At 47.1% G+C, this 71,907-nt stretch overlaps 3 protein-coding genes across 6 annotated transcripts in view; 1 reads left to right on the top strand and 2 right to left on the bottom strand.

Annotated features, from left to right (window-relative positions):
- The window catches only part of LOC144892893 (uncharacterized), a 3,063-nt gene extending 2,534 nt beyond the window's left edge, over window positions 1–529 (top strand). The window contains exon 2 of the mRNA XM_078781294.1: window positions 1–529. This exon is cut by the window's left edge and continues 1,978 nt beyond it. The gene's annotated coding sequence lies outside the window, so the exon portion shown is untranslated.
- Window positions 530–8,606: 8,077 nt separating this feature from the next.
- Window positions 8,607–42,168, bottom strand: NOP53 (NOP53 ribosome biogenesis factor). Its single transcript, XM_068123755.2, has 13 exons — window positions 41,974–42,168; window positions 41,602–41,666; window positions 26,328–26,403; window positions 25,966–26,144; window positions 25,747–25,817; window positions 25,522–25,617; window positions 20,909–21,013; window positions 13,202–13,357; window positions 11,241–11,416; window positions 11,047–11,113; window positions 10,274–10,350; window positions 10,082–10,138; window positions 8,607–9,397 (listed from the first exon to the last, which is right to left on the bottom strand). The coding sequence occupies exons 1-13, from the start codon at window positions 42,165–42,167 to the stop codon at window positions 9,391–9,393; spliced, it is 1,326 nt and encodes a 441-aa protein (XP_067979856.2). The 5' UTR covers window position 42,168; the 3' UTR covers window positions 8,607–9,390.
- A 15,744-nt stretch (window positions 42,169–57,912) lies between these two features.
- Window positions 57,913–71,907, bottom strand: part of SLC29A1 (solute carrier family 29 member 1 (Augustine blood group)) — a 58,113-nt gene continuing 44,118 nt past the window's right edge. For all 4 annotated transcript variants that reach the window (XM_068123827.2, XM_068123838.2, XM_068123844.2 and 1 more), the window contains exons 7-13: window positions 70,066–70,163; window positions 69,823–69,892; window positions 69,523–69,605; window positions 66,318–66,423; window positions 65,403–65,488; window positions 63,930–64,126; window positions 57,913–61,505 (exon numbers count right to left, since the gene is read on the bottom strand). In XM_068123827.2, coding sequence (XP_067979928.1) covers window positions 61,400–61,505; window positions 63,930–64,126; window positions 65,403–65,488; window positions 66,318–66,423; window positions 69,523–69,605; window positions 69,823–69,892; window positions 70,066–70,163 — 746 coding nt within the window. In that variant the 3' untranslated portion in view covers window positions 57,913–61,399. The remainder of the gene's footprint in view (window positions 61,506–63,929; window positions 64,127–65,402; window positions 65,489–66,317; window positions 66,424–69,522; window positions 69,606–69,822; window positions 69,893–70,065; window positions 70,164–71,907) is intronic.

A 71,907-nucleotide genomic window follows, 5' to 3' on the forward strand; every position in this document is an offset into this window, starting at 1 on the left:
CTTGCTGTGTGTGCCCTAGCGAAAATGGAAATCCAGCCGCTTTCGCTGTTCCCCAATCTAACCTCCGACTGTACCCCTGTAGCGGTAAAATCACGGCGCTACTCTCGAGCAGACATGCAATTCATTGCGGACGAAACGGCTCAGCTCTTGAAAGACGGTATCATAGAACCTAGCCGGTCGCCGTGGCGAGCCCAGGTCTTGGTGGTGCGAAGCGATGCACACCGCAGACGCATGGTAATCGACTATTCCCAAACGATTAACCGCTTTACACAGCTGGATGCCTACCCCCTTCCGGGGATGGACGCGCTGGTGTGACAGGTGGCCCAGTACTCGGTCTACAGCACTCTCGATCTCCGTAGTGCGTACCATCAGATCCCCATCTCTAGGGCAGATCGTATCTATACCGCATTTGAGTCGGGGCAACGGTTGTACCAGTTTACTCGATTGCCTTTTGGGGTAACGAACGGGGTCGCCTGTTTCCAGAGGGCCATGGATGACCTCATTGCAAGGGAGAACTTAACCGATGTTTTCGTCTACCTAGACAATCTTACAGTTTGTGGGTATGACCAAGGGCACCACGATGCTAATCTGAAGCGCTTCCTCGAGGTCGCGCAGAGGTATCACTTAACCATGAACGAGGATAAGTGTCAATACTCTCTACGCAAGATAGATCTTCTGGGGTACACCGTGACCCATGGCTCTGTCGCTCCGGATAAGGAGCGTCTGCGACCTTTGCTCGACATGGCCCCTCCCTGCCATGGGCGTCCCCTCCCTGCCAAGGGCGTCCCTGAAGCGCGCCCTCGGGATATTCACCCATTACTCAAAATGGGTCCAAAATTTCTCCGTGAAACTTCGCCCCCTTGTGGCCTGCGACACATTCCCTCTGCGTCCGGCCGCATTGGCGGCCTTTGGAGGCCTTAAGGCCGACATCACCAGTGCCGCTGTGGCGACGATCGACGAGAGCGGATCTTTCGTCCTCGAAAGTGATGCCTCGGATCAGGCCATCGCGGCGACCCTCTCCCAAGGAGGGCGTCCGGTGGCTTTCTTTCCACGGACTCTTACCTCCGCTGAGCGGAGACATTCGTCTGTCGAAAAGGAAGCGTATGCGATCGTCGAGTCTATTCGGCGATGGCGCCCGTACTTACTCGGGCGATGTTTCCAAATCATCACGGACCAGCAAAGTGTTGCGTTCATGTACGACACATTACACGCCCAGCGCATTAAGAATGAGAAAATCACTCGCTGGCGTATAGAGCTTGCCGACTTCTGCTACACTATCAAATACCGCCCGGGGAAGGATAACCAGGCCGCCGACGCCTTATCGAGACCGGCTACGTGCGCAGGTATCACCACTTTGGAGGGCCTACGCGTGCTGCATGCCACTGCGGGGCATCCGGGCTAATGCGTTTCGCTCATTTTGTGCGGCGTGGCAATCTACCATACTCGATTGACGATATCCGCCGTATCTGTCGCGACTGCGCTATATGCGTGGAAATCAAACCGCGTTTCTATAACCCACCCATGGGGACTCTGGTTAGGGCTACGAGGCCGTGGGAACGCTTGGCGATGGATTTCAAGGGCCCATTGCCGGTGTCGAGTAACTCTCGCTATCTGCTCACGATCGTCGATGAGTACTCGCGATTTCCCTTCGCTTATACGTGCGTGGACATGACTGCTGCCACGGTAATGCGATGCTTACAGAATTTGTTCTCTATGTTCGGGTACCCGGCCTATGTGCATACTGACCGGGGTGCGGTCTTCTTGTCTCAGGGGGTGTGAGGCTATCTGCTCCAAAATAACATCGCTTCTAGTTACACCACGCCGTACAGACCCCAGGCAAATGGGCAGATCGAACGCTTCAACGGGATTACATGGAGGGCCATCATGCTCAACCTCCGGACCCTCGGCCGGGGCCTCGATAAATGGGATTGGTCGCTACCTGCGGCGTTGAACTCGATCAGGGCTCTACTGTGTACGGCCACCAACCAGACTCCCCACGAGAGACTTTTCCACCACCCCAGGAGCACGGGGTGTATACGGTCTTTACCCAGTTGGCTCGCTGAGCCCGGGCCGGCCTACCTCAAACGGGCGGTTCGCACGAGCAAGTACGACCCCTTAGTGGACAAAGTGCAGATACTCCAGGCTAATCCTGAGCATGCTCGTGTGATGACGGCTGATGGACGTGAGACCACTGTCTCCGTACGTCATCTTGCCCCATGTGGGATCGCCGACCCTTGTAGGGAATCGGACGAACCGATCGAACCAATCTATGAGACTATGGACTCTTCCGACGCTCCCAAAGCTGAAAGTTTGCCGACCCTCCCTTCGCCGCATCTACCCGTGCCCGAAGGCTTGGCGGTACCCCCTTCGTCACCTGACTCCGGTAGCTCCTCCGACGCCGGGGTCTCTGGGATACGTGATGCCGTACCCGGGGAATTTCGGACGCGTGCTGGCAGAGAAATTCGCCGCCCGGACCGGTACGGTTGGGTCGACTGATACCATGTTCCACACCCTGTTAATGCTGACGCTCGCTCGATTCTAGCCGCTCTGCAGTGTAATTCTAACGGTGGGGAGAATGTAGTGAAATCGTATTCGTACTAATGCTGAACCCAGGTGATGTTCGTTGCTCGCTGACACCGCTAGGGGCGCGGCTATAAGACCCGCTGCGGTCGGTGCTCAGGGGGACTTCTCCTGTGACATGTTACATCTCGTGGACTCGCTAACGGTACGCCTGCATAGAATATTAAGCTTGCTTGCATTGAATGTTATGAATGGACCCATGTGATGCCAAACCTTATTCCTATTGCATTTCCTGTATTTACAGAATGATTTCATGGTCTTAATGGAATTAAACCAACAGATGGACTAAAGTTGTGGACCCGATTAGTTTTTCACAACAGGGATTACGATCATGGTTTTGGATTCGGGATGGTCTCGTCTCCAATATCTACTGCCCCTCATGTTGACAGAGCCTAGGAATTTTCACAGAAACCTGCTCTCGTATGCACAGATAAATCCTTCCCACCCATGGTACACTGAATCCTGTGGTGAAGCAGTTGCTCTGAAACAACTTGCCTTCTGGAAGGCGAATCATCGAGAGGATTTTCTTGAGTCGGAGAGATCATTGATGAAGACCAGAAAAAGCACAGGGCCCAGAACACTGCCCTGAGGAACTACAGTCTTGACAGGAGGAGGAGATGAGAATTCCATTTAAAGCCACACATTGGCTTTGACAGGAGAAGAGGCCCATGAGCCATCTTCGAGATTCCATGGATACCATAAGGAGAGTTTGGTGAGCAGGACCTCCATCTATTGTTGACAGCAGAAGACCAAAAAGTCCGCAACAAGTGTGTCCACTCGCAGGAGAGCCAGAAAACAACATTTGCCCAATTTCAAGAATGAACTTTCAAACTGGTCTCCCTCTAACACCTGGTGTTGCCTCTAAGTCAGTCTCTGGAGTAGTGGAGTATGCTCCCCTTCCATCTAGTAAGGGCATTTTATGAGATATTTCACAAATCTGTTAACTAAATTGTTACCAAAAAATTTCTTCACCAATATGTTTGTAAAGGTGTGTAATAACATGTGTTAAAATGTTGAAGTTCAACTCCCGTGGGAAACCCAGAAAAAAAGCTGTTGAATTCGGGTACCGAAAAATTATTTTCGAGAATTTTTATTTTTTTTAATCGGCCCTTAAGTAACTTATGAGGGGTCAAATAAGGGTTTTTCATGATTCTGAGTTGATTGTTAACATTTATATTTTCACTTTTACATTTACACACAAAGTAGCTTTTATTTCACATACATATATAATACTCAAGAGTTATTTCTCATTCACAATGTCAGAAGTTTCAACAGTCATTGTCTATGTCTTCTTCAGACTCAACATCATGACTGCAGTTTCTGCATGTAATGCCATTACAGACTCCACAGACCGAGATGCACGTGACCCCATTCTTCTTGCAGCTGCATCGCCGGTTGCTGCAATCTCCATGACAATTACAGCTCGTGAACTGCAATAGCTCCTCAGGAGCCGTGGGGTCCAGTGTTGGAACTGGCTCATACCCATGCACACCTATTGTCCATCCATAGTCACTGGGGTCGATCTGTGTGCTCTGCTTTGCATCATTAGCATGGATTCTCTTCATCCAGCCATTCCAGTTGGAGTGTGGGAACTCAGGATCGTTGGCTTTGATCACCCACCCCGCTGCCCAGAGTGTGTCACCTGGAGTGAGGAGTGGCTGATCATGAGCCAGGGAGGAGGAAAGCTCAGCGAGGGGGAGAAACATGATCGCGTTCGTTCCTATCTGTTTCCTGTTCGTAAATGGAATAATCTTTACTTCAGTTCCTCTCAGGATCTTAGCTTTGTCGAGTGCCTTCAACTTCACCCGGGGGAAAGCTGCTGTTGTCTGTGGATCTGGCAAAGGTGGTGCCGGAGAGGTGACTTCGATCCAACCCATTGAGTGAAAGGGAGTGTTTCCGTGAATAGAGACAATGTTTAAATCTATATTGTCTCCAACAAACTGAGTGACTGCATTGTTTGTTTCCCCAACCTCCATAAAGACCACCTGATCATTACTTGACAATTCACTTTCACTGGCTGGCACTTGGCTGTCATCACTGATTGATCCTCAAGCGCAGCATCAACCGCAACCTCATCATTGATCTGTTCATCGGTTTCCTCCACAATGGTGTCAAGAGTGCCAGAAGTATCTGGAACATCATCTCCACTCCTACTATTAAGGAAGCAGTATTTGTAGTTTTGTGTCTCCGTGTAAGACTCAGTGTATCCCAGCCGGTGGAACTTGTTGAGCATCCATTTTGACCCAAATCTATGATCAAGTTGTATGGCAAGCCCCATTTGGTGTGGCAATATTCCAGACCGAGGTCGACAGGCCTTAATAAAATTCTGCCCCCAAACGGCAACTCTTTCGTCTGTCTTGACAATCGGTCCCAAGAACATCTGAAGGCTTGCAGGAACAAGTGTCAGCTGACTATCGATGTCAGTCATACTGTGTGTGGTGGGGTATGACTTTGGACCTAAATCAATCGAGGCAATATCATTGGATATGAACTTGAGTGCCGTCTTTATGATCTGAGTCTTCTCATCTCCATGGTCAAAATTAGCATGATGCTCTCGCAGAATATTGTCGGTGCCATCTTTGAGACAGAGTACATCTGCCCTTCTTTCCTGTGTTGTGAAATACAAGGTGTCTTCGTATTTCTCTAGAAGTTTTATCTTTAGCCAATGCTTTGAATAAGAAAGGCTCTTCTCTGGTGACTGATCAAACTCCTGCAGCTTTTCATGGACTTGGTCCATGTTCATTACCCCATGCTCTAATTCTGAGTCTAACCATTCGCAGAATTCAATAAAAACTGCCTCTCGCTCCTCATCAATACTCCTCTGTCCTCTCTTCCTTTTTCCTTCCTCATCAGTCTTGGACAAACTGTCACCTCTCGCAAACATAAGTTTGCATCGCAAATGGTACAGTGTTTCTTCTGCTACCAAGTCGTTGATCCCTTCCAGGCGTCCAGCGACTTCAGTGCCCCAGTCATCCCCGCGACTCCGTGCTGTCTTCAGCAAGCTTGCCTTCAGTGTATCTGCAGTCAAATTATCTGGCACTCTGTATTTCTTTCTAGCTTGTGCTGGATTATTTTTGTAGAGCTGGGCTGGTTGGTTGCAAAGAATGCATACATCCTTATACAGGAGGTCAACTGACTGTGATCTTCTAGAACTGCAGCCAGTTGATGAACTGAACTCACAAGTAGTGCGTCTTCTCTTCAACTTTGATGACTTTCTCTGCCTTTGATGATTGAGCTGACTTCTTGGTGGTTGCAACAAAGTTGTTGTACAGATCATTTTTACACTTCTGGTGGTACCTCAGTTTTCCTTCCTTTTGAGCCTCCTTCATACGTTCCACAACAGTAACATTTTCGACAGTTTCTGCTTGTTTCAATAAAGTTGAGTATCCCTTTGGAGTTGCCTGTATGAGCCTTTCAGCTGGTGTATCCGAGCGTGCACAGATGAAGCAATTGAGCACAGGTGGAGTAACGTCTTCATCCATATTGCTAGACTCCATGTCCTGCAAAGTAGAAAATGAGATATATTTAGAAATTATTTTTCCACAAAGGAGTGTCTGTGGTGAAATATAAATGTTAACAATCAACTCAGAATCATGAAAAACCCTTATTTGACCCCTCATAAGTTACTTAAGGGCCAATTAAAAAAAATAAAAAATTCTCGAAAATAATTTTTTAGTATCCGAATTCAACAGCTTTTTTTCTGGGTTTCCCACGGGAGTTGACCTTCAACATTTTAACACATGTTATTACACACCTTTACAAACATATTGGTGAAGAAATTTTTTGGTAACAATTTAGTTAACAGATTTTCATATGTTTCCCTTACTAATCTCTTCCCTCTCTTCCAACTGCACCACAGCCCACTCAGCTCAGTGGGCTGAATGATTCAATTGTGTTTACTTCCAAATCTTGTGTTCACAACCCCTCACATGATAACCATCCTTCCATCATGCCCAACTGCTCCTGGGACTGTCTTTTGCACCTGAGAAGGTTATTTTAACCCTCGACTGACTCTGCAACTGATCCGGACAGCATAAGCTCACATGTCCTAAAAACCTATTCTGCTGCTCTTGCACATCTCTGTCATTTTCACCTTTTCATTTGTGCTCGGTAATCTTCCATCTGCTTGAAAATCTGCCATCACTGCATTACATAAGGGGCAAAAACAGATCCCCTTAACTACAGACCCATCATCTTACTTCCAATCATCATCAAGGTTATGGAATCCATCATTGCAGTTGATATGAAATCCTTCCTTTTCTTCAACAACCTCATCTCAGATCATCAATTTGGTTTCAGACCAGGTCACTCCACTTTGGACTTGTTGCTTCTACTCACCCAACAAAGGATGGAGGCCCTCAATGTCAGACATTAGTCAGGGCCGTCTCTCTGGACATCTCGTGTTTTTGATACAGTCTGTCATCCTGCCTTACTCTCCAAACTCTCTGCCTATGGAATCCAAGGTCAACGATACACATAGTTTACTGACTTGCTCTCATAGCCAACATGGCTAACTCCCTTTAGGCTAACCCCCACTCTAGCAGGGAAAATGGCCTTAAAATGCATGTTGTTTGTTTGTGTCTCGTAGCCAACGTGGCTCTCAACAGAATCCTTTCATCTTTTCTCCCTGTCAAGGCTGGATTGGCCCAAAGCAGTGTTCTGGGCCCCAGCTCTGTTCCTGATCTTCATCAATGACGTCTCTGACTCTGGAAAATCCCCTTTATCTATTTGCTGATGTCACCACCCTCTGTTATGACATCCCTCATCTTTCAGACAGGCATGATGCAGCCTCTTTCTTCTCTTCAGACCTTGCCAAAAAAAAATCAAGTTGGTCAAAGTTGGACTATGTCTTTCGATCCTGACAAATCTCACTATCTCTCTGAAAGGACTCTCTGGCAAACCCCTCCCATCTACTTAACACTGCTCTTGAGGAAGTTCATTTATTGAAACTCTTGGGTCTCATGGTCAGGCCTGCAAAGCCAGCTGCCGACTGGGCATCCTCCGTAGTACAAAGTCCCTCCTTGGCACACCTGAACACCTATCCACATATAAGGCCTTCATCCACAGTTTGATGAAGTACTGCTCCCCCTCTGCGCTGGTTCCCATCTTACATCATGCTCAGTTTGATACCTTGGAAGCAAGAATCATTGGAATCTCCACGATGAAGCCGAGTCCGTGAGCCGACCACTTCATCACCGGCAGGTCAGTAATCTTTGTCTTCTTCTGCCTCTTTTCTGGTCTTGTATCCTTTGCTTTGCCCCCTGCCCACCCCATGTTTCTGGAGGGCACACATGGTCCACAACAAACTCCCATGTGGTTGTTTCGTTGCAGCCTGTGGCTGCTGGTTGCATCATTTTTGGAAGCGTGGCTCTGCCGCTGATGTGGTGAACGTTGCCAGGAAGCTGGTACTCATTTTGCCGACCTCGGAAGGACGGCAGGATGAATCGACCCACTTGGTTATTTCAACAACACGACAGGGGCTCAAACTTCAGACCAAGATGCTGAGCCAGCCACCTTAACAGATAAGCCAACACCAGGCTGTACTCGTGAAACTACATAGATCCAGGATCACTGTTCACCTCCACTCATTTGTTCTTTTTTTTTTTTTTTTCCCCATCTGGGGAATCAACTTCCACATTCTCTTCAATCTCATTCTTCCCTCCAGGTCTTCAAGACAGTTGTCCACCACCATTCTTCCCTCCAGGTCAGATCGTCTCCAATCCAAAAGCATGATCTCCTACCCTTCCCCTCAGCCACATTTCCAATTTTGTTCTGTATCCATCTTGTCCACCCCATGCATCCCCACCTGCCACTCATTCATTACTCCCCACACCCATTTTGTCCACCTCCGTCTTGGCCTTAAACTCTACTGTTGGTGTCCCCCCTCCCATCCCCCTCTATGTGCTGTTCATTGCATCCTGATCCATTGTGTACTAATACTAACTCCAGCTCTTCCACGAGCCTTGACTATGTATCCAAAAAAAAGAAAAAAAGCCATGCAGGTGTAGTCAACGCAAAATGAATCATTGTCTTGTGCCAAATATTGCTTTTAATTTACAAATACATGAAACAAGTCAGCTATGGCTTCATCTCTAGGTTGTCTTGCAAGAGTGAAGTTTCTGTGCAGGATATGCTGCTTTAACCAGACATCACCCACCACTGAGAATCCGTTGAAGTTCCTTTCAGAAGCCCATAAGAAATGGTCCAACACAAATAAATCAAATGGACCGTATGGAGACGTTCCTAGTTCCCTTCATTACACATCAATGGAAGGAAAAGTGTTTTTTTTGTAGCAAGGAATATACATACAAGTGGTGTACGTATGGGTAATGCGTTGTGTGCAGCTGTTGTAATCGGTATGCATACAAATCTGCTTATGGATTCAATTAACACTGTAAACCTGGAAGCTGTTATTAGCCATGTTTTTCAGGATTGGTATATACCCAGATCTACTGTCATCTATAAGGCGCTCAATTACAGCTTTGTAATTTCATTAAGAGAAATTTAAATTTTGCATTTAAAACACATTCACTTGTTTTTATTCACTGGGAGTCATACTCTAGCTTGTGTAAAAGGGTTCACTGAGACGAACACCTCAGCAAGGCTATCTATGATACGCTAGCTTGTTCAATCTGCACTGGTAAACTGCTTTATGCATAAATCCAGCACAAATCCATGGGGGAAACAGCCTTGTAATAAAACTCGTTTTAATTGATACAATACATTGCTTTTTCAGGGATAATCACGACAAAGCAACTCCTTTCCGATCCAATCTGGAATGAAGCTGTGCTTGATATCACGACCAGGGCATCACAATCTGAAACAGAGACAGACGGGCGAGGGGGGCAGTGTCGAGGTATTGGGATTATTTTCTGCAAACAAAATGAAGACAAAGCCAAGTTCTCATCCAAACCAAAAGTCAGCTGACAGGAGACAACCCTCATCCGAGCATTTGAATGTACAAAACAACTTGAGCAGTTCAAGTGACAGTCCAGGTTGCAAATCATGAATGAACCCCTGAATTGCTTTTTAGAAGTTTTTTTTTATACCTGTGAATTAATGCAACGTCTCTAATTGTCAGGTACATGTTCACAGCAGGTAGAATGAAAGCAGTACTTTTACTTTTTATGTGTCAAGTTGAGGCTCACGCAAGAGCGAGCTGGAAAGACGAACACTGGAATGATGAAGGATAATACAAAGGTGAGGGGGTGAGGGGTAGTTAATGAGGGTATAAATGATTATGGGCTGGAGGATGATCTGAGACGGTGGTGAACAGACACCTTGAAGCCCTGGGTGCAGGAATGATTCAACAGACTGAAGAAATTGGTTGGTGTACATATAGATGTACTTAATTTTTGTCTGGTTAACCACCACCATTTTCCTTATTGGTCACATCAGACAATACTTACCTTCATGATGGACATGCAGATAAAGTAGTCCCTCGTAACACGTCAATATTATTACCCCCTCCCCCAACTCTTCCAAAAGACAGATTACTTACGTTATCTCACGGAAAGCCCTCTTCTCTTGGAACTTCACCTTGTGCTTCCGGGTTACCCTGCAATGCATTGCACATGGAGATCAGCTCACATCTTTCATCCATGGAACCATGTCCAATTGACAGCTCCAAAACAACCATTTAACCAAAGCATTGAATGGAGATGCCGTTCAAATACTTAGAAAACCGACTTACTTTGCTCTATGCCGTGGTTCAATGAGGCTTCTCCTTTGAAAACTTCTGAAGCGGTCTTTGAGAAGGTTTCCCTCAGGCTATGGGGAGTCAGAGGGTGGAAGAAACATAGACTTGCAAAAGGAAGAGATACCACCTGGGCACAGGGGGAAAAAAAATAAAATCAAACATCACTAGTAGGGCTGACAGGATGGCCTGGAGGTACACACACTCGTCTCTAAGCTGTCTAGCCTGGGTTCAAATCCCGCCCCAGCTATAAACTGTCATCCCGGTGTTTCACAGGCAAGGTGATTCAATGTGTGTGCCGTCCCTTGGGTGGATGTTGAACCAGGAGTCCCATCCGCTGGCATTGGTTGGTAGACGTGAAAGATCCCACAGTGTCCTTCGCGAAGAATAGGCGAGCTATCGCTGTCACCCTGAACAAATTACAAATTCCTGCTCTAACCTAGAGAGAACATTGCATCAGCAGCACAGCATGCCCTCAGCCAATGTTGCTACCCCACACCATTGTTCTAAATTCGAAAGAAGAAACATCAGCCAGTGATCAAGCGTACATGTGACAACTTTGTGCTTTCCCAGTGAAAATTGAGTTTTTGCATATTATCTCAGCATTGTCAAATTAAGCCCCACACCAATACCCAGAAAGTATTGTGGAGATAAATAGGTAAAAGGTACCAAAAGTGCAGAGAGAAAAGGGTTGTGGTTAACCAAGTACATTGGCTCGAGTAAAAAGTACCAAGTACATTGGCACTCGGTAGAAAATTTGCAAGTCTTACCTTAAATTCCCGTAAAGAGCCACTTAACTCAGAGGTGAGTTTCACATCGATATATGGTTCCTCAAACCTGAAAAAACCAAACTTTAAATAAATTGGCATCTTCACAGGTGGAACAAGAATATGACATCCGAGCACAAGACAAAACCACCCTACCGTAACCCTTCAATAAGCCCGTTTTCACACACCCAACTCACAGGAATGGTCCCAACCGCCGAGGTTTATCAACTTGTTGGAGACGTTTGAGACGACGCCGCTGCCTGAGTATGGTGCGGTTGAGCAAAACAGCATCAACCTCTTTCCGCACCGCACGCAGCCGGAACAGGTCCTGCTTCCGCAAAAGGACAGTACGCTCGTCCGCACGTTTCCGCAACTGCACGCACAGACGGGAATACACACCTTCATGTACGAGATGGCGGTGTTGGCTTAGCGGTTAGGGTGCCGGCTTGGGATCCTAGGATCCTGAGTTTGAATCCCGGTCGATTGCTGAATTAACGCCAGGGGGGTTGACTCAGCCCGTCATCCTTCCGAGGTAGGCAAATTGAGTACCAGCTTGCTGGGATGAATGATCACGGTGTGTACCCCGATTTAGAATAGGTACACCGTATCCCTGCGCATCGTAAGAGGCGACCAAGGGTTGGCGTCAAGAAGGGCATCCGGCCATAAAAAAAAAACATTGCCTCAAACAGGGAACCATGATTGTCATGGGGCCCGCAAGGCTAACCCCCACTCTAGCGGGGAAAATGGCCTTAAAACGATCATTCATTCATTCATGTACGAGAGTCAAAAATTGTTCCACCCCCACCCATCCCCGGCCCCCAACCCTAACATCATTGAGAAAAAAGTAAGATATCACGCCACATGTTTATGGGCAGACCCTATTTATTGACGTTTTTTTCGCTCCCCTTCAGTGGATGTTTGCTGATACTCATGGATTAAATGTAGTTTTTCAAAATATTTGCTGCTGGACCTGATCGCTTCCGTGCTCATGTCCAAACACCCTGCTACATCCAAGTAGTACATCTCTAATGGCTCGACATTTGCGTTGACAATTCATTTAGCAAAACACACCTGCGGATTGATAATGGTGGGCACAATAAATTATCGTTTTTGATGTAGCATACTCTTTGCAGAGAGTCGGCGCTGCCGAAGCACTTTCCTGGCAAGGGTCTTTATCGGTGGTTTGCCATTGCCATTCCAGCATTGTTTGCCCGTGCTCTATCCTTTCAAATGCCGAGCATCAGGCAAGGAACCCGCATGTAACATTTATATGTCAACATGTTAGAATGTACAACTACTGCAACCAACACCTCGATTATTCCCACCTTGGGTTCACCTGGCCTGGCATTAGACTTAAGTTGACAGTAATTCACAATTTGTTCAGGGTGCCGGCTGTAACTCACCTGTTCCTAACAAAAAAATGGTAACTTTTAACATCCACAAACTAGTGCATGGAGGTAGGACATCCAGCTTAGCATCTATCCGAGGGACGGCAAACATTGTGATGAAACGTGCTACCTGTGAAGCACCGATCCGACATTTTACAGTCGGGACATGATTCAAACTCAGACAGCTCAAGTAAGTGCACTTCAGCACCATCCAATCAGACATCAGCTCATACTAAATTACCACAGGAAATCCTCGTCCAGAACAGCCATCAAACATGGCTGACAAAATCAACACAGATTACGACGCTTCACCTCCTGCCCTCAAACCAGAGAGTTTTAGGCCCACTCGGCCTATTCTCTCCCCAGGTGTCCTGGCTCTCACCACAACCTGACCCATCTTTGAGGGAGGCTCAGAGCGCAAGGATAGCTCATCATCGGGCAGGAAGAAATTGTGAGCGTATTGGAAGGAATATTTTTAATCACTGGATATTATTAGTACAAAGTAAAACGTTGCTGTCAGCCAAAGCAGATTTCCCAGCATTGTTTATTCACCACAATAATCTCTGCTGCTTGTTTTATATTTTGTCATATTCCCAAATCAAACTTCATGAAAGTGCTTGCTTCAAGTTGGTGACCAAACTTCAATAAAAAAGTGAGAAGGTGCACGATGGTCTTTCCCTTTACTTTCCACCACTGTCGCTCTGCATCTCCATCAACAACCATTGGCTCTCACCAAGCACGACGCACGAGCTCTCATCACCTTCACTCACCCCAGCCTTTATCTCGCTCTCCTTCCGTCGCTGCTGCTTCGACTTCTTGTCGTCTCTACTAACAGAATGTGTAACCACTTCCAGCACCTCCTCGGCAGGCTTTTCCTCATCGGACTCTTCGACAAGTCCTTCAATAATCTCCATATGATGGGATTCCTGGTGAGTGGAGGAGAGGAGAGTGCAAGATGAGTGTGTGAGACAGGGAAAGTTAATGAGAGTAATTGTGGAAGAGGAGCATGGTGGAGGGGACAAAACATGGAGGGCATTATCAATCATCATACTAAAATACGCAGTTTGGTGTCTGTTGGTCTGTCTGTCTGACCGCGATCCATGCGGTCATTACTTATCCAATCTCAACCAAACTTGACAGGAGGACTAAGGATCACACAATGGAGGTTGTAGCAACTTAATTTCACCACCTGCCAAAGGGTGTTTCCCACCTTGGGTGAAATCCATGATAAGGTGTACTGCATATCCACATCAAGATAGCTAATCGTGGCATTTTTCCAATGGCGCTTCCAATAACAAAAGTTATGAAAGAGTTCTTAAAACATGATACCTCACGCAGTGTTACTTCAATTTTAATGAAACTAGGGCATGCCCGTACTATATATATATCTAAAATTATATCCCCCCCCCTCTATTTACATGAAATGGTTTGGTCCAAAGCGAACGGCTTGCGAGTACGGTGACAATCCCCCCCCTCTATTTACATGAAATGGTTTGGTCCAAAGCGAACGGCTTGCGAGTACGGTGACAATCCCCCCCCCTCTATTTACATGAAATGGTTTGGTCCAAAGCGAACGGCTTGCGGAGTTTGGTAAAGAAATCGCCATAGCGTGCACAAACGCGCAGGAAAGCGAAAGAATCGCAAATTAGTTTTAATTAGTTTTAAAACATAGTTTAACGCCAACATAGTTTGCCAACGTGAAATAAATGAATACGCTCTCAAATGTGCCGTCCGAGGCAGAGTCTGTTCGGCACGTTCGGCACACGTGATAGCTCGCTGCTCTCTGATTGGTTGAATCGTTTTTTGGACATAGCTCGGTAACTACTTGTCCGATTAATATGAAACCTTGAAATGGCACATCCTCGGGTCCCCAGCAATATACCTGGCAAGTTTAAAGTATATCGGACCCGTGGTTGTCGAGAAACAGCGGTCACAGACAAACAAACAAACACACACACAGACACACACACACACAGAGATTGCTGGAATTATAGATAGACTAGGGCATGCCCGTACGTGGGTGCAATGCCCGTACGTGGGTACGTGGGTACGTGGGTGCGAGTACGGTGACAATCCCCCCCCCCCCCCTCTATTTACATGAAATGGTTTGGTCCATGAAATGTTTTGGTCCATTCGCAACGCCAAAGCGAACGGCGAACGCTTTACATGAAATGGTTTGGTCCATGAAATGTTTTGGTCCATTCGCAACGCCAAAGCGAACGGCGAACGGCTTGCGAGTACAGTGACAATCCCCCCCCCCCCCCCCCTCTATTTACATGAAATGGTTTTAATTAGTTTTAAAACATAGTTTAACGCCAACATAGCGGCAACATAGTTTGCCAACGTGAAATAAATGAATACGCTCTCAAATGTGCCGTCCGAGGCAGAGTGTGTTCGCCACGTTCGGCACACGCGATAGCTCGCTGCTCTCTGATTGGTTGAATCGTTTTTTGGACATAGCTCGGTAAGTAATTGTCCGATTAATATGAAACCTTGAAAAGGCACATCCTCGGGTCCCCAGCAATATACCTGGCAAGTTTAAAGTATATCGGACCCGTGGTTGTCGAGAAACAGCGGTCACAGACAAACAAACAAACAAACAAACAAACACACATACAGAGATTACTGGAATTATAGATAGATAATGATTTTAACAACAACAACAACATGCATTTTAAGGCCATTTTCCCTGCTGGAGCGGGGGTTAGCCTTGCGGTCCCCATGACAATCTTCTCCATTTTGCCCTATTTTCTGCATCTCTCCTTGTTAACCCCCTTGCCCGCATTTCTTCTTCCACCATCTTTAGCCAAGTCTTTCTCGGTCTTCCCCGTCCTCTACTTCCTTCTACATCAATTTCCATCACTCTTCTCAACCAGTCACTTTCATCCTTCCTCAACACATGACCAAACCATCTCAGCCTGTTCCTCTTCACAGCATCAATCACAGGCAATATTCCCATCATCTTTCGCAATTCATCATTTGTCTTCCTCTCTCTCAACGATACTCCGCACATCCATCGAACCATTCGCATTTCCACCCTTTCCAGCCTTCGTTGCTGCTCTACGTTCATTACCCATGTCTCGCTCCCATAAATCACAACACTTCACACATGCAGCATACACCTTTCCCTTCAGCTTCAGCGACACTCTCCTCCTCATCAGCACGCCACTCAGTTCCCGAAACTTCTTCCATGCACATCTCACTCGAGCAACCGTTGCCGAGTCTGATCCACCTTCTCCATTCAGCATGTCTCCGAGGTAGCAAAATGTTTTCACACCTTCCAGCTTCATGCCGTCTCCAAGATCCAACTCAACATTTCCTCCATCTGCAGCTCCCTCTGTGCACACCTTACATTTGAATGTAGCTGCCACACTGGTAAATGACCCTCTCAGACCACTACATTTTTGATGAACCCACTCAGCGCACGTTGTACATTGAATGGAGTTCACTCCGACACCCTTCCTGCACACAGCACACGGCCACTTCCCAGTTCTTTACCACTTGCCATCACCTTCGTCTTTCCGATATTCACCTTCAGACCTTTCGTCTCCATACATTCCTTCCACTTGTTCATCTTTTCCTTCAGTCCATCCATACTTTCCGCAATCAACACCAGATCATCTGCATACAACAACTCCCACGGTAAACCCTCCTTTACGTTCTGAGCCAGCACCTCCATCACAGCTACAAATAGTAGTGGACTTAGTACCGACCCATGCTGCACTCCCACCTTCACCTCAAACTCACCACTGTTCCCGTCCTTCGTCCTTACAGCTGTGCACGTGCTTTTGTACATTGCCATCATTATATTACTCTGATCAACCATTCCTCCACTCCTAACTTCCTCAATGCCCATGTCAATACTTTGCGTGGAACCCTATCGAATGCTTTCTCCAGATCAACAAACCCAAAAAACAACTTCTTCCTCTTCTCCATGTACTTCTCCTGCAACTGCCTCACAATGAAAAGCGCATCTGTCGTTCCTCTTCCTGGCATAAATCCAAACTGCATTTCGTCGATCTTCACTTTCTTCCTTATCCTCCTCTCCAACACCCTTTCCAATACCTTCATTCCATGCTCCAATACCTTTATCGCTCGGTACGAGCCACACTCCAGAGGGTCACCTTTCCCCTTGTATAGAGGGACGAGGGTACTCAGTTCCCAATCCACTGGAATGCGGCCTTCTTTCACCACCAGATTACAGATCTCTGTCATTCTCTTCACACCCCAACTTCCTGCTGCCTTCAACATATCTCCCACAACTCCCGTCGGCCCTCCCGCTTTTCCACTCTTCATTGCTTTTATCGCTTCCTCAACTTCCTTCTCAGTTATCTTCTCTGCCGGTCCTAAAACTGGGTTACTCTCTATGTTGCCATCCCATTCATTCTCTGTATTCAACAGCATTTCCATATATCTTTTCCATCTTCCTTTAATTCCATCTGGGTCGACAACGATTTGTCCCACTTCATCCTTCAAGCAACTCACCCCCATCACATCACACCTCTCTTTCGCTATGTGCTTTGCAATCCTGAATACTGCTTTCTGACCCTCTTCCGAATCCAAGCGTTCTCCGAACATTTTCCAACATGCTTCCTGCGCCTTTGCTACCTCTTTCTTTGCAGCCTTCCTGGCTGCCTTATAACTTTCATGCACTGCTGTTTCTGCTCCTGTACCCTTCGCCTTCTGCCACTCCTTGAACTTCTTCCTCTTCTCGTCAATCCTCTTTCCAACTTCGTCATCCCACCACCATGTTTCCGAGTGCCTCGGTGGTCCTTTTGTCCATCCACATACCTCACCAACGGCTCCCAACAGACTAGCTTTCATTGACATCCAACCACTTTCAAGCTCAACCACATCACCCTCTACCCTACTCAGCCTCTCTTTTAATGCCTCCCTCACTGTCACCTCTTTCAACCTCCACACCTTCATTCTTGGTTGGTACTTCACCCGCCGAGCTCTCCTCGCACTTTTCACCCTTATGTCGCAGACAACCAAGTGGTGCTGTGAAACAGCCTCCTCCCCCGGGATCACCTTTGTGTCCCGGAGGTGCCCCCTATCTCGCCTACGCACCATCAGGTAGTCAACGGTTGTCGTCGACCCACCTGACATGTATGTAACAAGCTTATTATCCTCTTTCTGGAACTGAGTATTACAAATCAACAAATCAGCTCCATCAGCAAACTCCAAAATCCTTTCACCTTCTCCATTTCTCACACCATATCCATAACCCCCATGAACTCCCTCAAAACCATCCATACTCCTTCCCACATGTCCATTCTGGTCTCCTCCCACCACAACTTCCTCATCTTTCACGTTTTCCATCAGCTTCTCTATCGCACACCAAAACTTGTCCTTCTCTTCATTGCTTCGACCAACCTGCGGAGCATATCCCGAGATGACGTTCACCAAGAGCTTTCCAATCATCATTTTCACCATCATCAACCTATCACTCACTCTAGTCACACTCACCACACCGTCTCCAAACTCCTCAGAAAACAGGACACCAACACCATTCACGCCCTCCGGGCACCCTTGCCACACAAACTTGTATTTCTGTCCCTGCCTACCCTTCACCATTCTCACACCACTTCCCTTCCATCTCGTCTCTTGCACACAACATATGTCCACTCTTCTTCTGACCAATACTTCCACCTTTTCTCCTGATCTCCCTGTCATTGTCCCTACATTCCATGTCCCAAACCTCAGAAACCGATCTCCACTTCGGGCTGTACCCTGCCCCACATGTAGTTGGAATTGTCATGGTTCTCTTTTTGAGGCAATGTTTTTATGGCCGGATGCCCTTCCTGACGTCAACCCTCTTAGTCGTCTCTTACGACACGCAGGGATACGGTGTACCTATTCTGACCAGGGTACACACTGGGAAATAATGATTTTAACGATCATTAAAAAAGAATTCATGAAAGTTTAGTGCTTGTGAAGTAGTCCAGAACACCACCCCTATACAAGACCCCATTGAACCTTTATTAGCCACCGTTGGACTTGGTCCGAAGTGGGGGCTTATGGATTGGGTCGTGTGTGTGTGTGTGTGTGTGTGTGTGTGTGTGTGTGTGTGTGTGTGTGTGTGTGTGTGTGTGTGTGTGTGTCTCAGAGATGTATGGACCAATTTTGTTCATACTTGGCATAAAGACAACACACGATTGTATACATATGCACATCATTTTATTTCGCAATGCGATCAAAGATGGCCGACTAGCGGCCACTGTAGTTGTAAAACACCCGATGTTGAACACATCCTCAACCATTTCCTGGACATGCATTTACTGATGTTCAAACTTGGCACACAGATAACGAATGATGGATTACATATGCACGTCATTTTCTTTCGAGATCAGATCCAAGCTGTCCTACTGGCGGCCATTTTGTTACTTAAACATATCCTCAACCATTTACTGAAGATACATGCTCCGATTTCGTTCAGATTTGGCAAAAGCACAGTACATGATGGCATACACATGCACCTCACTTTATTTTGTGGTCTGATTAAAGATGGCTGACTGCTAGACTGGTGGCCATTTTAGTTGTAAAATAAAACTCGGTATTGAACAAGTCCTCAACCATTTCTCAGACATGCATTTACCGATGTTGTTTAAACTTGGCACACAGATAATGAATGATAGTTTACATATGCACATCATTTCTTAAAGATCAGACCCAAGATGGCCGACTTATGGCCTTCAACTTCGTATTGTAAAATTACTAAAACCACGGGAACTATGACATTTTATGTCTTTTTCGTCTTGTTTAATTTGAAGTACTTACTGTACTGCAAAACTGGAGGTTTTTGGAAGTATCATGACAGAATTTGTGTTCCACAGTCTTCAAGTATATAATTAATTTAAAATAAAATAAAGATTGTAAAAGTCGTATAAATAAATTAATTCTGGGTTTGACCGGCATTTTCCGCAGTATCAATGGCACCACCCTATTTAACACGTTACATATTTTCTTCCTGCCTGAAGTTTACATCATTTATAACATCCGTAAAAACAGTAAGTTTCCTGTTTGGAATGACTTTCAATTTTGTTTGACTGCCGGCAGACGGAGTAAAAATATCTCACTCCTCTGCGCATGAACAATCGGGAAGAATTTAGAGCCAAGGTATGGTAAAACTACAGGTTTGGTTTCCTATTTGTGTTCAAAACGCAACTTTAAACTTAAATAAGTTGTTCCCCGATCATAAAGTGATAAGATGGACAAATAGACAGATGGACGGACATTAACCAATTGCTCAACACCGTTTTTCGCTTAGCGTGTGCAGGGTAATAACAACACCAATGATAATAGCATAATATTAATGTTATTACAAAACAAAATTAACACGAATAATATCCCCTGTATAAGGGGATTTTCCTCCTTGGACAAACGCTGTATTACCGTGTATAAATAGCTTATAGTGGGACACCTACCAGAAGTAAAAATATTATAAACCACAAACACGTACGATTACCTTTTTAAACACTCACGACTGCTGTTTAACACTAAACTAAATGGGAGGAAACCAATGTTGTTGAGACCGATTCCAGATCTACTCGGGCCTGCATCTCCAAGTTCCAGATCTACAGAATCTACATACCCCAAAGAGGATAATAACATCATCCTTCCTGCCGCTCCTGTAGGGAGTGGATGTACTAGTATTGATAGAAATGTACATATATAATGCCATGCTGGTGCATCGTATGTACATGAATATTTACAAAGGGGATCAAAATGTTTCCCTCCCTCGGACAATCAACAATGTATATGTATTTCCAGGCAATGTTACAAACATTTCCTTGCAGGGAAGAGTTTCATGATGTCGTTGGAATAGTTTTTGAAAAGGGAAAACTTTTTTTTCTAATCCCAATCACATGCATTTAAAATGTTTTAAATCTCTATTATTACCGGGTGCAGGTGCACAATTAATTTTGTACAAATAATGGGTGCACAATTCATTTTCATTCTGCTTGCACAGAATCGGGATACTCCATTTAAACAATCTTCCAGTGTGTGAACACAAAGTGAAAATTTACACCGTTGAACTTTAAGACAGTACTGCTCTTCCCTATGGACTTGGGTACCAGCACCACATCAGTCTCTGCTGGAATTTGTGGGATGTAAGGCTCTCAAACAGTTGGTATAAGCCGAAACAGAAGGCCTGTTGTTCCTGGATCACAGAAATATTAGTGCCTCTCCTAGCTCCCTCCGCTCATTTCCAAGTGAGGCCTCACTGCCCCCATTGTCACTGTGGTATATTTTACCATAATCACCCCACTCTTCCATGAATCTATATTTGGTAAGCACAGTCAGGGGAGGCCTCCAGCAAATCATAACATTGTAAAACTCAGACGTTGAAATCTGCCCCAAAATAATGTGTGCAAGACAGGGGCTTCTTCTCAACAAGACGCCTTCTCAACCTTCAAGGGCCTTCTCAACAAGCACAACTCTAGGATGACAATAAAGTACGTATTTTCTCTCACCTCTGTGGCACGTAGCTCCCTTGGTGGCAACTGCACCTGCTTCTGTAATTTCTGCTCTTCCTCAAGCTTCTTCACCTCTATTAAGTGGGCCTCACGCAATACCTCCTGTAAGAACGGGTTAATGAAATTTTATGAGCTGAAGTCAGAGCCCTACAATATATAACCAACTGTGCCGCGGGTCTGAATGCAGTAAAAGCTCCCATACAATATAGGGTGTTTCAGAAAGACCCGGACAACTTTGTTAATATACAGACTTGGCATTTAATATGGAATATATATTTTTTCTTGACTTGGGTTTACTTTCTTAACTCAGTATATCAATCTGGTGAGTTTCTTTTACACTTTGGATGTTTTATTTGTTAAAAGAACCATGTCACTGATTGTCTGTCGCAGCAAGAAGTCAACAACAGGATTATATCACAGGTGGCGTGGCAAAATGTACGGACAGGTGCATTTTATGATTGGCTTCACAGTCGGGTATACAAGGGGTTGTTGCATTCTGTATTAGTGGAAAACATCTGCTGCACGTCTCCAAAAGTTATTGCCGCTTCCTCTGGAGATGGTCCGTCAACTCGACAATGCTGTTTGTCATGGAGTGGTGGCTTTACGAAATTACGGCATGAAACAGCGTGCTATTGCTCGGCAGTATGGCATCACTCAAGGTCAGGTGTCAAAGATCCTGAAACGAAATGCTCAGAGGGGTGTCCCTACTCCAATACCGAGGCCAGGACGTCCCCGCAGAACCACAAGGAGGGATGATCGCCAGCTGCACCGGTTAGTCCGCAATGGCCGTACCAAGTCAGCTAATCGGCTTAGGGCTGAGTGGCAGCAACTGACAAATGTGCCTGTATCCAGAAGGCTAGTCAACCAACGACTGGTTCAAGCAGGCTATCGTGCCAGGCGTCCCCTGAGAAAGCCACGCCTGACCAGACAACACCGCCAGCGCCGATTGCAGTGGGCCAGAGAGCACCGTCAATGGCAGCCAGGACACTGGAATCACGTGATCTTCAGTAACGAGTCTAGATTTCTGGTCCATCGTCAAGATGGCCATGTCCGAGTGCGCAGACAAGTGCATGAAGCCTACAACGAAGATTGTATAGTGCCAAGAGTCCAAGCTGGAGGTGGTGGGGTGACCGTTTGGGCTGCTTTTCATGCAGGGGGCAAAACTGACCTGGTTGTTCTGAATGGAAACCTGAACCAGTTCAAGTACAGGGCCATTCTGGAAGAAACAGCTTCCATTTGCTCGTGCAGCCTTTCGAGGAAACTTTGTCTTCCAAGATGACAATGCACGGCCTCATCGTGCTCGCATGATCCAACACTTTCTTGCTGACCGTGGTGTAGAGCATATGGAGTGGCCTGCCATGTCCCCGGATATGAATCCGATAGAGAACTTGTGGGCAGAATTAACGCGTCAAATCGACCACTTGGACCAGCAGCCGACCTCTGTGCGTGAATTGCAGCAGACTATTGTCACTGCATGGCAAGCGATTCCTGTCCAAACCTTGGCAAATCTCGTGAACAGCATGGCTCAACGTGTACGTGCTCTCCTGAATGCTCGTGGGGGTTACACGAAGTACTGAACTGTAATTTTACTGTCCGTAATCCCAGTCGTAATTTATCTTTTGTTTTTCTTAAAAAGAAAATTTGGCTAATGTGCAAAATAAAGAGATACTTCTGGAAAACGTGCAGAAGTTTAACACAGTACTGTACTGTCCATGAATTGAGTTCGATATCAGTTTACATCACTTTCAAGGATCAATTTATTTGTTTCAAAATGTCTCATGTGGTTTTTGTTTCTTTTAAAGGTCACATTAACAAAATCTAGAATAATTTCAACATAATTCCAATGAACTTTTGGTTCTAAGACATCTTGAAAAGTAAGTTCACCCCCACAAAAAAAATATTCCATATTAAATGCCAAGTCTGTAGTTAGAACCACAAATGATACAACGATACCCTTTGATTTATATGATACCAGCTGAGGTACCCGGCTTCGCCTGGGTTGAATAAGAATAATACAAATATATGATGAAAAGAACATGTATATTTTAGAGCAATATCACAGTACATTTCCTACATGACGTTTTTTCAATTTTCAATTTCTCAAAACCTCTGGGTATACAACATTTCTGGTTTTCTTACTTGGTGCCAAGACATAAAGATTGCTTGGTTTTCCAACCCTCGAGCAGCCCACGTACAAACACTTGTTCTGTGAAGTTCAGGCCTACAACCTTCATTGATTGCCCCTGCGCCCTGTTGATGGACATTGCAAAACATAGCCTGATGGGGAACTGAATCCTCTTGAAGGAGAATGGAAGGTCAGGTGGAATAAGTGGTATCCTTGGAATGAATACTTTCTCTCCTCTGTATTGTCCTGAGAGGATGGTTGCGTCTAGGACATGCGGCATCATTTGCTGGATTGTCAATCGTGTTCCATTACACAGCTTTGGTGGATCAAGATTCCTTAGAAGCATGATTGGTGCTCCCACCTTGAGAATCAACCTGTGTGTTGGGAGTCCTTGAGGCTGACGACTGTTGAGGAACTCAGTTGGGAGGTTTACTGCCTGATCTTCATGTCACTTTGTCAAGAGAATCATAATTTCTTTCATGACCGGGCAGCGAACGTCATTATGTGCGACATTACGTCACTCCTACGGACGTGAAAACATGTTTTCCTTAAAAATATATTTAAAATAAATAAAATAGTACATAAATTAACAATAAAAGAAGCAAAAAAGCAATTTAAAATACAATAAAAAGCACATTAAAAATATATAAATATGTACGTACAGTATACTGTACGTACGCGCAACTGCTGATTCTCATTCAAAACAGAGGCGACGTACAGTATTCCTTTACTGTGTGTGTTAGCCATGGGTCCGAAGAAGGATAATGCTAGTGCTTCCAAGCGTAATGTGGTTACGATGGACGATAAGGTAAATCTGATTAAAAGGTATGGAAAAGGTGGAAAAGTGTCGGTGATAGCGCATAGACCTTATCGCGAATCGGAACCGCAATGCGTCATGGGATCGGAAAGGGGCAATAGTGCCGCCACAAACTACACCATGGAATTGCAGCTGGCCCGGTTTTTTAAACCATTGATATTAAAATAAAAAGTAGCCTATAACCACCGGAATTTTATGCTGATTCCGAATCTGTGTCTAAAACTTTTCTCCGATGTGTAGTTCTTGAGATATAAGTGGACATCCAGACACACACACACACACACACACACACACACACACACACACACACACACACACACACACACACACACACACACACACACACACACACACACACACACACACACACACACACACACACACACACACACACACACACACACACACACACACACACACACCTTTATTTATATAGACAGAAACTACGTTTTCTGTGCACCATCAATACACTTCAATGTGAGCTCCATTGGTCAAGCACAAAGAATCAAGGCGGCACATGAGTTCTTGTCATGTTGGGCTCAGCATGTTTGCATCCATCAGCGCGCATGCAGCTGTGATCCAAGAACAAAGATCCTGCAGGTTTGCCACCCTGGTGTTGTAGCCAAAATATTTGACAAACCCCCACAGAAAAAAATCAAGGTGGGTTATGTCTGATGAATGTGGGGGCGAGACGGTTGGTCCGTCTCGGCCAATCCAGCGACCTGGAAACTTTTCATTCAGGACGGCTCAAATGACGAAGGCTCAATGAGGGGGAGTGCTGTCCCATTGAAAAATGACATCGGGTTGCAGGTCTTCAATCTGTGGGAAGGAGAGTCCTTCCAACATATTCATGTAAATTGTTGAGGTCACTGTGTCCTTCATGTAGAAAAACGGATCCACCAAGCGGTCATGGAGAAGGCCACACCACACATTGACCTATGGATTGTTGCGTGTGTGCTCAATGACCACGTGGGGGTTTTCAGAGCTCCAGATCCTCACATTGTGCTGGTTGACCTTCCCCGATACATGAAAACAAGCTTCTTCTGTGAACATGACCTTTTATTTTCAGGTAATCTTCATCAACCTCTATGCGAATGAGCATTTCCAAGGCAAACACCTTACGTTGGGATCTGTCATTTGGTTTGAGCTCCTGCAGAATCTGCACCTTATAGGCACAAAGCTTCAGTCTTTCATGCAAAATCCTGTGTACAATGAAGGTTGGTAGTCCCAGTTCTCTGGATGCGCATCAGATTGATTTTCTGAGACCTTGTTGAAATGATTCACGCACTTGTTCAAAGTCTGCTGCACTTGTTCTTGGGGGACTTTTCGGGTTCTGACAACTTCCAGTCTTCTTAAAACCTCTTGTACCACTCTCTGATACTAGTCCGTGATGGTGGATTCCTTCCATACCTTGTACGGAAATTACGCTAAACTTGCGTGTTGGATCTCGTCTCGATGAACCATTCGATGCACTGAGCTTTCTCCGATTTTTCTCCTTTATCCTATCGCCATTTTCTTTTACATTAAACCACCAGACCTGAAAATAAAGAAAACTTGATGAGTTTCTGTATCATATAAAACAAGGAGTATTGTTGTATCATTTGCGGTACTAAATATATTAACAACCAACATTGGCCAGATCTTTTTGGAACATTCTGTATAACTAACCTGATGGTGCTCGTAGCTGGGATTGTAGGAGCAGCCAGGATGTGGAACATCCACGTGAACGAGACCTGATGGTCTCAGTTTGCGTAAAGCCGGGGCCTACGAGGACATAATGGAGATGTTTTAACATTGCATGCAATCGTTTTTTGAGAGTGCCAGACCAATTGTAACAAATGATAGAGCCATCCATTAATGGGGTAGATGTTGGAGAAAAAGTGAAAGCACAACCTTTGGGAGCGTTTTCATCGTTTTCTCCAAGTACCATGGATCTTGGCCAACAAACTTCCGTGCAAGCGGACCTATGGATATGGCAGATAAGTTAAGGAAATAGTATACCGCACTCAAAAAAAAAAAAGTAGTGTAATAATACAATAAGGATGTAAGCTAGGTATGGTGATTAACTCTTTATTTACTTATTTTGAGAATCAGCTTTCCATCACCACACACCAGAGTCGTCCCAAAGGTCATAAAAATCTTCTTCCAGTGTGTGTTCTTCAACCGGTGGCTTGGAAAGGGGGAGATTTGATTTCCGCCAGCGCGGAAGCAAGCCCCTCGCATGAAGTCGGGCCTGCATCTCCAAGTGACGGCGAAGCTTGCGACCATTTTGCACCTGGTGCGCCTGGACACTGCAAAAAGAACCACAAAGCCGTTGCTCCTTTTTCACGTGAAGGCAACGTAGCAGCTCAAAAACTGCTACACAACTACTATAAAGTTGAGCAAAGTGGGTACAGAATAAAACGAATCTGCCTACACGCGTGGACGTGTCTAAAGCCACAAAAGATAAGACGACAACATAAAGGATAACACACTTTTTCGGTGGTTTCACCATGGAATTTGGTAGTAAAATTGTGTCAATTTTCAAAGGCTTGTTCTTCAGCTTGCGACCTGTAAAATCAAGAGATAGATATAGGAAGGTAAAACACAGGTGAAGAAAACAAAATTACATGAGAAACAAGAGGCTTATATTGGGTGGCATTGAAACGGAAATGGAGATACCATTAAGGGGTTTTTTTTGTTGTTTTTTTTAAAATATAGAATCGAGGCTCATGTAAGAGCTAACACATTGAACATGAAACCGCACAGACGCATAAAACACACAATGAAGGGAGTGGGAGACAAAAGGGGGAGAGAGAGGGAAGCACAAAAGCACAACAGTAGAGAACAAGGACGTCGGTAGATCTGTGCAAGGGGGAGGGAAGGTTATGCTGAAAGACCTTAACAAGAGCAACGAGATTGACACTCGGTAGAGCACAAACCTCCGCCAGGCTGAACAGTTCATGGTTTGTATCCCATTGGTAGGCCCGATCTGCATCCGGACCTGAACCAAAATCGAATCGGCTTGTTCTTGTCACCTACCCAACTCTTCCACCTAGTTTTGTCATAATTCCTCACAACCTTTTGCGATATCGTGCTATACAAGTAATGATCAGTTTATGTCATATCAGTTTACATCTCGTAATTTTAACGTTAGCAAATAGGGGACATTATTATCAGTTTGAGTTATTGACAAATATATTGCGAAATATGGAGAAAAGTCCGCAACAGCTCCACTGCAACACGTCGAGTGCGAGACAAACCAATTTTTGTTATTGTACCTCTGTTATTTTTGTTATAAAAATGTACCAATTTTTGTACATTTAACATTTTCTAAACCCTCTAATCTCATGTGATGGTAAATCTCTACATTTAACATCATTTTCTAAACCCTCTAACTCATGTGATGGTAAATCTCCACATTTAACATCATTTTCTAAACCCTCTAACTCATGTGATGGTAAATCTCCACATTTAACATCATTTTCTAAACCCTCTAATCTCATGTGATGGTAAATCTCCACATTTAACATCATTTTCTAAACCCTCTAATCTCATGTGATGGTAAATCTGTACATTTAACATCATTTTCTAAACCCTCTAACTCATGTGATGGTAAATCTCCACATTTAACATCATTTTCTAAACCCTCTAATCTCATGTGATGGTAAATCTCCACATTTAACATCATTTTCTAAATCCTCTATTATTATTATTATTAGCCGGCGAAGCCGGTGTTGTGAATGAACGCGTATTATGTTGAAAAGCCAGATTTTGCTGGATCCTTTGAGAATTTCAAAGCTTTGACGCACCAAATCGCTCCATGGAGGCCACCATCTTGCGGATGCGGAAGTATGCATAAAAAATTGAGAAAAAGTTCAATTAGGAGTTTGTTTCACCCGTCTTTGTTTGATTCACAATCTTATGCACGCCTCTAATTTGTAATTAAAATACTTTTTTTAAAGCCAGATTTTGCTGGATCCTTTGAGAATTTCGAAGCTTTGACGCACCAAATCGCTCCATGGAGGCCACCATCTTGCGGATGCGGAAGTATGCATAAAAAATTGCGAAAAAGTTCAATAGGAGTTTGTTTCACCCGTCTTTGTTTGATTCACAATCTTATGCACCTCTAATGTGTAATTAAAATACTTTGAGACCAACCTCGTTCCCCGGGCCCTGGTTATCTTCAACGAAAATCTTCACCAAACACCGGAACCAATGAGATTCGAGCATTTGAAAAAATATTTTTTTAAAGCTTATTACCGCGTTTCGGAGGCTGAAAACGGCATCAAATATTCTAAAATTGACGAAGAATTATTTTTTAGAAATCTCGTGGCCATAGGGGATAGTTTTTCACGGCCAGAAATATCCGAAGTTGAGACGGAATTCACCGAATTAATCAATAAGTAAATTTTATAAATTTTAATCTCATCCAGAATGCAAATGGTGTCATTTTGAACTATGTACAGTACTTACTACACCTACCTACTACCAACTACCTAACCTACTGATGCCATAGTGGTGTAAAATAGTGGCAAGAGGCTTTGGCTTCGCCGGCTCATTGCGGCTTTGCAGTAGGGTACTAGTATTATTATTATTATGTTTAAAAATCGCTTTTGTGTTTATTTATATATTATTTAGCTTCAGTATCTCTGTCCAGGCTACAACTTTTTTTAACCACCTGAGCTTTTGTTATCAAATGTGCAACAAAGCTTTATTATGAGAATATGGAGAACACAAATGAATAAAATGTACAAGTTTTTTTAACAGTCGTTTTTGTCAAGTTTACTCCTAGGGTTTGGGATGTGTACGAGCAGTACACAGAGTGAGAAATGGAGTTCTTGTTGTAAAGTGCGACTCGGCCTCAAGTATGGGTTCAGGTTGATCACACCTGAGGGGACAATGAGCCAGGGAGAGACAAGGAGGAGTAAGAGATGCCCTGTAAGAGGAGAGATCGTGTTAAACAGATGATTTCCGGTTTAAGGGCAGCGGCCTGGATTGAAAGATCTGTCAGCTCGGAGCGGAGACCTCGGATGTTTTAGGTCCACACATTTAGGGGCAAGGAAGGAATAAATTATATTTGTGTGTAAATTGCACTTACTTTCCTCGATTATTACCTCTGCCACCAAAGGTGGATGGAGCTTATGTTTTCACCCCTGTCTGTCCATTTGTTTGTTTGTGAACAAGATATCTCAAAAAGTTGTGGACGGATTTGGACGGAATTTGGCAGAGATGTAGCGTATGTGACAAGGACAAATGATTAGATTTTGGTGAAGATCCAGATTTGGATCCGGCTCGTAGAATTTTTAAAGTGATTCTTCACCATTGGGAGATGGGGCCAAAAACGATGCATACTGTTGCGAATATGGAATTTGGCCTCCATATCCGCTTGTAAATATTCCCCTATTTTCCCCAATACTCCCCAACTATCCCCAATCCCCCATTCCCTAGTCCCATTGTCTGTAAACAACAATCAGTAGAGCCGACCTTCCCCTTTTTCCCCCATTAAATGTCGTGCCCAGGTCCACCGCATCACACGTAGACAACTTTCGGACATCTTGCTAGTTATTCTTAGTCTATGTCAGTTAAGGACTCGTTTCCATTAATTATGACTCTTCGTTACACCAGAATGTGATTATATGGCACCAGTAGTGAGTTTAGGACCTTTCCCGTACCTCCTCCCATCTTCTTCCCCGTCTACAACAACAGAGGGGCGCTGCGCGGGGGGGAGTGTGCGTCCTCCCACCGGCTCGGTTCGCCGCCATCGACAATGCGCTCCAGACGATGCGCTCCAGACCATGCGCTCCACGGGGTTACCACGAAGGGGCTCCTTGTCAGCTCCTCGTCAGGGGCGGAGCCGGTAACCCCCCCGCACGCACCCAATGAGAAGCAACGTGCCGATTCCACGAGGCGGAGCTGACGAGCTGAGGGCGTGTCACTCCCCGCCGGATATACGCGGCCACGTAGCGGACGTGACGTCAGATGCGCCTGAACTACGGAGAGCAGAGGAAGCCACCGCCACCCCCAGCGCGACGATACCTCCCCGCATCTTTGGACCGGACCGAACCGGGTCGATTCTGCCCTGAGCCCAGGTGCACCTGGAGCCATCGATACCCGCTTTCCTGCTATCAATCCCCGTGTGAGTCAGCCTTGTCCCGTTTGCCTGTCGTCTGTTGGGGTTAAAATAAGGTTGTGTCTAAGTGCCCACCTTTCTGTGCTGTACCTCTCGTCCCTGTAATCTGACCTTCCGCACGAATATAATCTCCTCCGGAGGTCTTGAGAACCGTATCCCTGGTGTCGTCATTTTAATCCCAGCCGTGTGTCTGTTCCTTCATTGACCTAGCATCGCGCGACTAGTCAACGTTCGGGTATAATATCGAGTATAATCTTGTGCAGACGTGGTCATCCCAAAACCGCTCGGTGAATAACATCCAAGCCACGTCTGTAACAATTGGTGTCGAGGAGTGGAATTCGAACCCGGGACTAAATTTATTAGGCCCAAATTTGTAACAGTTAGAATCGATTCGGAGCGCGTTTCCCGCGCGAAATTATAACGGCCGAAATTTGAATTTGTTTTACGAAAAAAAAACAAAAAAAAAACCGAATTTTGAAAGTCGCGCTATGGCGGATCAAGACAGCTGGGGTCCGGTAGAGGAGAGAGGTAGGGTCGATCCAGGACCAAAATGAGGGACAGGAGGAGAGCGAAGCAGTGAGGGCGGCAGGTTCGCAAAATAGCGCCGTCACGCACGAAGAAGCGGGCGCGCAAAATGGCGCCTCGCTGATCACCGCGCCAGCGACCGTGGCAGCGCCCCCGGTGGATTTGAACTTGTTTTTTATGCAAATGAAGGCCCTTATGGACAAGAATAATGAAGAAATGGAAAGCAGAATAATGATGGGAATGAGGGCTGATAGTGAGCGGATGGGGAACCGGATGGATGCTCAGGGTGAGCGATTGGAGGACCAAATGGGGGTAATGGGGAACCGGATGGATGCTCAGGGTGAGCGATTGGAGGACCAAATGGGGGTAATGGGGAACCGGATGGATGCTCAGGGTGAGCGATTGGAGGGCAAAATAGGGGTAATGAGGGACGAAGCGAGGGGTACCAGTGAGGGATTAGACAATAATTTTAAGGGATTAGACAATAATTTTAAGGGATTAGACATGAAATTTGGGAAATTAGACGATAGATTAGGGGAAATACAGGAGGGGTTAACGGGGGTAGAAAACAGAATGGCCGCTCAAGAGAATCAAATGGAAGGCATGCAAAAAGGGTTAGAGGGGTTAGAAAACACCATGGAAGGCAAATTGAGGGACATGAGGGACCAAGCGGAAAGGGAAGTTAACCAAATGGGGCAGCAGATAGAGGGGGTCAGAATGGGGGTAGAAACCAAACTGGATGCTCACAGGGAGGAAATGGAGCAGATGAGGGTGGCATCTGGGCAGGAGATGCAAGTGATGGGAGAGGAGATCAGGAGAGGAGTGAGTGAGGAGGTCGGAGGAGTGCGCGAGGAGGTGAGGCACTGTAAGGAGCGCATGGAGAAGGAGGTGAGAAAGGGGACTGTAAAATTGCAAGGGGGTATAGAGGAGTTGACGCTGGGAGTAGAACAACTGACAGTGGGACAAAAGGAGTTGGGGGACCAGGTAAAGAAGAACACAGCGGTAATAGAGGGTTTAAAATCGACACAGAAGGAGATAAAAAAGGACGTAGGGGTAATTAAAAAAGAGTGTCAGACGGTACATGAGAACCTGACGAGGAAAATGGACCAGGTGGTAGAGGTGATGGAGGTTAAAGAGCGGGAGGTGCGGGAGCACATAGAAAAAAATAAAGTGGAGTTAGAGGAAGAACTTAAAGGGGCGCACGAAGAGATGAAGGAAATGAAGCAAAAATTAGAAGAAGTGGAAGAAGGGGTGAGCGAAATTAAGAAGCGACGGAGAGAGGATAAGAAAGAGATAAAGGAGGAAGTAAAAGAATTGGTCCAAAGTCTGTGTTCGGATCGTGATGATGTGCTCATTAACCGGATGAGGGATTCGCAGGTGATGGAGGAGAAGCGAAGAGAAAGAGAACCCGGTGTAAGTGGTGACCAATATGGTCGTGCGTATGATGCGCCAGGTGATTTAATAAGCTTGGGGGTCGAGATAGACCCGGATGTTCGTGAGAGGCCACGAGTGAGGTGTATGGCTGGTCCGGAGGGTATGGAACGAGAGGTGCGAGGTGTGGGTGAGCAAGGTTGTGGTGGTATGGAATGGGTAGCGGGTTGCGGGGGTGTGACCCATGCATCGACACCAACAGGGGTAGTTGTTGGAGGGACCGGGGAGGCACGAGAGCCCCTTGGGGGTAATGTACTGTGGGGGCCCGGCCGGTTCGGCCCCGCGCTGACCCCGCAAGGGGCGACGCACGGGGTCCGGCCGGCGGGCAACGACTCGCATACGAGGTGGTCCCACAAGGTCCCACTCGCGCCGTATGACGGCAAGAGTGATCTACGCGCGTACCTGGCGCAGTTCGACTGTGTGTGTAAGGGTAACGGTTGGGGTGAGGACGAAGGTGGAGTACACCTGGTGGCCGCATTGCGCGGCGCGGCGGCGGAGGTGCTGACGGCATTACCAGCGGGTGCTCTCACCCTGCCAGCCCTCCGCGACGCCCTAATTAATCGATTTGGAATAGAACAGCAGAGCGAGCTTGTTAAAGCTCAGCTCGCGCTGCGAAAGCGCAAGCCCCAGGAAGCCATCGGGGAACTTGCCCACGACATTCGCCGCGCGGTGGGGATCGCACATGCTAGCATGGCAGCGGATTCCCGGGAAAGCCTGGCGCTGGACCATTTTATCCAGGCCCTCCCGGATATTGAGCTCCGGCAACAGCTCGCCATGTGGCGCCCGCAGACTCTGAGCCAGGCGGCTGACGCTGCGGCCCGTTGGGAAGCAGCGAGGCCCCTGGCCCGGGGGGGCGAGCGTCTCGCAATGGCGGTCCGCCAGGTGGGACCCCCGATGGAGGGCGGACCCCTTAGGGGGCCCGCCCCCGACGTGGGTCCTGACCTGGCGGGCATGGTCCGGAGGCTGGTGGACCAGCGCCTGGCAGGACCTGGACCATGGCAGGCGGCCCCGGAGGTGGCCCGCGGTGGACCACGAGCGGGTAATCCAATTCGGACCTACAGGGGGGGGAATTTGGAATTCCGGAGGCAAGCACCTTATCAGGTGAGGTGCTATACCTGCAACCACGTGGGTCACCTGGCGCGGCACTGTCGAAACGCGCGCCGGGATGATCCCCGGCAGTTGAGGTCCTCAACTCCGCCCAGGGGGGAGCGGGTTAGCCGACCCCAGACACCCCCCCCCCGCCAGACCCCGGGAAACTAGAAGGTGTCGGGCACGTAGGGCGGTGTTCGGCAGTAGAGGATGGAGGAGAGCCCTCATTGACGCGACAGGTCATTTATTGTGGCCAAATTGGAACCGGTAGCCTGACAATTAGATGCAAAATTGCCGGCGTGGGGGTAGACGCCGTAGTGGACACAGGAGCTAGCGCCACGATCATCAGCCCTGTGGTCCTTGATTCGAGCGCAGGTGGCTGGGATAAGATCCAGCGCCTGCAAAATTATAGTTTGCAGCTTGCTACCGGGGTAACGGCCCCGATCATAGGGCGTGGTTCTGTGACCCTCAAGTTAGGGTCGGTAAGGAGGGAGATAGATGTTTGGGTGGCGGAGGTGTGCGACCCATGTTTAATAGGGTTGGACCTGTTGACTGCCAGCGGTTGTAAAATCGACTTGTGCCGGGGGATCCTGCAGGTGGGAGTAGAAGAGCTGCCGTTAGGGGGAGTGAGCACGGCCGAGAGAGCGGAGCTGGAGGCTTCCGAGGCCGTGACCATCCCCCCAAGGGCCGAGGCGATAGTGCCGGCCCGGTGGGCAGCTCGCCCAACATGGCAGGAGTCCTGCGGCCTGGTCGAACCGGTGGCAGCGCAGTCCATACCGGGTTTAATCGTGGGCCGCACCCTTGTAAAAACGGACGGACCGGTAGTGGCCGTCCGAGTAATAAATATGCGTACAGAACCACTATAGTAGGGGGCACGAGGGTAGCTGGCTGCACCCCCGTTGAGGAAGTCGCGACAGTGAGGGGCGAGAACGTCCAGCCGAGCCGACCCCGGGGGGAGCCTTCAATAACAAGTAGGAATTGGCCCGATCCCATTTGCGAGATGGTAAATCGTAGCAGCATAGAGTTGGGAGGTACCCAGAGGGAGGCCTTACACAAACTGGTTGGGTCCCATTTGGACCTCTTCTCCCTGTCCACCGAGGATATTGGACGTACGGGCCTGGTGAAACATCAGATCCACACCGGTGAGGCCCGGCCTATTCGTCAGGCCGCCCGACGGCTCCCTTGGAGCAAGAGGGCGGAAGCTGACGAGCAGGTTGAAAAAATGCTCGACGCAGGTGTGATCGAGCCCTCGGGAAGTCCTTGGATGTCACCTGTTGTGCTGGTCAAAAAGAAGGATGGGACCACGCGGTTCTGCGTGGACTATCGCCAGCTAAACAACGTGACACTCAAGGACTCATATCCCCTGCCAAGGATTGATGACACCCTCGATGCCGTTGCGGGCTCAAATTGGTTCACAACTTTGGACCTCAAGAGTGGGTATTGGCAGGTGGAGATGGATAGGGCAGGGAAGGAGAAAACGGCATTTTCCACAGGTAAGGGACTGTATCAGTTTACTGTGATGCCGTTTGGTTTGTGTAACGCCCCCGCCACCTTTGAAAGATTGATGGAGCATGTACTAGGCGGCATGCCATGGCAGTCATGCCTGGTGTACCTGGATGACGTCCTGGTACATGCCCAAACGTTCCCCCAGGCAGTAGCTAATTTGGACCAGGTGTTCGGGTGCCTCAGACAGGCAGGGTTGAAGCTGAACCCGAGCAAGTGCACTTTGTTTGCAAGAGAGGTGGCCTATCTAGGTCACGTGATTGGCCGCGAGGGGGTAAAAACGGACCCAGACAAAATTAAAGCGGTAGAGGAGTGGCCCGCACCACGTACCATCAAAGAGGTGCGGGGATTTTTGGGACTCTGCTCCTACTACCGGCGCTTTGTGGCGAAATTTGCGGAGTTGGCCCGTCCCCTCCACCGGCTTACGGAGAAGGGGACGCGATTTAATTGGACATGGGAGTGCCACGAGGCCTTCCAAAAATTGAAGGGGTGTCTAACATCCGCACCCCTTCTAGCTTACCCCACTAGTGACGGGACATTTACCCTGGACACGGATGCGAGCCAGGAAGGATTGGGCGCAGTTTTGTCTCAGACACAGGAGGGCGTGGAGAGAGTGATTGGTTATTATAGTCGGGCCTTAAGTAGGCCCGAGAGAAATTATTGCGTCACTCGCAAAGAGTTATTGGCTATGCTGGCTGCCATGAACCATTTCCACCCGTACCTGTACGGGCGGAAATTTTTGGTTAGAACTGACCATTCCTCCTTGCAATGGCTCCTTCGGTTCAAGGAACCGGAGGGCCAAATTGCAAGGTGGTTGGAAAAGTTGCAGCAGTACGATTTTGATGTGGCCCATAGGGCCGGGAAGGCCCATGGTAATGCGGACGCACTCTCTCGGCGTCCTTGTCTGGGAGAAAACTGCAAATTTTGTGCGAGACACGAGGAGAGGGAACAATTGGGCGATTCGGACCCGACCCTCGTTGTCCGGGCAACCCGGGTGAGAGGGCCAATTTTGCCACTAACTGCAGATGAGGAATTCGGAACTTTGGCATGGAGCACGGCCCAGCAGGAGGATCCTGTCCTGGGGCCAGTGTTCAATTGGGTCAAATTGGGGCAAAGACCAAAGGGGGAAGAGGTCACCCCCCTCGGGGCACAAACAAAGGCATATTGGGCTCAGTGGCAGACCCTGGAATTGAAAGGCAACATCTTGTATCGCAAGTGGGTGGAGGTTCCCTCTGATCGAACTTCCTGGCTGGTGATAGTCCCTGACAAATTCAAGAACGTCATATTGCAACAGGTGCATGGTACCCGCTCCGGCGGCCATTTGGGCAGGACAAAGACAATATCTCGGGTCCGCCGGAGGTTCTATTGGGTGAATATGGGGCGCGACATACAGGACTGGTGTCGGAGATGCGACGCCTGTTCTGCCAAAAAGGGACCAGCACGGAGGATGAGGGCCCCCCTTCAATTACATCAGGTGGGGGCCCCCCTTGAGCGGGTGGCTATGGATATTCTAGGACCGCTGCCCCGCACCCGCCAAGGTAATAAGTATATCCTCGTTGTAATGGACTATTTCACCAAGTGGCCGGAGGCCTACGCCCTCCCCAATCAAGAAGCAGGGGTGGTAGCGCAGGCCTTCGTGGAAGGATTTGTGTGCCGGGATGGGATTCCACAGGAGTTGCACACCGACCAGGGACGAAATTTTGAGAGCAAATTGCTAAAAGATGTGTGCAGTCTCCTGTCAATTCGGAAAACCAGAACAACGCCTTTAAGACCTCAATCTGACGGGATGGTGGAAAGATTCAATCGAACTCTAATCCAACAACTGGCACTGTTCACCACCACCCGTCAGGATGACTGGGACGAACATCTCCCTTACTTGCTCATGGCCTACCGAACCAGCCAGCACGGGGCCACCGCATGCAGTCCAGCGTTGCTTATGTATGGGCGGGAGTTACGGGCTCCCGCCGACTTGCTATGCGGTCCCGTGCCAGACACAGTGGTTAACCCGCCGAGGGAGGGGTACGCACGTCACCTAGAGGAAGGCATGGAGCTAGTCCATGCCTTCGCCCGCCGCCAACTCCATCTGGCGGGGGAAAAGATGAAGCGCAGGTACGACGACCGGAGCCAGGGGAGTCAATACGCTCCGGGGATGAAGATTTGGTTCTTTAATCCCCGGAGGCGGAAGGGGAGGTGCCCAAAACTCACCTCCCCCTGGCAAGGCCCAGGAGTCGTCCTGTCGCAAATCTGTGACGTGGTCATTAAGATCAAAATGGGGCCACGAGCCCTCCCTCGGATCGTCCACGCCGACCGGATAAGACCTTACACCGGCGAGCAGGCGCCCCCGTGGATTGCCTCGGCTTTAGATGCCGAGGCGGGACCCAGTACCTCTGAATAAGGGGGGCTTATTAGTGCCAGAGGACTGGGGGATTGAGGAGCGATGGGCCCGGTGGGTAAGGCTGGCACCCCTGCCACCCTTCCCATGGGGGGGCAAAGGAGCAATAGTTTATGGGGTGTATGGCAGTGAAAACTAGCCCGGGTGGGTTAGAATATTGTGTGTAGGGATCTAGCGAAGATGACATTAGGTGACGATAAGTTTAGTTAGTGACTGATACCTGTAGTGGGGAAGCAGGTAGATTAGTATGGATGATAATGACGTGGGAGCGCAATAGTTTAAAGGGACGACTGGGAAGCGCAAGTTTCAGAAGGGAGTAGTTAGCTGAGATGATGCCGTGTGTGTGAGAATTGAACAGGTGTGATTGCACAGGTGTGCAACTGGACAGGTGTGTGGAGCAGTGTATGAGTAGTAAGTGTTGTGGATCAGCGCGAATGCGCTTGGGGAGAGAAGGGTGCAGGTGGCACCAAGTGTGAGAGCACAGGTGTGCAAGTACAGGTGTGTGGAGAGAGTTGGAGTAAGTGGTACGGAGTGGTGTGCATGGTGCGAAGGTGTGGATGGGGGAAGAGTGGACCCCTTTCACGAATACCCGGGGCGGGTAGTGTAAGTGTTAGGTAGAGGGTATAGGTAAGTTGTGGTTGGATATTGGCATTTGTGGTGCGGTTGCAGAATGGTGTTGTGAATGGGTGCATTAGTGTTGTGGAAATGGCGGGGCGTGTAGCCTGTTAGTGTGTGTAGTTGGTTGGGCACTCCACCACTGTGAGGATGTCGGCCAGGTGAGGCCGCAGGTGGGCTCTGGGAGCCGGTAGAGTTGTGGAGGGGGCCCGAGGATCCGGAGGATGGACCCGGGTAGCCCAGTGCCAGAGAGGGCACCGAGTGGGGAGAGTGCCAGAGGGCCTTCCCCTGGTAGTTAGGTTAGGGTAAGGAGCAGGTAAGCTCGGAGGCAACTGCAGTGGTGGAGGTGTGCAGGTGGGTAGACCCACTGGGAGAGGTACACGTCGCAGCCCAGAAATTGTACGAGGGCACCGGGAGATGAATCGGGGGAGTGAGACCCCAAATTGAAGAGCACCACAGTTTGGCCAATGGGAATTGGTTTTTAGAACCCATAGTGTAAGAGGGCCAATGGTTTGGCCGGAGAAAGACCCCGGGTAGTGTAAAGTTGTTAAAGTCACTTAGGAAATAGTTAGGATTGATGAACCTGTCGCACCATACGCAGCCACTTACCTGTGGTGATGATGATGACTCCACACCTGTGTTTTCTTTGTTTTGTTGCAGGAAATGAGAATTGCTGTGTGGATTGGTGAGACGCATCACGACGTGGATGAGACATTGGGGTGATTCCATCTCTCCCTCCCTAGGAGGGACTGATGATGAATTGGTAATGGCAAATTTTGATGTTGAGTTGAAAATGGCAAATTTTGATGAGAGTTGAAAATGGCAAATTTGATTGGTTAGGAGGGAGAGAAGACGAATTTGGTTTATGGGAGGAACGGGGAAGACAGTAGGGATGTTTGTTGATTTGTAAAATAGATGTTTATGGGTAGTGTTGAGTTTTGTGGATACAGTAAGGGGTAAGGGAGGGGCCATGTAGGTTACCTGGTGGGGGGGGCGTACGATAGGAACGTACCTGTCTCACCTGGTTCCCATGTGCCCCCAGTGTGCATCATCTTATATTGCGTGCACTTTTGCGCCCTTACCACCTTACTCACTTGTCTTCTTCTTTTGTCTCCCACCTCCGAGGATCTGGCTTTGGGGTAGAGAGAGAGGAGAGAGCGGTGCTGGCTACGCAGTTGTGGGCCTGCACTTTCGCTGCTTGCTGCTTGGATCGATACACCATACGGACCGCAATGTTTGTGGCCACCCACAATGGACCGCAGTTCTTTTGCGGCCAAGCACCACCCGTGGAAGGACCTATGGGTCAACGTGGCACCTATGCCAAACAGGTGAACCACTTATAGTTGACACCACTGAAGGCCAAAATACAGAAAGGGACGCGGTTGGCGCCTTTCTTTATTTTTGAAAAGAAGTAAGAAGGCCAAGTGCACCACACGAAGGCAAGACCAGCGGCAGAACATCGGCCGGCTGCGACACCACACAATGATTTATAAACACTTTATTGGTGCACCGGATGGTGCTCACTGTGTGATGGGGTGGTGCTTGATGCTTGGAAGGGGTGCTCTGCACGTTATTAAAGGCCGTCGGCCACAGAGCACTCGTGGGTTGGTGTATCGATGCTGGCAAGCGTGCTCTCTCTATGCATAACATCTGCATGTGTTCCTCCAAAAAAACAGGTCCTGGATCGTAGTGTAAATATCGGCGTAGTCTTGTGTAAATAATGCTCCCTACCGGCTGTATGTTTAGTTTGAGAATTCTTTCCGGATTCGGTTATCCTGTGGGTGTGTTTCTGAGAGGAGAAGGGTGCAACGTCGCAGGGGGACATATTTACTCATTTGTGAATATCTGTAAAACTGTCGCACTCAGGGTAGAGTTAATAGTAGAGGGAACTACATTGCGTGCCACACTAAAGTAGGTAAAAATTTATCGGGTCGGGACGCCCCGAGGGTAGAGAAGGGTGCAATGTTGCGAATATGGAATTTGGCCTCCATATCCGCTTGTAAATATTCCCCTATTTTCCCCAATACTCCCCAACTATCCCCAATCCCCCATTCCCTAGTCCCATTGTCTGTAAACAACAATCAGTAGAGCCGACCTTCCCCTTTTTCCCCCATTAAATGTCGTGCCCAGGTCCACCGCATCACACGTAGACAACTTTCGGACATCTTGCTAGTTATTCTTAGTCTATGTCAGTTAAGGACTCGTTTCCATTAATTATGACTCTTCGTTGCACCAGAATGTGATTATATGGCACCAGTAGAGAGTTTAGGACCTTTCCCGTACCTCCTCCCATCTTCTTCCCCGTCTACAACAACAGAGGGGCGCTGCGCGGGGGGGAGTGTGCGTCCTCCCACCGGCTCGGTTCGCCGCCATCGACAATGCGCTCCAGACGATGCGCTCCAGACCATGCGCTCCACGGGGTTACCACGAAGGGGCTCCTTGTCAGCTCCTCGTCAGGGGCGGAGCCGGCAACCCCCCCGCACGCACCCAATGAGAAGCAACGTGCCGATTCCACGAGGCGGAGCTGACGAGCTGAGGGCGTGTCACTCCCCGCCGGATATACGCGGCCACGTAGCGGACGTGACGTCAGATGCGCCTGAACTACGGAGAGCAGAGGAAGCCACCGCCACCCCCAGCGCGACGATACCTCCCCGCATCTTTGGACCGGACCGAACCGGGTCGATTCTGCCCTGAGCCCAGGTGCACCTGGAGCCATCGATACCCGCTTTCCTGCTATCAATCCCCGTGTGAGTCAGCCTTGTCCCGTTTGCCTGTCGTCTGTTGGGGTTAAAATAAGGTTGTGTCTAAGTGCCCACCTTTCTGTGCTGTACCTCTCGTCCCTGTAATCTGACCTTCCGCACGAATATAATCTCCTCCGGAGGTCTTGAGAACCGTATCCCTGGTGTCGTCATTTTAATCCCAGCCGTGTGTCTGTTCCTTCATTGACCTAGCATCGCGCGACTAGTCAACGTTCGGGTATAATATCGAGTATAATCTTGTGCAGACGTGGTCATCCCAAAACCGCTCGGTGAATAACATCCAAGCCACGTCTGTAACAATACATTGTCGAATATCTCAAAAAGTTGTGGATGGATTCGGACGAAACTTGGTGGACCGGTTTGGTGTCTGACAAGGAAGAATCAATTTGATTGTGGTGAAGATGTGAAGATGGATTCGGATATGAGAATTATTAAAATTTTTAAAGTGATTCTTCACCATTGGGAAATAGGGCCAAAAACGATGCATACATTGTCGAATATCTCAAAAAGTTGTGGACGGATTTGGACGAAACTTGGTGGACCGGTTTGGTGTCTGACAAGGAAGAATCAATTTGATTGTGGTGAAGATCTGAATGTGGATTCGGATATGAGAATTATTAAAATATTTAAGTGATTCTTCACCATTGGGAGAAAGGGCAAAAAATGATACATAGAAGGATATCTCAAAAAGTTATGGATGGATTTGGACGAAACTTGTTGGACAGGTTGTGTGTGTGACAAGGAAGAATCGATAAAATTTTGGTGAAGATCCGGATCCAGATCCAGCCAGTAGAATTTTTTAAGTGATTCTTCACCATTGAGTGATTATGGCGAACCAGGCGGAAGTAAGCGTGCTCTCTACCGAGTGCCGTTATTGTTTTGTGTTATTCTTCTCATTAAATTGTACAACTTGTGATTTATTAAGACTTTCCATATGGAGTTTTGGAGTGCTGGAATGTATCGCCTGTATTTTAGTTAATTACTATGGGAAATAGCTGATCAGTTTAAGTTGTATTAATTAAAGTTGCGTTTTCAGGAACGTAACCCGGACTTAAACAAAACTGATCATAATACCAGGATATTGTTTTTGGTCCCATCACTCAATGGTGAAGAATCACTTTTTAAATTTTTTTTCTTGTATCCGGATCTGGATCTGGATCTCTATCCTCAAACCCATCCAGGTGAGGCCGAGTGAGCCCGATTCATAAACAATTTGCACGAGTTCACCTCGCCATAGATACAGATAAAGAAAGAGAAGAATTAAGCACAACGTGGACCTCTTCCACGTTTATTCGCATCTCCAAGTCAGAAACATCCTTTACCTTTCCGCTTCTTTCGTTTATCCACAAAGAAGAGCTTCTCATCTGGCTCGTCACGTACCAAACCCCTGCAGGAAGCAGAACACCGGGATTACAAGTACATATGGCTCGCCTACTCTTCGCGACGAACACCGTGGGATCTTTAACATCCACCAACCCATGCTAGCAGATGGGACAACCAGCTTAACATGCATCCGAGGGATGGCACACACATTGATAAATCACCATGCGTGTGAAACACCGGAATGACAGTTTATAACTAGGTCGGGATTCGAACCCAGGATAGACAGCTTAGAGCCGAGAGGCGAGTGTGTGAACATCCACCACACCATCTCAGCAATCCTGCCTGTTTCAGGTCCGAAACCAGAACCTTACCCCACTGTCCTCTCCTGGAGTCGCACATCGTCAAGAAACTCGTCCACATCGCGCACGTCGCTGTACTTCGTCCAGTTCTTCTTCTTATTTTTGTTCACCCGACTGCGCCGAGAGATCCCAGACACACGAGGCGAAACGCCGACCACGGCCGCTCCGGCCATTTTACCGGATATTACCTTCATCACTATCACCATCTTTTTCATATTTATTGTCTCAAAGATATTCAGACAAAGACATAATCTCTCAGAAGTTTATAAGTATATGTAAAAAAGACTGTTTTCATTTATACGTTTAAAGCTATTATACATAACCCAAAACGATACAGCAAGTGCCAACCGAGCAAACAAAAATGCTGCGATATACCTCAAGAAATACTAGCAAATCTCGGCGAGATACTACTTAAAAAATAAAATGTGATGATAAAATCAAAACCAGGAAAATAAAAACTTCGGAATCCTTTAAATAATGACAAAATCTCGCCTTCCTCTTTCTAAAGATTTGCTTACTGTATACGTACCATGTATATATTAAATGTAGTTTTTTTCAGATAATGCATAAGGAAGGATGCATTAAAACAAGATGGCAGACACCAGTCCATTTACAGTGGAAGAGAGGCTGGTAGCAGTGCCACGGTACCACGAGAAGAGAAACACATAGACGACGATGAAACAGACGCAAGAAGATTTCATGTTGCGTTTAGGAAAGCCAGCACCATCAAAATCAAATCTTCATCTTTGGGAAAAAAAGGTATTTCAGAGTGGAAATTCGTGATTTGGGAATTCAAAACATTGAAACATATGTTCTCAGATCTCTGAAAAAAATCATTATGGAAACGTGATGCAGAGTTCGATCTTTTGTATTCTAAGTAAAAAATAAATAGCACCGCAAAGCGGGCGTAACCCCTCAGCCCATGCATGGTGGAAATCAATTTCAAGATGGCTGCCGTGGCGGCCATATTGAAAATCCCAGCGCGCCCATTTTCGAAAGGGACCTTCCTCTACTCAACCCCAACACACACTGCAAAAATGGATTTAATCAGACAAGCCGTTCTCCTTGAAATTGACGGAAACCAAAAGTTGATGGACGCCCGGACACCCGGACGACAATACCCCTTAGCCCAATTTGGGCTGGGGGGTGACTAGAACAATGCGACTGTCGCCAATATGCCTACGCATAGTCCCACAACGGGTGGATGTCATCGTTCGCTGTCCTAAAAATAAACAAGTTTTGTTTAAATCCCTTCAGCTGTTCTCAAGTATCACATTTTTACCAGACATGACAGGTTTCACATCGATAGGTGAAGCAGTTTCAGAGAAGGGATTTTTTTTTAATATCGGTTTTCAAGCTAATATGGCTGTCACACCACATGACATGTGACCTACAAAAATGTACACTTTGAATATGTATGGGTAGGGGATCACGTTTGTGAAGTTTCATGTTGATCGGATAAGGTTCGTTTTTCTATCCAATATGGCTGCCAAACCACATGCCCTACGACATCATAATTTTCAAACTATATGCAACAGTGCTGTGAGATGATACTTGTAAAATTTCGCATCGATAGGGTGAGCGGTTTAAGAGATATAATTATTTAATATTTTCCTTCAATCCAATATGGCTGCCAAACCATGTGACCTATGATGTCATACATTTAATATTTCAATACAAATGGGTCATATATCATGTGCATGCAATTTCAGATTTTTAGGATAAGGAATTTGATTGAAACATTTTTGGCTGGTATACCACTTCGCTTATGATGTCGTCATTATCATGCTTTTGTTCCCCATTGGGAGTACTTGACAATGTGCCAAGTTTCAAATTTTCCCATTCAGATGTTTGAGAAATATTTTTTTTTTTTTGTATACTGAATCGAGGCTCGTGGAAGAGCTAACATTTATTTCACAAACAAATCAACCAGACAAACAAAATATACAAAAAGAGGGAGCGGAAGACAAGATGGGGAGAGAAGGGGAAGCACACAACCACAACATTTGAGAGCAGGGAGAAGTGTGGAAGGGAGAGGGCTTGGGGGGAGGAGGCGTGGGAAGGGGGAGGGGGGGCGAGAGGTATAAAACACAAGGGGACCGAAATTAGCGGGGGTAGAAAAGATCAAGGTTTTGGATGGGGGAGGATAAGAGATGGTGGTGAACAGCTGTTTTAAAGACCTGGAGGGTGGAGTGGGATTGAAGAGAGTGAGGGAGTTTGTTCCAGAGGTGGGAGAAAAGAGGAATGAAGGAGTGAAGGTGAGCAGAAAGTCTTGATTTTGGCAGTTTAACCATAAGAGGGTTGCAGGCAGATCTTGTGCGACCTGTAGGAATATTTGGGGGACAGAGCCCAGAGAGAGCTGGGGGGGCAAGGCCAGAGAGGAGTCGGTAGAAGACGGAAAGACCACCAACCTGCCTGCGGTGAGTGAGTGAAAGGCCCTTGGAGTTAGCTTCATCGCGGGAGATTCCAATGATTCTGAACGCTTTGGTTTCAACAGCGTGAAGACGAGCTAGGTGTGAGGCAGGAGCACCAGACCAGAGGGGAGAGCAGTATTCCATAGAGCTGCGGATGAAAGCCTTGTATGTGGTGAGGAGCTCAGGTGTGCCAAGGAAGCACACCTGCTTTGCTTTAAATCCAAGATGGCTGCCATACCACGTGACCTATGGCATCACAATTATCATAAAAACATTCTGCATGGGTGTCACTCCTACCCTGAAAATTTCGTCTCAATCGGACATATGGTTGCTGAGAAAAACGAGGTTTAGCCCGTACGGACGGACGGAAGGACAACCCGAAAGCAATTCCTCCTGCGACTTCGTCGCCGGAGGCATAAAAACCTTGTATAAGCAGCTGGAACCATGTCCTGGAACTATGACTCACCCTGTAGAATAGAGAGGAGTATGATATAGTTGCAGTAAGTGTCATGATTTAATGGGGAGAACAAGTGAATCCACTTGGATTCCGCCCAGGTTGGCACATGGAAATTATGATGTAGCATAATTATCATCTCGGGTCAAGATTTGAAATTATGCCATGGTTTTTGTAAAATTGCTACTAGTATTCACATTATGTACTTTCACCAAAACATACATCATCATAGAAACATACATAGAATTTGGGTCCTCTGGGTCATTTGGGTCCTCTGGGTCATTTGGGTCCTCTGGGTCATTTGGGTCCTCTGGGTCATTTGGGTCCTCTGGGTCATTTGGGTCCTCTGGGTCCTCTGGGTCATTTGGGTCCTCTGGGTCATTTGGGTCCTCTGGGTCATTTGGGTCCTCTGGGTCATTTGGGTCCCCTGGGTCCTCTGGGTCATTTGGGTCCTCTGGGTCATTTGGGTCCTCTGGGTCATTTGGGTCATTTGGGTCATTTGGGTCCTCTGGGTCATTTGGGTCATTTGGGTCCTCTGGGTCATTTGGGTCCTCTGGGTCATTTGGGTCCTCTGGGTCATTTGGGTCCTCTGGGTCATTTGGGTCCTCTGGGTCATTTGGGTCCTCTGGGTCATTTGGGTCATTTGGGTCCTTTGGGTCCTCTGGGTCATTTGGGTCCTCTGGGTCATTTGGGTCCTCTGGGTCATTTGGGTCCTCTGGGTCATTTGGGTCATTTGGGTCCTCTGGGTCATTTGGGTCCTCTGGGTCCTCTGGGTCCTCTGGGTCATTTGGGTCCTCTGGGTCATTTGGGTCCTCTGGGTCCTCTGGGTCATTTGGGTCCTCTGGGTCCTCTGGGTCATTTGGGTCCTCTGGGTCCTCTGGGTCATTTGGGTCCTCTGGGTCCTCTGGGTCATTTGGGTCCTCTGGGTCCTCTGGGTCATTTGGGTCCTCTGGGTCATTTGGGTCCTCTGGGTCATTTGGGTCCTCTGGGTCATTTGGGTCATTTGGGTCCTCTGGGTCATTTGGGTCCTCTGGGTCATTTGGGTCCTCTGGGTCATTTGGGTCCTCTGGGTCATTTGGGTCCTCTGGGTCATTTGGGTCCTCTGGGTCATTTGGGTCCTCTGGGTCATTTGGGTCCTCTGGGTCATTTGGGTCCTCTGGGTCATTTGGGTCCTCTGGGTCATTTTGGTCCTCTGGGTCATTTGGGTCCTCTGGGTCATTTTGGTCCTCTGGGTCATTTGGGTCCTCTGGGTCATTTGGGTCCTCTGGGTCATTTGGGTCCTCTGGGTCATTTGGGTCCTATATTCCTATCCTATAACATATATATCTCCTATAACCTATCCTATAAATATAGATTTGATGACGTCATGTTTACACATCTGAGCGACAGAAATGAGCGACAGAAATGGGTGACAGAAACTAGCTTCACTTTTGAGCGCCCGAAATTCCCAGGCAAACGCTATAACGCACCAGGTTTACAACCTGTGCGTTAATATAATTGGAGGACATGATTAGAAAGTTACAAGATGTATCGGTGTGATAGGAAGGAAAAAAAGGAGGAGGAGGAGGAGGAGGAGGGCAATCTGGGTGAAAGACAGCATTGCATCGAGAGAAAGGAGTGACATTAAGGAGGGAATTCATGTATGCTTGGCAAAAAAAGAAACGCAAGTTTTTATGTCAAACCCTAACCCTACCTCTACCCTACCCTACCCTACCAACTAGCAACCCTACCTCTACCCTACCCTAACAACTCGTGGCATTGTCGTCTGCAAAGTGAATTCGGTTCAAGCCTCCATGGACCATAGACGACCACAGGAACATCAACATTCTTATGCAATTTAGCCCTGGAAACCACAGTGAGTGATTGTTTGAAAATCTATTCAACCCCCATTGTGGTGGTTCAGTGAGGCATGATGCTCAAGAAATGTGCTTGAAAATACAGGTGCTTAAAATGGTATTGAAGGAGCTCGGGCTCCCACGTCGATCGGAAGAATGGACGCGACAAAAAGCTGGAATTCGTCCGAGTTGCTTTATTCAAACAAAACACTCAGGTACTCTGAAAAGCCCGTTTATCGGGCAGCAATATATATACACACATTATCCCGGAGCGTTTGCCCAGGAAAGGCGAGAGGGGGCGTGGCCGAGCGTCCTGGCTGCGGCCTGGCAAGTTGAGGGCGAGCCTGCCCGGGCGTCCCGACCGAGGCCTGGCAAGTTGAGCGCGGGCCTGCCCGGGCGTCCTGGACGAGCCCGGCATGGTGATCGCTCCGCGTCCTTGATAGGTGCAAGGCGATTGTGAAAACCCAGCGGTAGCCGCTACACACGTCCCCCCAGAATCGACTTGCACCGGCAGGGTCAATTTGAGGGGGGTCCTGATGACCCGGCCGAAGCGACCCCTGGCGGGTCGTGGGGGGGGGGGGTCCGGTGTGGTGGTGGGCGGTCGAGTGGGGGGCACCGTGGACGGGGGGCGGCCTCGCCGCGGCGGAAGGGCCACCCGTGGTGGTTGGTCGACGTCCACGTGCGCCGGCTTGAGGCGGTCCACCGCAATCCGGTCCGACCTGCCGCCGATGTCGATGACGAACGACTTGTCGTCCCGTCGCAGGACCCGGAAGGGCCCGTCGTACGGCGGCCGGAGTGGCCCCCGATGTGCGTCGTGATGCACAAAAACATACTCCGCTGTGCGAAGTGCTGGGGGGACGTAGGACTGGGGGTCACCGTGGTGGGATGTTGGCACGGGGGCAAACCGTCGGGCGGCCTCCTGGAGGTCCGAGCGCTGGTGAGCTGCGGACCAGGGACTGGTAGCGTTGGGCACGAATTCGCCCGGGACGCGTAGCGCCTGGCCGTAGACAAGCTCGGCGGTGAATGCCTGGAGGTCCTCCTTGGGGGCCGTGCGGAGGCCCAAAAGGACCCACGGCAGCCGGTCGGCCCAACCGCCGTCTTGAAGGCCGGCCATGAGCGTGGCCTTCATGGAGCGGTGGAATCGCTCGCACAACCCGTTTGCTTGGGGGTGGTAGGCCGTAGTACGGTGGAGCTTGACCCCCAGGTTGCGGGCGACCGCGCCCCACAGCTCGGAGGTGAACTGTGGTCCGCGGTCTGACGAGATGTCCGCCGGTGCGCCGAAGCGGGCGACCCAGGTGGCGATGAAAGCCTGCGCCACGTCGGCGGTGGTGGTGGAGACGAGGGGAACGGCCTCCGGCCACCTGGTGGTCCTGTCCACCATGGTGAGCAGGTGTGTGAACCCCCGTGACGGGGGGAGGGGGCCCACCAGATCCACGTTGACATGGTCGAAACGTCGTTCGGGCACGGTGAAAGGTGCCAGCGGGGCCTGGGTGTGTCGGTGGACCTTGGCCCGTTGGCAGGCTGTACAGGTGCCGGTCCAATCGCGGACGTCCCGATGAAGGCCGTGCCAGACGAATCGCGCCGACACCAGCTTCTGGGAAGCTTTCCGGCCCGGGTGGGAAAGGCCGTGGAGGGAGGCGAAGATGCGACGTTGCCAGGTGACGGGCACGATGGGGCGAGGCTGGCCTTGGGAGACGTCGCAGAGCAGGACAGTGTCCGCGAAGGGGATGTCGGCCAGGCGGAGGCCCGTGTCCGCCGCCCGGAGGGCCTGCACCGTGGTGTCGGTGGTTTGGTCCGCCGCCATAAGCGCGAAGTCCACGCCCAGGTGGACCGCGTTCGCACTGGCCCGGGAAAGACAGTCGGCCACGGCGTTGTTTTTGCCGGCGACGTGCCGGATGTCCGTGGTAAACTCCGACACGGCGGAGAGGTGGCGCTGTTGGCGGGCCGACCACGGCTCCGTGACCTTGGCCATTGTGTAAACCAACGGCTTGTGGTCGACAAACGCCGTGAAAGGTCGGCCCTCCAGGAGGTGGCGGAAATGGCGGACGGCCAGGTGTAGACCGAGGAGCTCACGGTCAAACGTGCTGTATTTGAGCTCGTTCGGCCGGAGCTGCCGGCTGAAAAAAGCGAGTGGCTGCCAAACCCCGTTCACCCATTGCTCATGTACGGCGCCCACCGCGTAGTCGGAGGCATCCGTGGTGAGGGCGATGGGAGCGTTGAGCACCGGGTGAGCGAGCAGTGTTGCGCCGGCGAGGGCCCGCTTTGAGCTTTGGAAGGCCGCGTCCATTGCTGCGGACCAGGCGATGTCGTGCTTGGCCGGCTTGCCCCGGAGGGCTTCGTAGAGGGGCCGCATGAGTTGAGCAGCGCGGGGCACGAAGCGGTGATAAAAATTCACCATTCCCAGGAATTCCTGCAGGGCCTTTATGGTGCGGGGACGCGGGAACGTGGTGATGGCCTCGACCTTGGTTGGCAGCGGCACGGCCCCGTTCTTGGTGATGTGGTGGCCCAGAAAATCAACGGCCGTCGTGCCGAAGTGGCATTTGGCCGGGTTGACGATGAGGCCGTGCTCGCTGAGGCGCCCGAACAGTGTTCGGAGGTGGAGGAGGTGCTCGGCCCGGGACGTGCTGGCAACGAGGATGTCGTCCAGGTAAACGAAAAGGAACGGCAGGTCACGCAGCACGCCGTCCATCAAGCGCTGGAACGCCTGAGCCGCGTTCTTGAGACCAAACGGCATCCGTAAGAATTCGAATAAGCCGAACGGCGTGATGACTGCCGTTTTAAGGACGTCGGCCGCCCTGACAGGTACCTGGTGATATCCCCGTATGAGATCAATTTTCGAAAAAATGACCCGTTCCGCCAGACGGGCGGAGAAGTCTTGGATGTGCGGGATCGGATACCTGTCGGGGGTGGTAGCGTCGTTAAGGCGGCGGTAGTCGCCACATGGGCGCCAGCCGCCCCTTGGCTTTGGGACGATGTGTAGTGGCAAAGCCCACGCGCTATCGGAGCGCCGCACGATGCCGAGGTGTTCTAAAGCGTCGAACTCGGCTTTGGCCACGGCGAGCTTGGCTGGGTCGAGGCGGCGGGCTCTGGCGTAGACCGGCGGGCCCGTGGTTGGTATGTGGTGCTCGATCCCATGCCGTACTGCGACGGCCGAAAAGGTCGGCCGCGTGAGGGCCGGGAACTCCGTGAGCAGGTGAGCAAACTCGTTCGCCGCCGGGAGGGCGCATGCCAGCTCGGTCGGCGCGGAGCTGCTCAATGTGCATACCAGGGAGCTGAAGGTTTCGGCGTTGATTAAACGACGCCGTTGGACGTCCACCAGCAGTCCGTGTGCGCAGAGGAAGTCGGCGCCTAGCAGAGCCATGGGCACGTTTGCGGTTACAAACGTCCAAGCAAAGCGTTGGCCGCCGAAGCAGAGGGTGACGTTGCGCGGGCCGAAGGTGCGGATGGCCGATCCGTTGGCCGCAACCAAGGAGGGGCCGCAAACCGCGGACTGCCTGTCCTGGTCAGAGGCGGGTATGACGCTCAGGTGGGCGCCGGTGTCGCACAGGAAGCGCCGTCCGGACGCTTTATCCGTGATGAACAGTAAGTTGCCCGTGTGGCCGGCGCTCATGGCTGGTAATGAACGCCGGCCCGGCCGTTTCCCGGCCTGCCGAAGGTGCACGGGGGTCGGCATGTCCGGGCCTTCTGTCCGAACCTGGCATGATAGTAACACCACGCTTGGTCAGGTGGAGGCCCCGGTCGTCGTGCTGGAGGTGGTCGGCTCGGTGTAGCGGCCGCCAATTGCGTCGGCAGTTCGGTCGTCGACCGTGCCGGGTGCTCGGGCGCCATGGGTGTTGCGTCGGACGGCGGTGGGCCCCAGGTCCCTGCTGCGATGCGCTGGCCTGCGGCGGAAATCTTGTCGGCTTCCCTGGCAAGGGCATGGGGATCTGTGATCGTCGTGCTTGCCAGGGCGAGGCGTACCGGGCTAGGCAGCTGACGGAGGAACAGCTCCTGGAACAGGAATGCCGGAGAGTGCTCGCCGAGCAGCGAAAGCATGTAGTCCATTCGCTCGGACGGGCGCGTGTCGCCGAGCTCGGGCAGGTCGAGCAGGCGCCGTGCGCGTTCCGCCGATGGGAGGGCGAAAGCGTCGAGGAGCTTTTTAATCGCGCCGTATTTGTCAGCGGCTGGCGGGCTCTCGAGTAGGCTCAGGGCGCGGGCCGCGGTGGCTGAACCGAGCGCTGCTACCACATGGTGGAAGCGGGTGTCGTCGGCCGTGATGCCTCGCAGGGCGAACAGGGAGCGAACCTACCTACCTGTGCGAACCAAACCGCCGTGTGAGCCTCCCAGAAGGTAGGCAGTTTAAGGGCCACTGCCGTGTCCATGTCGGTAGGTCACCAATGAAGGAGCTCGGGCTCCCACGTCGATCGGAAGAATGGACGCGACAAAAAGCTGGAATTCGTCCGAGTTGCTTTATTCAAACAAAACACTCAGGTACTCTGAAAAGCCCGTTTATCGGGCAGCAATATATATACACACATTATCCCGGAGCGTTTGCCCAGGAAAGGCGAGAGGGGGCGTGGCCGAGCGTCCTGGCTGCGGCCTGGCAAGTTGAGGGCGAGCCTGCCCGGGCGTCCCGACCGAGGCCTGGCAAGTTGAGTGCGGGCCTGCCCGGGCATCCTGGACGAGCCCGGCATGGTGATCGCTCCGCGTCCTTGATAGGTGCAAGGCGATTGTGAAAACCCAGCGGTAGCCGCTACAGTATTACAAATCTGTCATTGATATAATTTGTGCACAATGCACATTTAAAAAATGTGTCTTATCAACTTTCGTTTCTTTTTTTGCCAAGTATAGATATTGTAGAACCTCAGGCTACCAAAATATACACCTGTGGCTTCTTTTCACAAGCACAGAGATGCGACTACAGGGTGGAAGACCGGATCTTGAGCACGTCGTGAAAATCCAGTGATGTGGTGAGGAACTGGAACACAAACACCCCCAAAGGTGTCTCCCACGCAGATAAAACTACCGCCATATATCTACACTGAGGGTTTCATGGGTGGAGCCTAGTTCAGGCAAATGGAGTACCTAGCCTCAGGGCTGGGTACAGAGCCTTTCTCACCTTCGGTCAGGTTGAGACATTTTGCACATCTTATATCTACCTCTCTTAAGCAACCAAGAGCATCAGTATTGTAAGTTAGGTAAACTTGATGTCATACAGTTTTGCTTGGGCCCAGATGTATGACGTAGCAGGTTTTACCATCATGCAGGTGATCAAGTCTGCAACCATGGGGTCCTCTTGACTAAATGGTATTGTTTGCCATTTTACAGGACTTGGCTTTGAATCCATCCCGTGTAATGTAATGTTTCTGCTCCATGTTTGGATTGCTTCAAACACCGATCTATCGAGTGGGATACAGCGGATTTATGCGGGGAATTCGCGCTGTTTCAAGACCATGTTCAGTTGGTGTTCGCAGGCCCGCTGTCTGAGATAACCCCAAAGCAAAAGGCCGGATGGCTGGGCATTTTGAAAGGCGCTAATGGGTTACTCCCCAAACTTTGGAACCCTACTCGTCCCTTATTAGTCCCCCACCGGTGTACACCGGAGAGGACTACAGGTTTGCACTCCGTCCCTCCGTCTGTCAGTCCGTCAGTCAGTCAGTCCGTCACGCAAAGAACAGCTTTCCGGACTTTTATCTAAACTCTTAATGCTAATGATTTCAAACTTGGTACATGGTTTCCTCATGATAAGTTACAGATCAGGTTCGAACTTCACGACGTTTCGATCATTTTTGACAAAGTTATGGCACTTTGAACTTTGGGAATTTCCCCAACAGTTTTCCGGACTATAATTTGGAGTGCGTGCGGTAAGTCAAAGCTGTTAATATTCCGAGTTTTAACTCCAATTTACATTCTGTTTCCACTTTTAGTGAGAAGTAGGGGTCTGTGCAACCATTCATAAACTTTATTTGGTGCAAATTGGATGATTTTTAGCCGAGTTACCTCAGACCGTGAGTTGGTAATTATATAATTCACACATAGTGCAATACGTGCAGGCTGCTCCACGGAGCGACCTTGCGGGCTTATTAGTCCCCCACCGGTGTACACCAGAGGGGACTATAGGTTGTCCCTCCGTCAGTCAGTCAGTCAGTCAGTCTGTCCGTCACGCAAAGAACAGTTTTCCGGACTTGTTTTCTAAACGCTTAATGCTAATGATTTCAAACTTGGCACATCGTTTCCTCATGATAAGTTACAGATCAGGTTCGAACTTCACGACGTTTCGATCATTTTTGACAAAGTTATGGCACTTTGAACTTTGGGAATTCTGATAATTCTGATGATCCTTAACTCAGTGCATTTTAAGTTTTAATTTCCTTTAAAAAAGATTTTCTCTGCAATAATAGGACCGATTGAGATCAAATTTTCACCATAGGAGGGACTCGGTCTGTAGAATATTTTAATGGGAATTATGACGTCACAGGTCACGTGGTTCGGCCGCCATATTGTTTTTCGTGAAAACACGAAAACCCCTTTTTCTCTGCAACGGCTGAACAGATCGAGGCCAAACTTTGCAGGCAGAATCGCATACCCATGACGAACAAAAAAGTCAGCGAGCATGACGTCATGCGTCACATGGTTTCAGAGTTATGACGTTTTTAAGCATGAACCTTTAAAACCGAGCCCCTCCCTCATTTTTGATCCAATCGAGGGGAACCTTCACAGATCTTTTCAGCATGTCAGTCTACTAAAATGTCCTTTTGGAATTTGCGATAGCTCACGTGGTTTGGCAGATATCGTTAATTAAACGAAAATATTTTAAAAATGGATATCACTTGAATCGCTTTATTGATCGACGTGAAACTTCATACTATAGTGGAAGTCATGAAGAGTAACAAGTGTGCAAAATTTCAAGATGATTGGATGTACGGTCTGGAAGCTAGAAGTTGTTATTGCGTGAAGCATAAGAGGCGTCAAATGTGCGGATTTCATTATTTATCACATGTACAGACTGAAAGCATCGTTGGACACAACCTGTCGCGGTCATTTTAACCTCAAATAAAATTCTAATTTAAGATTTGTCAATAGCTGAGGTATATTAACAAACGAATAAAACAGATTTGGTCAAATTCTGACTTTTTAAACTCGATCGCATTTGACAAGGTTGTGACATGCTGAGGAAGAAGAAACCTCGCATTGGCTTCTCCAATGTGCCATAAAAAAATAGATATCTCTTGAATCGCTAGTACCTCAGACCGTGAGTTGGTAATAATTTATATAATTCACACAGTGCAATACGTGCAGCAGGCCGCTCCACAGAGCGACCTTGCGGGCTTATCAATGAGGTGAGGCGTGACACACGTGTCTCAGCATACCTCAGATCAAGTTTGAAAACCAGCATCAACCGTGCATAAATTTGCATATTCGATCATTTTTGACAAAGTTATGGCACTTTGAACTTTGGTAGGGGACATGTATTGCAGCACAATACTCAGAATGCTTGTTTACCAAGTGATTACTATGAAACCTGACAACCCCTCCACTCCGTCTTACATTTTTAGAATTTGGATAATGGGGGGCTCCTGAGAGGAGGGGGCAGGGAGGGGCTAAAGGGGGAGGAGCGAGGGTGGGGTTAACCCCCAAAGTTTGGATCCCCACTCGACCCTTATTTGTCAACCGATTGCTCTGAAGTCTGATACAGCATTTCTATTCGATGGCCCACACAATCGCTGAAGCTTCGATTTTGAATCAAGGGGGTTGGTGGGGGGTTACCCCCTGAAATGTTGGATCCAGACTCGTTCCTTATTTACCAACCAAATTCTCTGAAGTCCGATAAAGCCATCATACCATCATACACATCCCGGTGTGTACCCCGGTTTAGAATAGGTACACCATATCCCTGCGTGTTGTAAGAGGCGACAAAAAGGGTTGGCGTCAGGAAGGGCATCCGGCCAGAAAAACATTGCCTCAACAAGAGAACCATGACAATTACAACTGCATATGGGCAGGATACAGGCGTGAATGGTGTTGGTGTCCTGTTTTCTGAGGAGTTTGTAGACAGTGTGGTGAATGTGACGAGAGTGAGTGATAGGTTGATGATGATGAAAATGATGATGAAAATGATGATTGGAAAGCTCTTGGTGAACGTCATCTCGGGATATGCTCCGCAGGTTGGTCGGAGCGATGAAGAGAAGGACAAGTTCTGGTGTGCGACAGAGAAGCTGATAGAAAATGTGAAAGATGAAGTTGTTGTGGTAGGAGGAGACCTAAATGGACACGTGGGAAGGAGTATGGACGGTTTTGAGGGAGTTCATGGGGGTTACGGCTATGGCGTGAGAAATGGAGAAGGTGAAAGGATTTTGGAGTTTGCTGATGGAGCTGATTTGTAATACTCAGTTCCAGAAAGAGGATAATATGCTTGTTACATACACGTCAGGTGGGTCGACGACAACCGTTGACTACGTGATGGGGCGTAGGCGAGATAGTGGGCACCTCCAGGACACAAAGGTGATCCCCGGGGAGGCGGCTGTTTCACAGCACCACTTGGTTGTCTGCGACATAAGGGTGAAAGGTGTGAGGAGAGCTCGGCGGGTGAAGTACCAACCGAGAATGAAGGTGTGGAGGTTGAAAGAGGTGACAGTAAGGGAGGCATTAAAAGAGAGGCTGAGTATGGGAGAGGATGATGTGGTTGAGCCTGAAAGTGGTTGGATGTCAATGAAAGCTAGTCTGTTGGGAGCTGTTGGTGAGGTATGTGGATGGACAAAAGGTCTGCCGAGGCACTCGGAAAAATGGTGGTGGGATGATGAAGTTGGAAAGAGGATTGACGAGAAGAGGAAGAAGTTCAAGGAGTGGCAGAAGGCGAAGGGTACGGGGGCAGAAAAAGCAGAGCATGAAAGTTATAAGGCAGCCAAGAAGGCTGCAAAGAAAGAGGTAGCAAAGGCGCAGGAGGCATGTAGGAAAATGTTCGGAGAACGCTTGGATTCGGAAGATGGTCAGAGAGCGGTATTCAGGATTGCAAAGCAGATAGCGATAGAGAGGTGTGATGTGATGGGGGTGAGTTGCTTGAAGGATGAAGTGGGACAAATCGTTGTGGACCCAGATGGAATTAAAGGAAGATGGAAGAGATATATGGAAATGCTGTTGAATACAGAGAATGAATGGGATGGCAACATAGAGAGTAACCAAGTTTTAGGACCGGCAGAGAAGGTAACTGAGAAGGAAGTTGAGGAAGCGATAAAAGCAATGAAGAGTAGAAAAGCAGGAGGGCCGATGGGAGTTGTGGGAGATATGTTTAAGGCAGCAGGAAGTTGGGGTTTGAAGAGAATGACAGCGATCTGTAATCTGGTAGTGAAAGAAGCCTGCATTCCAGTGGATTGGGAACTGAGTACCCTTGTCCCTCTATACAAGGGGAAAGATGACCCTCTGGACTGTGGCTCGTATCGAGTGATAAAGTTATTGGAGCATGGAATGAAGGTATTGGAAAGGGTGTTGGAGAGGAGGATAAGGAAGAAAGTGAAGATCGACGAAATGCAGTTTGGATTTATTCCAGGAAGAGGAATGACAGACGTGCTTTTTATTGTAAGGCAGTTGCAGGAGAAGTACATGGAGAAGAGGAAGAAGTTGTTTCTTGGGTTTGCTGATCTGGAGAAAGCATTTGATAGGGTTCCATGCGAAGTAGTGACATGGGCATTGAGGAAGTTAGGAGTGGAGGAATGGTTGATCAGAGTAGTGATGGCAATGTGCAAAAGAGCACGCACAGCTGTAAGGACGAAGGACGGGAACAGTGGTGAGTTTCAGGTGAAGGTGGGAGTGAATCAGGGGTCGGTACTAAGTCCACTACTATTTGTAGCTGTGATGGAGGTGCTGGCTCAGAATGTAAAGGAGGGTTTACCATGGGAGTTGTTGTATGCAGATGATCTGGTGTTGATTGCGCAAAGTATGGATGGACTGAAGGAAAAGATGAACAAGTGGAAGAAGTATGGAGACAAAAGGTCTGAAAGTGAATATCGGAAAGACGAAGGTGATGGCAAGTGGTAAAGCATGTGTTTAGGTGGAAAGAACTGGGAAGTGGTCATGTGCTGTGTACAGGAAGGGTGTCGGAGTGAACTCCATTCAATGTACAATGTGCCCTGAGTGGGTTCATCAAAAATGTAGTGGTCTGAGAGGGTCATTAACCAGTGTGGCAGCTACATTCAAGTGTAAGGTGTGCACAGAAGGAGCTGCAGATGGAGGAAATGTTGAGTTGGATCTTGGAGACGGCGTGAAGCTGGAAGGTGTGAAAACATTTTGCTACCTCGGAGACATGCTGAATGGAGAAGGTGGATCAGACTCGGCAACGGTTGCTAGAGTGAGATGTGCATGGAAGAAGTTTCGGAAACTGAGTGGCGTGCTGATGAGGTGGGGAGTGTCGTTGAAGCTGAAGGGAAATGTGTATGCTGCATGTGTGAGAAGTGTTATGATTTATGGGAGCGAGACGGGTAATTTACGTAGAGCAGCAACGAAGGCTGGAAAGGGTGGAAATGCGAATGGCTTGGTGGATGTGTGGAGTACCGTTGAGAGAGAGGAAGACAAATGATGAATTGTGAAAGATGATGGGAATAGAGCCTGTGATTGATGCTGTGAAGAGAAACAGGTTGAGATGGTTTGGTCATGTGTTGAGGAAGGATGAAAGTGACTGGTTGAGAAGTGATGGAAATGAATGTAGAAGGAAGTGGAGGACGGGGAAAAAGGAGAAAGACTTGGCTAAAGATGGTGGAAGAAGAAATGCGGGCAAGGGGGTTAACAAGGGGAGATGCAGAAAATAGGGCAAAATGGAGAAGATTGTCATGGGGACAGCAAGGCTAACCCCCGCTCTAGCAGGGAAAATGGCCTTAAAATGCATGTTGTATACTCAATCCACAGGATCACCCGGTCTTATATATATTTAATTTCTGATCAGGGGGTTTCACAGGGGGTCCCCCAAATCAGCAGTGGTCTGAACTACAACCTCAAGAGATGACAGTCAGCCCACTCAGGGCTATTTTAAAAGGAGTATAATAATAATAATAATAATAATAATAATAATAATAATAATAATAATAAATGCTTGTGGAAAGTAAGGCAAAACACCCACCCCCAGATATAAAAAGTATGGACTAGCATATAATGGTATACTTCATCACATGAATGAAGCTTCAGGTGTATTTCGAGATGCATCCTGAAAAATGAAATGAAAAATGAATGAATGAAATGTTTATGACATTGAGCCAGAATAAATGACAAGTTAACGACGTGATCACCTTCTTTTTTTTTTAATCAAATGATCAATCTCAACAGAATTCCAGAACATTAAATTATACAGACAAAACTTCCACAAATAAGGCTCTTTGGAGACATTCAGAAAAAATCCAAAGTTGTTATCACCACACAAACTTTGTCCGAAGTTTATTCCATCAATAAAATAACATCGTTTCTTGTATGTAAAAAATTTAAATAAAATAAAAATTATCTTGCCATGCTCTTTTAACATACAATGTAGTTTGTTACAAATGGGCACTAAATAAACATCAAAGAGAGGCTTTTGGGATGAAAGAAATAGCAACGATGAAAACATTGCCGATAGTACACAGCACAATCGGTATGTTAAAAAAAATATTTAAAAGAACGTGAAAAATTGTATTGGCTTTTTTTTTTTTTTCCTTTTTCATTACGAGAAGTGCATTTTATACTGTCTGTCATAACGGTCAACTACCTTAAAAAGCACTTTCGGTGACTTGCTGAACATGAGCAAAATTATAATAAATAAAAATATATACGGAATAAACATACAAGATGGTGGAGTTGGAAAGCTAATGGCCACATTTGTGCCCAAGCTGGTCACCTTTGTTTTTTCAATTTAGATTTTTTTTCTATGTTCTAAAGACATCATTTTATCCCTGAGGATGGTGCAGAGGGAGTGCATTTACTCGAGCTCTCTAGCCTGGGTTAAAATCTCAACCATCCTGGTGTTTCGCAGGCAGGGTACATTAGTGTGTGTGCGTCCTTCAGACAGACGTTAAACGGGGCCTCCCGTCTTCCGGGATTAGTTTCTTAGACACGACTTTCTGGTTTATGACAAATAATGAGAATAACTGGTTTACTGTGGATCAAATGTGGCCAGAGGACTCATATTATTAGTGTTCAATTATCCTGAGAAGGGTTGTAAAGGTTCTTAAAGAATATATACGATTCATGACACGAACAAGCCACTTATTATACATGGTGTGGCCTAAACAAGGTTCTTTTTAAAAAGGAATTAAAAACTTCATCCCAGCACAAGGAAAATGAAACCTTTATGCACAAATTGGTGCCAGAGGTGCATGTATGTATATATTGTTAAGGTGTTGGAAAATATATCCCAGGGGAGAGCATTCATGTACACAGAGATCCCCAGACAGTTATTTCTGTAATTTATGTGGTAGGGAGACGTTTGTCAATTGTCTAGGAGTTGAGGGGAAAATGTGTTGTGAGGTTAGTCTGTATATTCCTGCCCGGAGTAATGCCTCCCAATTTTGCTGCTTTTACTCTCCTCAATCCACGAATGTGCCACTTCACTAAACCTCATTCAAACAATCCCTCCTTCACTCCATCAGTCTTTCCTTCAGCTCCCTTGGCTGTCAGGTGTAGCGATGCTGGGATTTTCCACAGCCCTCCTTGCTGTGCCCACCCCCATCTGACGCGCACCAATGGCGAAGAGACCCTCACATGAGCTTTGCTCCCTCAAAGCCACGCCCACACGTATAAAAGGTCAGGACCCGACTCAGCTAGTGGATGTTTGTTGATGCACTAGGGGCACGAGTACATCTCAGACTGTCTGTTTGGGAGATTGTCTGCCGGAACGCGGGTCGCGCCGGACCCGGCTACGCTGGGGTATGAGGTGCAGGAGCTCGTTGTGCAGGGGCCTGAGGCAAGCGGTCCATGAGCCAAGGGCACGGTGAAGCCCCTGGGGTGTTGCACAGCTCCATATACTCTCACACCACATGCTTCCCACGCAACACCAAACCCTCACCCCAAAATCCCTGCCCCTCAATATTTGGCCCGACACAACCCCGCATGGTTGCTCGAGGTAAGTGAGGAGTCGTACCAATGCTCTAAACTGCCTGCCTCTCTCTGTCCTCCTATCTTTCTTCCCGGAATAAATGTTGGCACCATGTATTTTGTCTAAGCAAGTTTGTACAAGAGGAAAATACGTTTTAGGGCAAGTCTGCTCGTCCGTCCGTGTCTGTTGCGTTTTGGCCTTGCGCTTATAAATACGTTTGTTGATTTCCTGCCTGTGGAAATAAAGTTGGCTGTTGATTTCTTATAAATCCATGCTTGATGATTGCTTACTTGTGTGCGTATAAAGAAATACTTGGTACATTTCCAAATCTGCCTCGTTCCTGTCCTTTCTTTCATTGATCCGACATAGCGAGTACGTAGTGGATAGACGGGAGTTTTGCCTCACTGTTTCGCTTCAGTAGCATTTAGCCAGTGCTCAGCCACGGTTTCTTAACCAAAGTAGTTGGAATGGTCTGGTGGCCTCAAGGTCGGTAGTGACGGTGGGTCTGAGTACACACCTCGCGAGTCCGGTGTGCGCCAATACCGTAGCAATATGTTCAGCAAGTATGCTGAGTTTGAGTGTTTGAATGTGTTGCTCAAAAATGTGGTCACTGAGATATGAATTTATTTTTCCTCAACAACACCCCTCACCATTGCTCTTCCACCCCCCAGTCTGTCATCAATTTTTGGTAAAGCATCACATAACATGTACAGCTGTTCTGTCATCATCTCTATTTCTCTGCTTAGTCACCCTGTGACTATCTCCCTAGCCATAAAAAAAGGTTGAAGGATTTTTTTTTTTGGCATTATAACACTGAAAAGTCAACTTTCAATGACAAGAGTTGAAGAATTTTTTAATAAGTCCCTACAAAATTACTTGTAGCAATTCCAATGACTGAATTATGTTGTCCAATTTTAGAGAACAGCCAATTGTTCGATGATCATTTCAACAGTTTCTGATAAATGTAGCCGTGGTACTTTGTTGGAATATGTTGCAAAACCCAATATCTAGGAAAGAAAAAAAGAAAGAAAAAAAGTACAGCAAAACCTTAGAATTCTATTTTGACACAATTCAGCTCATTGATCAACCAAATGAAATTGGTTTGAAAATCACAATCCTCTGTGAAAGAGCAAATTCCACTCTATTTTGGCGGATCCACTCAATCTGTGGAAAGTACGATAAATATTCACGTCATAAATACTTTTATGATAAAGTTTGAAAATAGGTTAGAGCACGGAAAAACATCTATTTCCTTTCGCCCAAGACCGAAGTGCAAGCACAAGCATCTATGCAAGAAAGTAAAAAAAATTGCTGCACATCTGCACACACCACCAATTCAACATCTCATAGATTTGGGTAAATGGATCACTTATGGACTCGATTCAAAAGCTGAAGCTTGGAATTCCCTCTTGCAAAGGAACTTCCTGCTATAAACAGTTTTAGAAGACTTCTCAGGTGTCCACAAAGGTACGACTCATAACCCAACTTTGCATGGCAGGCTTTCAACAAACATGGCAGTGCAGTTTCACTGCACTGTGTCAAACAATACTTAAAAAAAATAATTACATGGAATAATGTACAGCCATATATATTCACAAAATAAAGAATAAAAAGAAACCAACTCCACAAATAAACCACAAAACTTTGAAAACTCTCACAACAAACTTTCATGGAAAACCCAGGTGGCTCGTGTCTCCTGAGTACATCAAAGAGCGAAGATGAAGGAAGAACATGCTCCAAGTGATAGCCCCAGTGCCAGGAAGAACATCATGATGGATCCTGCAGTCTCAGCCTCCCTTCCTTTAATGGTTCTGTGGGGAATGAAATGGGGGAGACGGTGAGAAGAAAACTTGCCAATTGAGGTTTATTTGAGGGAAGGTTGGCATGCCAATGTAAAAACAAAAATAGAAGGGCACAAAGGGGGAAATATATTTTATGGCACAGAGTTACAAATTATTTGCAAGTGACTATAAGGTGTGGTATTGGCTCCATGTGATATCAACGCATATCTACAAAATGAATTGTTTACCATGTATGATGTTGTAATGTTTGGCACGGCGAGATGCTTATTATAAAAGTCGAGGAGAGCACCGTATTTTTCGGCCTATAAATCAATCAATGAATGAATGAATGATCGTTTTAAGGCCATTTTCCCCGCTAGAGCGGGGGTTAGCCTTGCGGGCCCCATGACAATCATGGTTCCCTGTTTGAGGCAATGTTTTTATGGCCGGATGCCCTTCCTGACGCCAACCCTTGGTCGCCTCTTACGATGCGCAGGGATATGGTGTACCTATTCTAAACCGGGGTACACACCGGGAGTACAAATCAATGTGGAGTACAAATCGAATTGGCTAATTTCCCCATATTTATTTCGTTCATTCGTAAATAAGTCTATTTGGAGTACAAGACTAAGCAACATCAACTATGGCAGTTAGCAGAAAAGTCAGTCAACAGGTGTTTATTCCTACCTGACCACACATCGCTAGCTATGGTATTTCCAGGGTCATGAATATTTATGAGCTCTTTTGTGCACCTTATTTGAATTACTTTGTGGGATGACCTTTTTGATAAAGTATGAATGCAAGTAGGTTTTCAATGAATGTAGGTAGGTAAATTATACTGTAAATTATACTGACGCTGACATAAATTATCTGTGCCTTGCTTCCTTGTCTATTTGTGACCATAGAGCTTTAATCTCAGTCTGCAAATACTTGAGTACCACGCGGATGCCTCCTAGTTTGGAGGTGATGTGTTGGTATAATTTATGCACATAATGTCAGCGTCATTTCAGGGTTAGCGTGCTTCCTTAGTTATATTTTATGTTCCTGACTGCAAACCTCCCAATTGTTGATGAGCAGGGCAGAGACAATGTGTCAGCGTGGCAGGCGACACTTGTTGCTAACAGGTTGTGCAGCAATTGCTGGGGTGAGACTCAATCTGTGCCTTGCTTCCTAGTCAACTTAGGGGGTTTAATCTGTGTGTGTGTGTGTGTGTGTATTGAGGGAGTGAACCACCTTTTAGAGGCCATTTTTCCCTGCAGAGCAGGGGTTGGCCTTTTTCGGGCACCATGGTCCCCTTTTTGAAGCAATGTTTTACGGCCGGATGCCCTTCCTGCCACCAACCCTGTTAGTCGACTCTTGCGACACACAGGGAATTACCAGTGAACTGGTACTCAATTTGCCGACCTCGGAAGGATGACAGGCTGATTCAACCCCCCTGGCGTTAATTCAGCGATCGACCGGGATTCGAACCCAGGATCCTAGGATCCCGAGCCGGCACCCTAACCGCTAAGCCAACACCAGGCTGGGTGTGTATTGAGGGAGTGTAAGGAGGCATTTGAGAAACGTGGGCTGAAAATGAGCATGTAGAAGATGAAGGTGATGTGGGTCAGACAACAGAGAAAACAAATGAATATCAGGTTAGAGGGAAAGGAGATCAGACAAGGAAATAGGTTTGAGTATCTGGGTGGAACAGTGACCGGAGATGATAAGTCAGAGGTAGAGGTACGGAGGAGGATTCAGGTGGGTGCAAATGTGTGGGGGACGATAGAGGGTGTAATGGCAGACAGGAAATTTTCAAGGAGATTGAAAGGAAAGGTTCTGATCTATTTTGTGGAATACCGGCCAACCTTTATGGTCTGGAGACTGTGGCACTGACAGAGAGAACAACAGAGGCTGCAGGTTTACGAGAACAACTGGGTCAGGAGGATTGCAGGAGTGAAAAGGGTGGATAGAAGGAGAATTGATGAACTGAGGGTGAGATTGGTTTGCGGATGAGCTTGACGGGGGGATTGGTGAAATTCCGGCTGAGATGAGCTGGACATTTGGTGTGGATGGGGGAAGACAGAATGCCAAAGAGAGAGGACAGGTTGAGGGAACAAGGTAGGAGGAATAGAGGTAGACCATGGTTGAGATGGGAGAATTGTGTGAAGAGGGATATTGGTAAGGTGGCGGTGGGAGTGGAGGAGTATTGTGGTGAAGGCAGGGCACAAACTTGGTACTGTTGGACCTCACCCCTTATAAAAGTTAAGAGGGGAGGAGGTGGGTAGGTGTGTGGGGGGGGGGGGGGGGGGTAAGGGGGGGAGGACAACAACAACAACAACAACAACTTGGCTCCAATTTGTCTTCTAGTTCCTTTTCCAAACCCCACAATCCACAATGTACATCTATGTTGTACAAATTGCACATCTATAAATGTTACAAACATGTGTCTATAAAAACCACATATAAAGTCACCTTGGTCCATACGCCATGGCAAGCGAGGCAAGATAGCCATTGGAGGTCCCAAAGACAATCATAAACAGTATGAAGAAGGCATCATGGTGAAAAATGGTTGGCAGGAGGCTTTTTTGAATGTTGCAGAGCAGGAATAAAGGGATGAATACAATACGAAGCAGTACAAAGAGCGGGAGCAAACGGCTCTTCTCTCGAGGCTTGAGGAAGAGACAGAGAGAGGGAAGAAAAAAACAAAAACAAATTAAAAAACCCCCAAAAGACAACTAAGTAACTGATTTGAACAAACCTTGTTATATTTGCACTGCGAGAATGGCTCACATTTGTTTTCTGCAGCATCAGTTCGAGCAAAGCACATGCAACATGAATCAGAGGCCATCAACATATTCCATATGCAAAATGTAGGGAATGTTAGGGGTGAGTGGAGTGAAGGAAGAGGGAAATAGGATTGGGAAGAGCAAGAAGAAAAGGAGAAAAACATGGAGCATATGAGGGTGGGAATATGTGGTAGATATGCCACAACTTATTTATATATATATATACATACATACAAAAAAAACACACACACACACACACACACACACACACACACACACACACACACACACACACACACACACACACACACACACACACACACACCAAACATGGCATTCGACTTGGCTTGCCAAGCTCGATTATTGCAGCATCAAGGTCGCTTTCATACTTGGCTTTCTGACTTCCTAACTCATGCAACCAACAGGTTTCTATCAATAGAACCCTCTCCTCACCCAGTGGCAGACGGAGTGCCTCCAAGGCAGTCTTGTTCATCATCGGCATAAGTATCCTCCCTGATGCTCTGGAAACACTGTTCCTTTTTGCAAATGACTCAACATTGTGTCATACAAAACCCAGAATCCAGATTCGGTCTTTCAGTGTATACAAAACAACTGTTCAGCCTAACGGGGTTTGCACTCTACTGTTCCAGTTACTTTTTTGGGATGGGAGGCTCTGTGGGATTCCAGTTACTTCAAGAGTGCCGTTCTAGTTACTTTTGTTATTAGAAGCGGCCTTGGAAAAACGCTATGATAAGCTCTCTATACATCTGAACACGGATTTCACCCATGGCGGAAAACCGCTTTGGGGATGGGAAATGAAGTTGCTGCAACCTCCATCGTGTGACCCTTACTCGTCCTATAAAGTTTGGTTGAGGTTGGATAAGTAACGACCAAATGTATCGGTCAGCCAGACACTAAATTGTGTAATTTAGTACAACAGTTACCTACATCGGAATACATTCTTCTACTGACCATCAGCTTTACTCTAATGTGGGATTAATAAGGTCAGAGATCTAGTCCTTCATTTCAGGGGCCATCTATTTATTTTAGAAGACCCAGAGGATGGAGTTGGTTTCCAGGTTTCTAGGTTTCTAGCGACCCATCACAAATCACCACCATCAACAACTTCTATCCAATGTCTATCCAAAATAAAACTCACCCACATGACGAAGGCAGTAAAGCTACGACCAAAGAGGTCTGCAACGTTGAAGAGGAGGAAGCAGCATACTGGCGAGAAAAACTTGACTGAAGGAAAGAACAAGTGAAGTTTTCTTAGCACAAAGCCAACAAAGAAGAAAAACACAGAATTCTGCTCGGAATATCCTCAGCATTGTCTTGACTGTCTAACAACAACACAATTATGCACAGTACTTTGCGCAATGCGTCCACTGATGGACGTGCTACGTATTTATGCCGATGCAAGCTGGTTCTCAAACAAACACGACTGGATAAATTAATCATAATCACGACTGTCGGTGGAATTATGCCACCGCAGTAAAAGACTTCTGAAATCTGCAAGATTGCAGGCACCCAATTTGAGAAAGATACAGCAATGACACAGGGAACAGTGCAAGTGGACAAACTGAATATACTACAGTACTACTTTAATGGCCCCAATTATTCCCACCTTCTTGAGGGATTGGCCAGGGAACGTTTTCTGCAGAAATCTTTCATGAACTGACTGGCTTGGCCTGAGGTCTGACTGACGGTGATTAGGGCAGGAACTTGTTCAGGGAGCCGGCGACAACTCGCCGACTCTTCGTGAAGGATACTGTGGGATCTTTAGTCGATATACTAATGCTAGCAGATGGAACTCTGTCTTAATGACCGTACTAGGGTTGGCACATATACTGATGTATCACCCTGTCTGAAAAACACGACTGTTTATAGCTGGGTCGAAAGTTGAGCTCAGGATAGACAGTTCAGAGGGTAGTATGCATATCTCTCGGCTATTCTACTCATCCTAAAATCAAACAATCCTGCGGTTTTCAGCATGTCTTGCAGACAGTTTCATCAGATGAAAAAAAAATTAACATAACAATGGTGGAACAAGGAATGATTGTTCCATCCGTACCCCAATACTCGTTGGTGCTGATGGTTTGGACCCTCCCAGTAACCACCGGGAACACGGAAATTGTTACCCAGAAGACAGTAGTCACCGACAGTGCCATTACCCATAGCTGAATGAGGGTGCAGGGAAATACAAGAACATACACAGCATGTCATCACACGATGGAACAATGTGCTATTGCCAATCAGCTCTTGCTGATTTTTGCTGAATTTTGCTGAATCTTGCTGAATCAATCAGAATTGCCTACATCGCCAGTCTCTTTTAGAACCTTTTAGAATCACTTAGCACAGAGACTGCCTTTCTAAAAGTTACTAATGACATATTTTATACAAGGCAGATCAACGATCAGATACAATTATAATATTCCTGCACTTATCAGCTGCTTTTGACACTCACTGACCATAATATATTACTTGCACATCTTCCATCTCGTTTTGCTATCTCTGCACCTGCTCTGGAACGGTTGAAATCGTATCTAACAGATAATATATTCACTGTAAATATTAATGGATACTTCTCAGATACTCTTCATCTATCAGTCAGGTATCCATTCATGATCCATCGTTATTTTCTGTTTACTTACATCTGCGAGGCATAATTTTAAGGAATTTTAATATCAGTTTTCCTTGCTGTACTGATGATACCGAGATATGCCTGTCTACTGAACCCGATGACTTGCTGTCTTCCAAAACTCTGACTTCCTGCGTGCCTGAACTTCAAACATGTACGGCTCTAAATTTTCTCAAATTTAACGCTGTTGAGATTGTCCTTAGCCCCTTATCTGTAAAAAAACAACAACAAAAAAAGCAAACAAACAAGAATATGTCATGCGGAGCACGATACTTGCAAAATCCACCCCCGCCCCCCCCCCCCCCCCAAAAAGGTCGTCATTTATCCAGCAAATTGTCCTTTTCGTCGATTAAAATTGACGATCTTGATAAAAGTTTGGGTCAATGTGATTAAAAGTGACGATTTTTTAGATGAAAATTGATTTTAGAAGTTTGACCTATAGTTGACCTTTGACCTCAAAAATAGTTGGTTCACCAATTCAGTGAGGCACTATTATGCAAATGCTGTTAAATTTTCAAATCAATCGAATGAAAATTGATGATTTTTCAGATGAAAATGGATTTTGTAAGTTTGACCTTGAGTTGACCTTTTGACCTTAAAATAGTTGGTTTCCCAATTCAGTGAGGCACTGTGCAAATGCTGTTCAATTTTCAAGTCATTCGGATGAAAATTGATGATTTTTCAGATGAAAATTGATGATTTTTCAGATGAAAATCGATGATTTTGGAAGTTTGACCTTGTTGACCTTCGACCTTTTAATAGTTGGTTTCCCAATTCAGTGAGGCACTATGCAAATGCTGTTCTATTTTCAAGTCATTCGGATGAAAATTGATGATTTTTCAGATGAAAATCGATGATTTTGGAAGTTTGACCTTGTTGACCTTTGACCTTTTAATAGTTGGTTTCCCAATTCAGTGAGGCACTATGCAAATGCTGTTCTATTTTCAAATCAATCAGATGAAAATTGATGATTTTTCAGATGAAAATTGACGTTTTTGGAAGTTTGACCATGAGTTGACCCTTTGACCTCAAAAATAGTTGGTTTCCCTATTTAGTGACTCAATGTGCAAATGCTGTTCAATTTTCAATTCAATCGGATGGAAATTCATGATTTTTTCAGATGAAAATTGATGATTTTTCAGATGAAAATTGACGTTTTTGGAAGCTTGACCATGAGTTGACCCTTTGACCTCAAAAATAGTTGGTTTCCCTATTTAGTGACTCAATGTGCAAATGCTGTTCAATTTTCAATTCAATCGGATGGAAATTCATGATTTTTTCAGATGAAAATTGATGATTTTTCAGATGAAAATTTACGTTTTTGGAAGTTTGACCATGAGTTGACCCTTTGACCTCAAAAATAGTTGGTTTCCCTATTTAGTGACTCAATGTGCAAATGCTGTTCAATTTTCAATTCAATCGGATGGAAATTCATGATTCTTTCAGATGAAAATTTATGATTTTGGAAGTTTGACTTTGAGTTGACCTTTGACCTTTTGACCTCAAAAATAGTTGGGTTCCTAATTTAGTGACTCACTATGCAAATGCTGGTTTTTAAATTTCAAATCAATTGGATGAAAAATGACAATTTTAGAAATTTGACCTCAAGATGACCTGTGACCTCAAAACCAATACGCTTCTTCCTTATGACCAACTCTACCATCTGGTGAAGTTTCGTGTACATTGGTTTAAAATTGTGACCTGTAGGCGATTGACAGACAGGCAGAATAACGCACAAGACCAACCAATATACTTTTCAAATCTGAAAAAAAAATAACAGCAATCAACACCTACGGTAATCCCTTTGCGTCTACAATTCTTAATCCTGGTGCCAAAATGGACTGAACACACTCTTATATCTTACATATTGTCATTCTGTGACAATCTGTAAACCATTTCCTTTTATCTTCATATCTCCAAAATTCTCTCATGTTCAAACTGGAGGACGAGTTGACCTGATTGGAGGACTGGAGGACAACTGGAGGACAACAACTGGAGGACAACAACTGGAGGACAACTGGTCCTGATTAATGTCATCATGACATGCTTGGATTACTGCAAATGATTGTTAGCAGGTTTACACAAATCTTCTCTCAAATCTCCAACTTGTGCAGAAAATGACAACTAGGCCTTCAAGCTCGTAAATAAGATCACATCACTCCAGCTTTCAAGACTCTTCACTGGCTTCCAGCGCACCGACACATTGATTCCAAAGTATTGTTGATAACTTTTGAAGCTAAAATGAAACTTGCTCCAATTGTATAGTTATACCACAGCAGCAGAGATTTTACCTTCCAAACCAACAAGAATGCTATGCTTTAACAGCGGGAATTTCCTGCTAATCTCACAAAAGTACAAAGACTTTTGGTGACCGTGCATTGTTAATATGCTCCTAAACTTTGGAATTTGCTGCCTTTCGGGATTTTCACAGCCACTTCAATGGCAGATTGTAAATGTCTCTATCTATTTAAGAAAATAACTTGATTGATCGATAGCCAAAGGTGAGAGTGCACTGTTGTGGTGCAATTTTGTAAAGTAAACTGGGATTTAAGAGGCTTGCACTTTGGAAAACATTTTAAGGGGTTATTTCATCCCTTTTCCGCTCCCCATCCCACTGCCCAGACACATGCATCAGTACCTTGCGGAAGACCACCCACAAAGAGACATGTTTGGACTCCTTCGGTACTCCGTCTGTCAAAGGCACGGAAGCCTTCTTGATGTCTAAAAAGTTCAGACCAAGACACGACGCATCACCCATGTTATTTTGATCTCACGACACATTCGGGCAGTGTACATACCTCACATTCGTTGAAGCTTAGTGTATTTTAACACCGTCAGTTATGGTGTAGTATGGCTGGAATGTGGTATATTCATGCTTTGGGATTACAATACACAGCAGCAGGTGGGTTCATGGGGCATTGGGTGCATGCAAACCGACCTTTCTCAATGGCATCTATGCTGTTGTCGGTGTTGGCTGAGCAGCTATGCAAGTAATACTGTGCAAACTCCTGGAGCAGTGAGGGGAAACAGAAACACGCAGAATGCACACATGAGAGTTAGGAAGTGGGCAATCTGCAAGCAATCCCCTTGTTTCTTTTCAATATAGAATAAACAGAACTCTTTCAAACAGGAACTTTGATGTTATGCTCGTCAGCTAGTGAGGAAGAACAGGTGTCCTTACCAGGTAACCTAAGGCCATATACGCTGTGGTGGCAAAGAGTGTAACAACGCACGCTGTCAGGAAGTACCAGAAGGCAGATTCCGCAGTGTTGCTGCCCACTGCAGTGACAAAGGAATTGTACAGTTGTGATTAAAGATTTTGCATTCAAATTAAAAGGTACTCGTATGTATGTACACAGATATAACAAGTGAATAAAAAAATTTATGCTAAATTAAAAAGGCAATGTAGGGATGACAAACTACAGTCTAAAAAAGGTCCCAAACATGATAGGGATGATGTTTGTTTAGAGAGTAGCTAGCAGTATTGCCATCACATAACAATCACTGCCTCATTTACACTTCATCGGTTATTGCTTCAAGCTTCCACAAACACTCCATTGGTTGCACCAGTACTTGATTACTCCTGTAGTGGAACCACATACTGAGACTGTACAAATTAGCAGCCCGAGTACAATGTTATAATATCAGTACATGATCATCAACTTCTCACAAACTGCATGAACATCTCCAATAACAACATTCTATAATTATCTCCATTTGTGATCGGTTACTCTAAGTTGATAAAAAAAGAAAAGTAGGAAAGACAACTGAAGCTACAAGAAGTCCCTGAAATTATACAGGAGCTTCTTATACTTATGCAGAAATGAAATATAGGAGCTTCTAATACTTTTAGCGAGGCCTAGCCCTAGACAATAGTCTGGAGGCGGTGATGTGGGGATTGTTATGTGATGGCAATACTGTGGGTTCCTATGGAACCATCTGGGTTAGCCCATCTAATTACCCCCTCAGTACAATCTTACTGACAACATTGGCACCAATTCAGAATCACACCGGCAGAGTTTAAGAAAGAGAGAGAAAAAGAGAGCAAGAGAGAAAGAAAGAGATCGAGGTTGGTCTGTCCTCTAGTGCTGTCGTGTCCTTTGATTCCCCGCTCTATGGAATGGGTAAATGGGGAAAATGACTGGCTGAGCACTTTTGGTTATGGACTTGAAAATTTCTGATTGGCTGCTCTTGGCTCCCAATTGGATCCAGCATCCTCCTCAGCTTGCCCAGTCTCCACCAGAGTTGTGAACTGTGGATCACACCCAGACTCTGTACTGACTCATAGACTTGTCCTGCCTAATCCCTGGCTCATGACCACCGTTTATCTGTCTGGAGAGGGGAGGGGCTAGACAGAGATCAGGGTTCATGCTCCACCTCTTCTAGGCATGGTGGCTGGGCGCAAGGTTCATGCACCTCCCCATTTGGTCCTGTCGTGGTGCGCTCATTGACCTAGGCGGGCCTTTTGCTGACGGCATCCTTGCTGAGAGTTTGCTGCGCTCAGTCTTCAGTGATGTTTGAACTTGGCCACGGCTCGGAGCTCCTCACTTAACGTGGGGTGGACAAATTTTGCTGCGCATTTGTGGTGCGAACATACGCTAGGAACCCAAATGGTATGGCAGGCAAGCGGAGGGTCATGACTATCTGTAGGAAGTTATGGGGAAGTTAGCACACCTTTGCCCTTCCTGTTAGTGAGGTTTGAAGATGGTGGTACAAGGCGAGACAACGCCAGTAACTCCCTCATACTGTGCGGCTGTTGCCGACACGTTTGAAGGTAAAGGCAGGGCCGTGGGCATTTGCAGTGGTTGTGTGATGAAGGTCTTGAATCAGTGGGATGGTGTTTAACAGTCGTGATCCAGTGGGGGTAGTTGAGCATGTTTGCTAATAAAAGGGTGAGGCAGGTTGCTGTTTCTTGTTGAAGGGTAAGGTAATTGTGAGCAGTCTGGAGATGGTTGGGAGGTTGATAGTGGTTGGCTGTGGTGGTGGTGACCATTGGGAATTGGTGTGGGAATTCCAATCCCGT

This window comes from Myxine glutinosa, chromosome 1 (genome assembly GCF_964187855.1).
Source record: "Myxine glutinosa chromosome 1, kmMyxGlut1.1, whole genome shotgun sequence".
NCBI lineage: Eukaryota > Metazoa > Chordata > Myxini > Myxiniformes > Myxinidae > Myxine > Myxine glutinosa.

Excerpts from the sequence above, each read along its gene's own strand:
- NOP53 (XM_068123755.2), bottom strand. The coding sequence starts at position 42,167 with ATGGTGATAGTGATGAAGGTAATATCCGGTAAAATGGCCGGAGCGGCC. Across the intron at positions 26,145-26,327 it reads ATGGTGAAACCACCGAAAAA|TGTCCAGGCGCACCAGGTGC; the intron begins GTGTGTTATCCT and ends TTCTTTTTGCAG. Across the intron at positions 10,139-10,273 it reads GAACCACGGCATAGAGCAAA|GGTAACCCGGAAGCACAAGG; the intron begins GTAAGTCGGTTT and ends AATGCATTGCAG.